General features: G+C 33.0%; 4 protein-coding genes and 1 pseudogene across 5 annotated transcripts; 3 read left to right on the top strand and 2 right to left on the bottom strand.

Moving 5' to 3' along the window:
- Positions 1 to 2,632: 2,632 nt before the first annotated feature.
- On the bottom strand, positions 2,633 to 7,638 carry LOC148205091 (putative glycosyltransferase At5g03795). 2 transcript variants are annotated; one of them, XM_088102686.1, is made up of 6 exons: positions 7,566 to 7,638; positions 5,988 to 6,788; positions 5,755 to 5,885; positions 5,312 to 5,660; positions 4,645 to 5,240; positions 2,633 to 3,038 (listed from the first exon to the last, which is right to left on the bottom strand). In XM_088102686.1, exons 2-6 carry the CDS (start codon positions 6,735 to 6,737, stop codon positions 3,002 to 3,004), a joined length of 1,863 nt encoding a protein of 620 aa, XP_087958812.1. In that variant the 5' UTR covers positions 6,738 to 6,788; positions 7,566 to 7,638; the 3' UTR covers positions 2,633 to 3,001. The 2 variants fall into 2 exon arrangements, with proteins under 2 accessions (XP_087958812.1, XP_087958809.1); XM_088102683.1 differs by lacking the exon at positions 2,633 to 3,038 and having other exon boundaries at positions 4,410 to 5,240.
- Positions 7,639 to 21,266: 13,628 nt separating this feature from the next.
- Positions 21,267 to 22,733, top strand: LOC124822610 (putative RING-H2 finger protein ATL12). The gene has a single exon (XM_047294632.2). The coding sequence runs from the start codon at positions 21,439 to 21,441 to the stop codon at positions 22,636 to 22,638; it is 1,200 nt and encodes a 399-aa protein (XP_047150588.2). The 5' UTR covers positions 21,267 to 21,438; the 3' UTR covers positions 22,639 to 22,733.
- A 5,127-nt stretch (positions 22,734 to 27,860) lies between these two features.
- LOC148205090 (uncharacterized) lies at positions 27,861 to 29,496 on the top strand. The gene is made up of 2 exons (XM_088102565.1): positions 27,861 to 27,968; positions 28,966 to 29,496. Exons 1-2 carry the CDS (start codon positions 27,861 to 27,863, stop codon positions 29,494 to 29,496), a joined length of 639 nt encoding a protein of 212 aa, XP_087958691.1.
- Positions 29,497 to 32,978: 3,482 nt separating this feature from the next.
- LOC124825285 (casein kinase 1-like protein 3) lies at positions 32,979 to 52,934 on the bottom strand. The gene is made up of 14 exons (XM_088109809.1): positions 52,859 to 52,934; positions 52,212 to 52,252; positions 44,898 to 44,967; positions 44,672 to 44,820; positions 44,424 to 44,519; positions 44,238 to 44,308; positions 43,787 to 43,848; positions 43,641 to 43,704; positions 43,441 to 43,525; positions 43,081 to 43,207; positions 34,542 to 34,624; positions 34,196 to 34,250; positions 33,749 to 33,870; positions 32,979 to 33,083 (listed from the first exon to the last, which is right to left on the bottom strand). Exons 1-14 carry the CDS (start codon positions 52,932 to 52,934, stop codon positions 32,979 to 32,981), a joined length of 1,206 nt encoding a protein of 401 aa, XP_087965935.1.
- A 13,599-nt stretch (positions 52,935 to 66,533) lies between these two features.
- Positions 66,534 to 68,015, top strand: LOC124824440 (uncharacterized; annotated as a pseudogene).
- Positions 68,016 to 72,089: the final 4,074 nt, after the last annotated feature.

Below are 72,089 nucleotides of genomic sequence, written 5' to 3'. Positions count from 1 at the left end.
AAAAAATTGTCAAAGTATTATTATCTATCAATAAAATCATGTACTAAAAAGTCGTTTAGAACTTGAAGATTTAAATGTCTTGTGAAATAATTTACTATATTCAATTTTGGTTGTGCTTAATGTGTATGTATGTTCTCTTAACACGTGGGAGAAAAAGGTTTACAATGTAAAAAAGATTGAGTATTTAAAATACCAGACTCGGAATTTTTCTTATTAATATATTGTAAATGGATTGGAGTATCTACTGTCTGTTTAATATACTTACTTTTTTGTCAATATTGAAACTTTGGTACACTCAAATGGATATAATACCTATAAACCATTATTCAGGCCTCTTTGTACTAGATAAGGATTTTTCAAGTTTTAGTCAAAGGAAAAGAAAAATGATAACTGGTGGCACAGAAAGGGAAACTTAGGGCACACCCATATTTGCACACTCTTGCATTTATGTACAGTAAACGGCAACGCAGTTCAATATCTCGGGTGTTACATGGATTTTATAACTGTATACATCAAAGACAAAAATAAGTAGCTGCAGGGTGGTTCTCTGAATTTAATTATTGATGTGTAAAAAATGAGGAAGTGAATGAGTGAGTGAGTCGTCATTGAAACATGCAGCTTTCACCGCTTCATAGCTATTGTGTCACATGCATTGCCCATACATGTGGAAGAGGGCACACTTCTACCACATTAATTTACATATGTTTGAAGTAGGGTCTCTCACTACCAAATTTAAGATACAATAATAAATATATCCCGTTCATATTATGGTCTCTGCATGATTCTGATGTTATCTCATGTTCTATTCATATTGAATTCAGGTGACATCTGCACTTGCATTAACTTTTATGCAGCTTTTACTCCTAAGTAATTCTTTGTCTTATTACCGTCTCTTTTATTTTTAAATTTTAACATTAATTTAAGTGTGAAATTACTGTTTCATATTAAGCGAGAAAAAGTAAGAAGCACATTATAATAGAAAAAGTCATATAACTTGTTCTTTCAATTAGTAGTTGTTAAATTGATCATAATAATATATATTGGAAAGTAACACATTATTTACTTTTAGCAATGGAACGAGTGATAATAATTTTAGGGCTTGTAAGATAATGTTTATATTCTTTTATATGTTATAAAATTATTTTATCTTTATAAAATTACGTTGGGTATATATATATTTTAGGCATGAGATTATACATTAAATGCTGGTTTAATAATGACTCGATAATGGACGACACTATATACTTAACAAACAACAAATATTGTTACGATAGACTCAAATTCATGACTTTGATATCATTTAAGAAGTGCATTTTAAACCTAACTCAATTTGATGGACGACACTTCAAGCGAATCAAATTGGAATTGATGCTTCTCGAGGCATATTCTCATAAAGAAAAGCAGCACAAATGATTTTCAAAACCTAGATGCGAAGATGTTCTTGGTAAACACCAAAAAGTTGGCTCGAATGTCCTAAATTCCTCTCCAGTGTTTATGAAGAAGAGAAACTAGTTATAAACCCTAGGAGTGAAGTGGCATTTAGTGGTGATGATGGGTTTACCCCTTGCATTTAATATGATACTATTAAAAGATTCAGACATATTATTGACTAAGGTGTCACAAGTAGAGGTACATACATGCCAACCTCATTTTCCTCACCCTCTACCTCCACACCATCATTCTCTCCCTTCCCCAAAACAACACCATCGCCCTCCCCCTCCCCCTCTAGCTCCACACTAACATCAATGTCACCCTCCCCAATACATCATCAACAACCTTTGCCTCTCCCTCTACCTCCATACCATCATCCTCTCCCACCCCCAAATCAACACCATCATCCTCTCCCTGCCCCTCTACATCCACACCAACATCAATGTGACCCTTCCCCAATACATCACCAACATCCTCTCCCTCCCCCTTTGCCTTCACACCAACATCATTGTCACCTGTCCTAAAACAGGACCATCATCCTCTTCCTCTGGGTCTAACTCAATTTCTGGTTCACCAACCTCTATCTCAACTAGGGGTTGACCGCCCTTTATCTCAACTTGGGGTTGACCACCCTCTTTCTCAACTTTTGTTTCACCACTATGTCTCTCAACTTCGGGTTCATGAAAGTATTCCAATATATCAAGATATTGAGGCTCACACACCATGTGTATAACATAAAGGTGAGCTTGACCATTCAACATGGCAATATTCACCAGATGACATGCACCTTTGTCATCAAATAATAGTTCCAAACAATCTTTTAACACAGAACCATGACCCAATGAATACCACAACTCCTTTACATTCCTATAATCCATCTCCTTAAGAATGAACAAATTTTCAAAATAGTTCCATCGATTTGGATCAATTTTTAAAGTAAAGGTTTGACCATAGTGGTATTTGAATATCCCATTATTCTCAAATTTATCCCATGGTGAAAGACGACTTTAATGTCTGAGTTGGCCATTTCAACTAATATTAAAATTGTTAGACTACATTTACTTTACCCAAATAACATAAAACTAATGTTTTTATTAAGATTATAAAGTACAAGAAATTTTGATAGTTAATCTATGTGTAACCGAAATGTTATCTACAGTACAAATAAAATAGTACTATAGGGAACCATAAACACATCATTAACAGACCATAAGCAAGTAAAAGAACTTTGTTTAGGGACCATAAGCACAACACAAACAAATATTTTCACACACCATCATGGGGACCACAATGACAATGGGACACCACAAACAAACGAATGAGGGATAATAAAAAAAATAAACCAAACATAAATCAAACTTTTTGGAGAGACCACAACGAAACACACAACAAAAGGTAAAATACACGCACCTTCAAATGATGCTTTTTGAAATACCCCTTGAACACGAACTCTGCAAATGCGTGTCCAAATCCCCAAACAACATGTTGTGAACGAAAACCTCCAAAAGCATTTGATTGTCTTCGCAATGTACACGAACAAGTCTATGCAATCACGATTCTCGGTTCTCTCTCACAAATGCCCTAAGTTCGTCTCATTTACAAAATCCCTAATTCAAGGAAGTTTAATTTTTCCCCAATTAAAAACATTAATTCTTTAGCACAAATACACCTACAAAATAACACGTTAACATTGTCTTCTGCCATATCACCAATCCCTTAACTCTATTTGTTTCAACTTAACAAAAGAGTCTTCATTGATGCAAAATTTACGAAGTGAGAATACATTTGACACTCTTTTCAAAGATATGATCAAATTGACACACTTCAACGAAACTGGGAACAAAATAAGTAATTAAACTTTTAATCTAATTTTTGACCAGTATAATTATTAATGACTTTAAAATGTAAAAAAAAAGACAATTTTCAATTTCTTTAAAAATTTCTTTATATCATGACAATCTACAATAACTTAAGTCAATTTTTCATATATAATTTTCACACATATCAATTATATGTTATTCCTACTAGAATTAAAAAAAATACTTAAAATTACTTATCTTGGATGGAAAAAAATGTATGACCTCCAACTTAAAAACTTAATGTATATCTAAATATTTAAAAACAAAGATATATGTAACATATATCACATTGCATTCATTGCCTTATATAACCAGTAAATATTGTCCATCCATGTAAATATAATTTATTGCTTAGAAAGAATTATACTTACCTTTCTTTTAAGTCCAAAAAGCAACTCCAGTATAATTATTACTCTATTTATATATTTATTTATTTGTTATATCTTATCTAAAATTTAATTCCATAATTATTTATTGAATAAAATGAAAACTTTTTATAACGAATTATTCATAATTGATTTAAGTATCATTGTATAATGGTAAATTCAAATATATTATTTTCAAATTAACACTTATTACAATAATTTTTATACATTATTTTGTATATTATTTCTAACTATTAAATTTATTAGAAAAAATAAATTATTTATCATAAATAATCATGAATTATTTATTTATAAATAATATATAATGATATTTTCACACAAAAATCATTTATTTGTCAAATCTATTCCAAACTTAATATAATAAGTTATATCAAAAAATTATAAAAGAGTATTTAATAATAATTCAAATTAAGATATAAAATTCTTTTATAATTATTTTATTATTCATTACTTTAATTATTGTTATAATTATACTAATTCAAAATTTAATATATAAAATCAATCAATTCTATAAAATTAATTTTATTATTAAATATTAAATATTATTAAAAAAAACACCCGTGACACAAACTAGTATTTATATAAATATTAGTTTTCTCTTTAATGCTATCTCAAATATGTACCATCTATGTGTTTGTAAAAATTTTATATAGTTGTTTGAGTCCAGTATTAGTATACCATATGTTTCCAATAAACCATTGTACCTAACCTTCTTTTTAAAAAAAAACATTACTGAAAATGAATGCCCAACTAGAAGATAGTCATGCCAATATATTGAGAGGAAGACAACAGTAAAATTTGAATCAGCACTGGAAAACTATACATTTTTTCTTATTTATGAACAAACAAATTCAAAGCTGGTACAGAGAAAAATTGCTCTAGAAATTGACTAGTATCGAGAGTTAGTTGGTGCAGAGAAGATTCTGTTATACCAAATGGAATGAAGTATCATATGAAATATATCATACCTGACAGGGTTCTTGTGCCAAAGGAAATGATGCTGCACCTTTCTGATCCTCATCTGCAATCGAAGATACTCCTTTTCCGGGATAGAAAGGAGTATATTCTTCAGATTAGGGATATCCTTCTCCAAAACAATAACTGCAAAGGATTCCCAATTCAGAACCTCGAAAAATGGTGGCACAAAGTTGTCAGATATTATAACAGGAACACATTCGTAGAAAATGGCTTCCACTACTCTTGGACTGTTCACTTCATAGCCTTTGGCACAAATGCAGTACTTGCTGTTCTTCATGTACTGAATGTAGTTCCTGTTGCCCTTTGACTTTGCCAATCTCCCAAAGATTTTCATGTCAGGGTCTTTGTTTTCCCAGTGCTGCAATAAGATTGGCCTCACATATCCATGCATGCTCCCTGCAAAAAAGGCCAAAATTGTCCTCTTTGAAGCTGAATTTCCGCCAAGATCCTTAGTGGGGATTTGAGCATTCCGGACATACGTTTCCGGAAGAGACGCATCCTTCCCGAAAACAAATCCTTCTTTCACATCAGCATTACAAAGAGCCCTTATGCAATTAGCCATTTCAACCTTAGTTTCTCCAGGGGCCTGCATAATGGACTGGTATTTTGTATCATAACATATTAACACAGAAAAGTGTTGAATCAGAAGAAGCATACCCAGTCATGGCAACCAACGAGAAAATGATCAGCACCTCCGGTTCTGTTCCAGAAAGTATACTTTCCTGCAATCATTTCTACATAGTTATGCAGATATTGAATAAGGTTCTTATGACTGTGAGAACCTTGCACATACAATGCTTCCTCCAGCATTCGAGAACTGAACGGTAAGTAAAACAAGTGGGCTTTCTTTGGGTCTCTCGTTACAAATCTGTCATTGGCTTCCATTTGCTTCATAAACCATCCCTCAGAAGCATAAAGTCCAGTGAAAAATGGCGAGTGCATTATTGGCCTGGCTCCTTCCGTGTATACATACACTTTTAGAGTCTTTTCCATTAGTTCATAGCTCCTGAAATGAAAATTTTACACTCACAAGACTATTCAAAAGGTCAAATATTTAATAAAAGCCAAGCATCCTCAACATGGAATTGATCAAATACTACCTCTTGAACATGGAAACATTATGATAAATTGGACCATAAAAATTTGGATCCTTCTTTACAATTGGTGCATTTTCAATTTCTGATCTGGCGTGCAGTAGCTCTTCATCAACAGCTGAAAACCACCTAGGTCTCTAAAAGAAAATTAAAAACATAAAACAACACTGTAATATCAAAAAGGAAAATTTTTTACTCACATCATAATAAAGCTGAAATTTCATAATTTACTCACATACCATAGAGCGATACCAAGTGTGGCTTTGAAGTAATAACTTCTTCATTTCAAATACTGTTGTAACTTCTGGAATTGGTGTATGATAATCTTTATTCTCACTAGGCACACTGACCTTAGTTATGTTATCTTTCTGAAATAAAGATATGGTGGAATCATTTGATATCACTGCAGTTGTAATATCTGTGCTCACATTACTCGAAGCAGCAAATGGACTTTCAAATTTTTGTTCAGGTGATGAAAGGTTGTCTTCTTGGAAACGGTTTGCAGAGAAATTCAAGCTGATAGTTTTGTTAAAACTGCAAGTTTGAGAATCTTCTGCCTGCTGTGATTCAGATTTTCTGTCTGCTCTTACAATACTTCCGATAGTGGAACTATGGTCAGAACCATCAAATCCTAAAGACTTGTTTGATTTGTGTCCTGGTTCCAAGACAAAACTAGTTCTTGGAATGGTCTCATTTTGCCCAGAGATCAAAGTTTTATTGGCAATCTCAGAGGCATGGTCAGCAGCAAAGTTTGATGGCTTGAAAAGTGTGACATTTCTAACCAATTTGGATTTGGAGGGCACATCTGAAGACTTGAAAGTACTACTTCCTGGCGTTGGTATCTTGTCAGCAGAGAACACAGAGACTAAAACAGTTCCATATGGAAACTCAAGGTAGTGAAAAGTTAAGATGACCGCATAGGTAATGCCAATAAGCCATAGCAATCTCTTTGTTTCCAGCTGAAACAAGGATAAAAATTCTTGACCCATTTAGCTGAAATTCTTCAACTATTTCCGTTGAAGAGAATGTTCATAGCCCCTCTACAGATAATACCACAAAAATAATGTACTGTTAAACCAAAAAGGGGCAACAAAATTAAAGATTATATCAGAATTCACTTTTTGAAACAGATTTATCAATGTCCAAACAAAGATGAATATACTTTTTTCCCCAGTTCACTCTACTCAAAATCTTGGTTGTTTCAGGTGAAAAAAGTTGTGGCTTAACTAAGATGCAAATGGCCTAAGAAAAATATTAACAGATCAACAACCAGAGTGGGAAAAGACCAAAACTGATCTCCTAATTTTCAAGCAAGCGCCTAAAAGATCAGAAAAAACACAACAAATGCAGTATCTTCCTAATAAAAAAAGCACCAAGAAGTTATCTTACCACTTACCAGTCACCAAACTAACAGTTTACACCAACATGCAAACAAGAAAAGTTCAATTCTAATGACAGCACACCTATACAGCATGCAAATCTCAATGCAACCCACAAGTCTAATTCCAAACTGCAAATTACTTTAAGAATAAGTTCTTTTTATAATTTCCAAAACATGAAATTAAGAAGAAAAAAAGATCACAAAAGAAATCACTTGCAGAGACGCACTTAAAAATTTGAGCACCTATTTGGATATACGCACGAGAAAAACAGAATCCTGTGCCTACTTGATGTTAATCAATGAATCAAGGTTGCAAGATTTGTTCTTTTTCACTCATTCTTTTGCATGCAAAGACCGAGGTGAGGTGGGTGAAGAGTTATTTAACTTAACACTAATGAAAGTAAAACAAGAGTTAAACATTGGCTCGGAACCTTACGTGTGGCACAGACACTGATGATGTTGGAGGTTACGTTCCTTTAACGCTCTTTCATTCACAGGTTGAGTTCTCCAAGTTGGAAACCATAAGAATGTGACTGAATTTATATATCCAAAATTTTCAAAGGAAAATGGCAGAAGTTATCATATTCTGACACAACACCCATGAGTCACCGCACCAAGAAAGCTACCAGAATTTCCAAGTTGACATTTGCAAACAAAACAAGACTATGTCGCCTTATTAACTTCAAACATTTAACAATACATTTTCTCTTAATACTAACTAAAGTTTATTAAAAGTTATAGAAATTTATGAAACTTATTCATGTTATTTATTTATTTTTTTATTTTATAATACTCAATAAATTATAATCAACAAAAAAAATGTCAAAAAAAATCTATGGGAAAAATGTGTCCTTTAGCATCAAAATTTACATGTAAAAGAATATTGGAAGAGAATTTTCCTATTACTTAGCTTTTATTACTTTATTAGCAACCTTCCACCTCTAAATATGTAAGAATTGGCGTCTGACTTTGTTGTGGCTTGAGATATAAAAGTTGAAATTAACGCAATAACTAATGAAAAAAAAACTTAATCACAAACGTCATTCAGTATGTTTAAATTTTAGTCAGCGATAATAATGGTAATAATAATATTTTATATATATACTCTTTAAAAATATAATTTATACGATAAAAGACACTTAAATACAAACAAAAATAAAAAGTGAACTACAAAAAGTAGATAAATTTTGTGTTTATTTAAACATATTATCGTTTAATTGCGTAACGAATCATGATTTCTAAATCTACTTTTAAATTTTGATTATAATAATTACGGAGAAAATGTTGGCGCAAACTTTATCACTTATCTTAGACAAAAACAAATGAAGTAGGCTTCAAATTTTATATCTATTTGTCAATGTTTGCATATTGAGGATGTTCAACAGAAAGGAAAAAATATGACTACTTTGAGGCTTACTATCTTCATATAAATGTCTACCGCATTCATACAACTGTCTAAAACATACATATGATCATGATTTTAACTGGACTCTAACTTTATATGGATCCACAGTTTCACTTTCAAATTTGATTGTGTCAGAACCATTAAAAATGCACTCAAAACCCCTCTGAGCGAACGTCAAGTGTCAAACAACGAGGATTCGAAAATCAGATAGTGGAATGCAGGTGTCAGCAGATGAGCGGACGTGCGTTTTAAGCAAAACTGAGTTTTTGGAAGTCTACATCACACTCTCTCTGCATGCACCTTCTTCTCCAAAACTCTGATCTTTCATTTTCTCCTTCTTCTCTCCAAAAAGCCCTCCCTTCTCTCTACCGAAACTCACCCTTTCTCTTCTCCGATCACCGTTCAGGCACCGTAGAAGCACTTCCGGCATCCAGAGCTTCAGATTGAACCGAACGGTTTCGGGTTCTAAACTGGTAAGTTTTCTTCTCGTTAACCGTTCGTTATCTAGTACATGCACACCAAGTTCTGGTTGCATGGTTTCGTCTTGTCTGAGCCATTGTGGGTTTTCTGTTGTTTGGTTTAGTTTGAAGGATTGTTGAACGTAAGGGTAGAAGAAATTTTAGTCAAGCGAACAGTAATTCTGCCTCTAGGATGTTCGTTCACGCTCAGAGGTAAGGGAAGCTTATTAATTTAATTTGTATGATTATGTGTTGTATGAACGTTCGTTGACTTGATTAGATATGAAAAATGATTGAGATATGTTATGATGCATGAAATATATGAAATTTCTATGTTTGGATGGTATGAAATATGAAAATTTATTTTGATATGAATGTATAAAGTTATGAAACTATATGTTAAGAAATGAGTTGGAATATAAATAATTCTAGTATGAAATTTCCCTATGAAAGGGTATGTTCGTCACTGAACGGTCATTGACCGTTCGGTATTTCTAGTAAACCTGATTAGAAGTTGATTCTTTCATTTGGGAAGAATACTAGTTGAGGACGAGCGTCTGCATTTTTAAATACCGTGCTTGAGCGTTCGGTCAAGCATAGTTCTGTCTTGGTATTCTGTTATAAACTTAAGTATCTATATATATATATATATATATATATATATATATATATATATATATATATATATATATATATATATATATATATATATATATATATATATATGTAATTGTATATTGTAGATTTTCTTAAACACTATCCCAATAGTATTTAAGTATAATTATCAAGCCTCTTCTCTTTAAGTTTAGTAGCATTTGATCTCATACCAAGTGTTCGTCCCAAACAAGTGTTTGGTCTTACACCAGGCACTCGTTCTATCTTCTTAAGCTAAACTTCATAATAAGAGCGTTCGTTCAAGCCCTCTAGGGTTCGCTCACTATAGTGTTCAGTCTTTGACTGACATTTGGATTTCTTGATACTAAACTCAAATAAACTAAGCATTCATAAGCGTTTGGTTTCTTCACGTGAATATTTCTAAGTATTAGTGTTGAATGTCTTGAAGTGCCCCTATCCATTGGTTCCATCCTAGAGTCTTCGTACTTGGCATGATCTTTTTGATGTTCAGTTGGAGCTCTCAAAAGTCAGTTCATCTAATTGGCTCATTGTTGTAATTAATGTTCGTTCCATTCGTTCTTGTGATATATGATTGTACTAGTTATCTTTCTCAACCCGATATCAACCCCTTGGCCTTAATCTATTCTGGAGTTTGAGATCTCTCGGTCTCCTCTACATGTTCGGTTCCGTTTTGAGTTCGGGTTGACGTTCGTTATTTGGAATCCTTCTGAATCTTTGTACGGGGTGGTTAAATGAGATATTTATTAATGAAAGATGAAGAAAACATGAGATAAATGGAATGTTTTGGATTTGAACGAGTGTTCTAGGGCGGAACGACTCATGGATGATTATTGAATTGGTAAAGTATGACTGTGGGCATGCTAAGCTAGCGGTTCATCCTGATGTTTCGTGAGTACTCGTCTTCACGTAAAGGAGGGTAGGTCATGTGTGGGAACGACAGGAGGTCCTAGTCCTTAGGGTTACTTTGGACAGATAGGACTAACCTCGGGTGGCAGCTGTTGAGTGTATCCCAGTTACTATATCACCCGGGTGCACGAACGCCTGTAGCTACACAGATTTCATACAGTCCGGACAGTCAGTCTAGTATTATGATTCATAGGAAATGTATGATGAAATATATCTTGTGTGTTGGATTGTTTAAAAATGTATGTTTATACATGAATTAAATTACATAAGCTTACCCTGTGTTTCTCTTGTGTTGTCTTGTTTTGTACGTCCGTCCTTGCCATTGCAATGATCATCCGTGTGGATGTGAGCAGAAGGAGACGAGCTGCTGGAAGAAGAAAATTTGGTAGAGGTAGAAGTGAAGACCGAACAATAGGACGTTCGGTCAGTAGTCTAGTATAGTGAGGTGGTCGTTCAATCACCTCCCCTTTTGATTTTATTTTGATCGTTCGGTATAAGTTTTGTAAACCGTTCGGTTAAACTTTCTTAACCTATTTAGTTAATTTTGTAACTCTTTTATGTACGGTCGTTTGGCCATAAGCGTTCGTTCCACTCTAGTGTAAGACTGATCTGAATTATTGGTAAATCTAATTATTCTATTATATAGTTTATATTATATTTTTGGGATGTTACATATTGAGTTCATAGAAGGTAACAATTTCATGTTTTGGATGAATCTCAATAACATCAACGTCTTTGGACACTTTGTCGTTAAACAAGATATAGTCTCAAGAAGCATTAAACATTATGAAGATTAAGATGAGTATGACATTAGTAGAAAACTTTCAAATGTTACATTCAAACTCATGAAAGATCGTCTTACTCAATAGGTGACGTCTTAGTTTTCAAAGAACATTCTAACACTTGCGCAACCTTATGGTGTGTTAAGTACAATAATGGTGCTTGGAGAGATAAAAGTTTGTCCCTCAACCAAACAAAAGGTGCACGACAAAAAAAACATAAACATAAGCAAGTTTTGAAAATGCTCTTAAATAAAAGACAAAGCGAAAGCATTCTGTCACAATGAATTTCTTTTTTACTTCCATAGACAGAAATCGTGCTTTTGAAAATTAGTTTGAGAAATCAACAAATGCACAAAAGTGTCTTAAACAAGCATATGTGATTTGTACATTAATTCTTTCATTATTTAGCCTCTAAAATTCATATAAAATGTTTTGATTTTATCTTCAAAACACGTGAAAAGAAAATCTAATAGAGTGCTATATATGTAGGTCTTGATAATGACTTGGATAGCAAAAGATTCATTTGTAAAAAAACTCTTATACGTAAAAGAGTTTGAGATTTGTGAATGTGTATAAGATAGTATATATGAATTTTTGAGTGAGTACATACTTCTTGGAATACATCTTTTATAGGATTTTTGAGTGCATATGACTATTGTATAAGACTGATATGAAATAATGACAAATAACATCATCGATGCTAGGACACCACAACTATATAATTGAAAATATCATTAAAAGTAAAATTTTTTATCTTAATGACACATTTAAGTTTTGATAAGTGTGAAAAACAGATGTTTTGACACTTATAAATGATCTCAATTTTGTAATTATTCATGTTATTACTCAGTGAAAAGTCGTAAGAGGAAGTAGATTGTGTTGTAAATTATTGTTCAGGAAAAGTTGTACAAAAGTGAATCTGTCAGCCAATTCTCGCATAGCAGAAGCAAAATTCGCAGAGCCAGGAGAATACATTCGCACAGCGCACCACCATTGGTTCGCTGAGCGAATGACATCTGAGAAGAATGAAAAGTTGCAATTCGCACAGCGCACCAGAGGTTGTGCGCTTAGCGAATTTGTGCAGTTGAGTGCTGAATTAATTTTAATTCGCACAGCGAATCTGCTTCTGTGCGCAGAGCGAATGGAGCAGTTATGAGAATTCAACTGTCTCTTAAAAGACGTGCTTTGAAAGATGGAAAAGGAGATCAGACTAAAAAGGATAATTTTTGGAGAACTGCTCTAGAGAAGGAGACCATCAAGAGACCTCTCTGAAGACATCAAGACTGCACATCATGCAAGGAATTGCAGAAATGAGTATGTTTGTGATGTCTAGGATAGGCTAAACTTTTATTCGTTGGAATTGATTGTAATGGCTGACATTTGATGTAATCTTTCCTGTTCAATATAAGTTGTGTTCATATGCTTTTCTTGTTTACTTTTTATTTTATTTTATGGAAGTAAAATAAACTTGTTTTTATATTTAAATTGTACTGGGAAGTAAATTTGAGTATTAACGCAAGAAAAGCAACCAGAAGGAAAGAGGCTAGGAATAGTTTCAATTCTCCTGGTCATCAATAACATCGTTCTTAATGCAAAGTTTATGTTTAATTACTTAAGGAATTAATAATTGAACATAATTCTTTAGAACTTGTTTTAAGGAATTAAACCAAGATACTGTGATGTTGATGTTTGAACGCAAGTTATATTGCTCAGAATAGTTACTGTAATGTGGTCATGAAGTCAATTCCAATGAAGCTTTCTTTAAATTTTAATTTCAATTTTAAATTGTCATCTAGTTTGAGACTATTAATTCACTTATATTTTGTTGTTCAAATTGATTTTGATAAATAAATTTTAATTGAATAACGTAACACAAATTCCCTGAGGAGAACGATACTTTACTTATCACTGTATTACTTGTAACGATTTGGTATACTTGCCAAAAAGTTAACAAGTTTCTTTATGGGTTGGTTACACAATTCCTCCAAGGTCAAAAGGTTGACATGTATAATAATGGAATTTGATAGGATGACAATCAACCCTTTGGTAGAGTTGTGACCAACTTGCTTATGTAGGTGAAAAATAACTTTATCCCAGCAACAATTGACCCACTGATCGAGTTGAAGTCGGTTTTTATGTGCAGTTGGAATATCTCATTGTGACTTTAACTAACCCTTTCGTCGAGTTGTGGTCGGCTTATTGACATAGGTGCCATTTCAAACATTTTGAATTGTCGTCTTTGGTAGTTTTTGTGTTGTTTTGCATGTGTTGCCATCTTCAACAAGCTTTTTATTTGTTGTTGAAGCAAGCTTTAACTTCTGCTATCGACTTAGGGATGCTCATCTACTGATGAGGCAAACTTTAACTTGTGGTATAGTCTTAGGTAGGCTCATGAGTTATCGAGACAAACTTCAACTTGTGTTATCGACTTAGGTAGGATTTGTATGTGTTGGTTGGTACCAGACAGAGTGTAATGCAGCGGAATAAAACTAGAGTAACAGAAAGCGTGTTCAGTCACCCTTTTTAAAATAAATTGGTCCGTTTTTAGAAAATCAATTTTCTTTCAGAAAATTTATCGAATAGTTGATATGCGTAAAAGATAAAGAGTGTAGGGAATAGAAAATCACACGAGTAATTTTTATACTGGTTCAATTCAACAGAATCTACATCCAGTCGTTAATCACTATAAAAAGTGATTAACAATTCCACTAAAAAGATGTTTCACAGATTACAACAAATAGTGAATAAAGCAGATAAATAAACCTTCCTTCGACAAACGAACCGGAAGAAGAACACTCTGCCAACTCGAAGAGAACCGCTCCGACTATCAATAAACGAAACGCGAGCTTCTCCTATTCACGAGACCAGGCAGAGCACCTTGCTAACTCGAAGAGAGCTTGCTCCGACTATCGACACACGACACGCGAGCCTCTCCTGTTCACGAGACCAAGCAAGGGAACTTGAACTATAGCTTCTGAGAACTTCCTCTGACAAACAGTATTCTGCAAGAGCTTCTGTTCAACAACTTAAGTGATATTCATAGAAACCCAATATATAGCTAGTTGTTCTGAATATCTAAGGTTAAGTCTCAACTGCCACGAATAATCGATTATTGTAAGTGATAATCGATTATTCAAGTCCGTTACAGGTTTTCAAAAATGTGATAATCGATTATATGAGGTGATAATCGATTATTCCTGGATGACTTGTGATAATCGATTATTGCCATTCCATAATCGATTATGGCAGTTAAAAATGCAAGTTTTACAAAGTTTACAAGACTTTCCTACTATATTTAATTTCTACAAATTGCTTTTAAATAATTCTAATATCTTCTTCAACTAAAACTTCTTGCAGCATCATGCATCATCAAAACAATTTTCTTCAAGATTTACCAACACTCCTTATTGGTAACAGTATGTGATGTCATCTCAAGCAAGCATTAATTGGTGCTACTATCTTAGGTAGGCTCATGTGTTGCCGAGCAAACTTTAACTTGTGCTACCAACTTAGGTAGGCTTTGAAAAAAATGTAATTTTTTTATATGGGTTAGTTTTCATTGGCTCATCAACCACCTAATTTAATTTAATTATTTATTATTTTGTGTTTCAATATTATTAGTTAACATTTTTTTTATTGTATTATAGATGGGGATAAAGAAGAAGATGCTTCAAGAGAGAAAAATATTATGAATTTATCCATTCAAGAGTCTAATCTTATAAATGGATAAATGATACAAAAATTATCTATATTAGAAATTATTTGCTCGCCTTTTGTGCTTGTTTTTGGATTACACTTGCATTGTATGATATTTTTTTATTTATTTTGAATTGTCTTCGGAGTTTAATATCATTTTAGAGTGAAATTTTTTTACATTTGAATTAAAATCAAATTGTACTCTTTTTTAAAAAAACCTTGTAATTAAGTGAGTCAACCCGTTTAACCCACCAACCCGCGGTGGGTCGGGCCGGGTTACCCATTTTGATAGTTCTAGGAGTGGATATTTCTCCTTGTGCGTTCAAAAGAGAAGCCTAAGGAAGGAAACCTCCCTTGCGGTTGGTGCCTTCTTTGCTCTTACAAGTATTTTTGTCCTTCAACTTTCTTTGCTTTGGCTTTCTTCTTTGTGGTTACATTTTGCAATGTTTTGCAATGTGTGATCATAGCTCATCTCTAGATGGAATTATTATTAGCATGAAAAAATAACAAAACAGATAAGGGTTTATAAAAGATCCAAAACAAAATAGTGATTGCTTTGTCATTGCCCTTGGTATTTTGCTTTGAGTTGGCAAGCATTATCGAGCTTTTACTAGGTTATTCTAGTGGGTTTAGTCTTAGGCAGCTTTTTAACAAATGTTTGCCTTTGTGTTGTCTTAGGAATTCTATCAGTAAACGTTTGTCCTCGTACTTAGTTCCTTTTGAGATTTGTCTTATAAGGTGACCTCGTTGATTAGTTTTTCATTAAGTTCTTTTGGCTTTGTAGGCTCTGTTTCAAAAAGGGTTTGTAATGCGATATAGTTCGCCCTACTTGGCTACAATCTTTCCTTCTACTTAAAGTCTTGAGTGTCCTTAAGCTTTCTTTATTTTCTGGAATGTTCTTTCTTGAACCGGGGTATTGTATTGTTGGATTGTTATCTGCTTAACCACTACTTTTCTTACATGACTATTTCATTAAATTTGATATATTGGTTATCTCTTTGAGTTCATTGGGTTGTCCTTGGCTATTATTTTCCTGACACAAATTGGCGGCTCAAGAATGTCCCGCCAAGCTTTACCATTACAATTGATGGAAAGCTCTTCAAGCAACTATATGAAGTATCCATGGAAATAAAGAAAGATGAGCAGAAGCAATGAATTGATGAAGGAATTGGTATGTGTAGAGTTTTCTTTATATGCTTCTTGAATGAGGTTAGGACAACCAACAAGTAAGGGTAAAGAGAATTCTTGATAGAAGACTATCCTAAGTGAATTTAGAAGAAGAGAAGATGCAATTTTGGTAATTCTCTAACATATATTCCAAGTTCTCTTTTTACAATGGTTGAGCACTCCTTTTATAGGAGAAGGAGTGACTCAAAAAATTAACAAAGAAGGAACACAAATACATGAACCAAAGATAAATATATTGAACTTTAAAAGCTTATTGAATCTTCCTTGACTAGGTACAATGTTTGGGAGCCTTCTTCTTCCTTGACTCAAAAACAACCCAAAAGAAAAGCATAGCCCAAATACAAGGCCTTAAAAAAGACATATGTACATATTAACAAAGCAGAAGAGAAAGGTCGAAAAGTTAGTAAATTAACCTCCATAAAAGTATAGTTCTTTGAAACCCTTCTTCTTCCAATCTTTTAGCAATGGGTCAAGTTGTAGCTCACTGGATGGATCTCCATCAAGCTCCCTAGATGGGTTTCCATCATCAATGGTCTCAATGTTAAGCTTTTCTTATACTGGGTTTCGAAACGCCAAATTTCTCCTATTGGAATGTGAAGTTGATCTTGCCTTTATACTTTAGGAGCCTTCTCCTTTGAATGTGACTAGATAAAATGCATGTCAGCCTTCTCCAAATTCTAAAAGTTATTTTAAGCCCCAAGCAAGCCCAAAACACCTTTAATTTGTTGCTCCCACCCAACAAGCTTATATTGAACTCAAAAAACAACTCATGAGGTTCATGTTGACTAAAAAACAACCCAAAATAAAACCTTGGCCCAAATACAAGGCCTTAAAAAAGACATATAAAGGAAGAAAAGCTAGTAATTATCTGAACAAAAACAAATAACACATTAATTAGATAGTAATCACATAATTAGATAATTATCCTCCACTATTATTATAGGCAAAATTTACATTTAATACATAAAGTTGCATATATGCAAAGTTGCACATTGCGAAATTTACTTTAACAATAACACAATTCTAAAGTTGCACAATACTACATCTGTGCATCCAGAAAAATCAAGCAAAAAATTATCATTTACCAAGATACCAATAAGTCTCAGTTATCCTATAACCAGACCTAATATGCTAAATGTTAAATATGATAAAATTCTGAAAGCAGTTCATCTTCTACATAACTAACATGCCAATTTATTTTGTTAAAAACCAAATTCAATTTCTAGATAAGCATTTTAAATATATTATACTGGAGACCAAATAACTAACATAAATCTACCATTAAAATATACCATTACAGAACTAAATAAAGCAGACATATAAGCATGCATCTTCTTCATTGATGACGATGAATAGGAACCTGGGAGCGTAATGGCACAAACGGGCAACAACGACGATGAACGGTGGTGGCAAAAACGAATGGTGGGCAATGGGGAGAAACAAAAGTGGTGGCAATGGCTCACGAGATGGCTGCCGGCAATGGCCCGCAAGGTGGTGGCAATGGCCGCGAGGAAGACGTCGTGCCAATGAAGGAAGACGTTGCGCCAATGGAGGAAGACGAAGCACCAATGGGCTGCGAGAAAGTAGAAGAGTGATTCTTGCACGACGAAGAAAAAGAAGATCGCAACAAATAGCAGAGGAAGCAGTAGGAAACGAATCTGGGCGGAAGACAATGAACAACGTAGGTTAAAATTTTTTGAGATTCTGGTCATAAGTAAGTCATACTACCTCGGTTCACCCAACAATTGAGGCAATATACCCCTTATTGCCTCGATTATTAGTACAATCGATGCCTAAAACGTTTAGAGAAAAATCAAAATAAAAAAGCAAATGGTAAATTTGAAATTATTTTCAACTTATATGCCTTGGTTGGCGCTATAACCGAAGCATAATGGGCTTTTGACAGCGGGTCTAAAGGAACCGAATCAATAGGGTTTGACAAAACAAATTAGAACGTTCGAGTTAGCAAAACTGTCAGGCCTTGGACAGGACATACTTCCTCAATTTTGTGAGTAACCGAGGCAATAGGTCCTCCCCTGAATTATGTTAGGGTACGTTAGTGGTTGCAAAGGGATTTGACAGTGTTTTATGCTTTCGTTCCCCTCTAAACTGAGGCAGTAGGTCCCTTCCAGAAAAGGCGTCAGATGAAAAGTCTGGCTTGCAGTGGATTCAACAAGTTATTATGCTTCAGTTGCTCTTATAACCGAGGCAATAGAGCCTTTCTGCATCAGTTGCCAAAGAACCGAGGCATATAACTTCGCTATTTTTACAGAAATATCACCGCTTTTTTATATGCTTCGATTTTTGTAAAACCGAAGTGTATAGGGCGCGTTAAAAAACAATTTTTTTTACTAGTGAATGTTAAATTCTTACAATTCCACAGACCATGACAACATCCTTCCTTATAGGTTTGATTTTTGCATGATCTTCTATATCGAGTAGTCGGTTTTGATGGCTACAATATGGCTTTGGAAATAGGGTGTCAGCCTCTTATTGTGGTGACAAGGAATAACCACACTTTCTCCACCATTTGGTATATTGTTTTGACATCTTGAAGAGTCCTACTTATGAAGTATATGAGTTTTTTCTCATTATAAGTCTCATGAACAAGAGTTGCACTGATGGCATCTATGGTAGCCGTTTTATAGACTTAAAGTGGCCTAGTAATATAGATTCCAAAGGATGGGCAAGGATGTCAAGATTTGCTCGACTTGCTTGAAATAGTCCTAGAACTGGCAATCCTAAACAAAAACTTGGTATACTTCGTCAGTTATTTTATCATTGTCCTGATTTTGTCAAGTAACTATGGGAGGAAACGTGATAGTCATCAACCTTCGTATTAGCTATTGGATCTCTTTAACATTCTTGTGGCTCCTCACACTAGTAAAAAAACAAGATTTTAACTCGCGCAATTGACATCGGTTAAGTTGTAACCGAAGCAAAAAATGGCGCGATGGCATTTTTGTAGTTATCACAAATGAATATGCTTCGGTTCAAAAAGAACCAATGCCTAAAACTGGTGCGGTGGCATTTTTGTAATTATCGTGCAAAGTATATGCCTTGGTTCAAAAAGAACCGATGCCTAAAACTAGTGCAGTGACATTTTTGTAATTATCGCGCAAAGGTATATGCCTCGGTTCAAGAAGAACCGATGCCTAAAACTGGTGCGGTGGCATTTTTGTAATTATCGCGCAAAGGTATATGCCTCGGTTCAAAAGGAATCGATGCCTAAAACTGGCGTGGTGACATTTTTGTAATTATTTTTTATTTTTTTGAGAGCATTTAGGCATCGGTTCTTTATAGAACCGAGGCCGTAGACCCTTATTGCCTCGGTTAAAAAAATAACCGAGGTAATAACATGTGTTTAGGGTTAAATTTCGCAAACAGAGATATATAGAAGTTGCGTCGCTCCTCTGTTTTCTCCCATTTTCTTTCGTTTGCAAGGGGGACGCTTCCTTTTTCTTCTCTGTTCTGATGGAGACGCGACGAAGGGATCTTTAATGGCATGATTGAGGCGCGGCGAAGACGCGGCGGGGGCGCAAGGGCAGTCATTCTCGTTCTTCTTCTCTTTGTTCTGATTCGCAACGAAGGAGGAAACTTCCTTCCGTCTCCTTTTTCTGATTTTGTTTGGGTTGTTTTATGTTTAATTGATGCTCTGTAGGAGTGGTGGAGTTTGATTCTCTACAGGTGGTGGTGGGAGCGCGTCGTTCTCGTTCTTTGTTCTTCGTAGTGGAATCTTTGATGATGGTGGTGTGAGATGGAGTGGTAGGCATTGATGGATTGTGGGCAAGGGCTAACAACTCATATGGCGAATGGTGAAAACGAAAAAAAAAAAACCTCTATTGCCTCGGTTGGATTTGAACCGAGGCAAAATCACACACCTTTTTGCTTCGGTTCAGAACCGAGGCAAAAAGCCTACCCCTTTTTGTCTCGCCTGTATATGCCTCGGTTGCGGAACCGTTGTATATAAGCGAAAATAACCGTTGTCGTTTTCCTTTAGTGTACTAGTGTCATATCAATCACAGCCTGACATTTATGAGATTGTCTCGATCCCTCTTGCATCAACATGAATCACATAAACTTACCTCCATCTACTCCATGTATTTCATCCTTATTGGAAATGTTAGTTAAGGATAAGGCACTTCACCGCTATATCATCTACATACACCTCAATATTTTCTCTTATATAAGGTGTTTGAACACTCTATCCATAAATCTATGATATGTTGCTATAGCAATTTTGAGGTAAGAATGTATGACCTTGTAGTCCTTTTCTTAACTTATTTGCGTTTCCTTAACTAAGTCAAGTGACAATCAGCATATACGTTGCAATTTTGTAAAATTTCATTAGAAGATTTTGATCAATTAAAATAGAAAATTTTCGTAATAAAAGTTTTCGTCGTTTACTTTTTCTCTTCCGAAGGCGCATCTCACGGACACCACAATAAATTATTAAACCCAAAATAAAAGTTGTTAAACCTATAATATTGTATCAAAAAAGGGTTTCTACACTTCCTTTGTTGTTTATGGAGGCATCCCCACACTTCCAGAACTACCCCTCCAAAAACTTGGCTTGACATGGCACAAAGGTATTTTAAGTAGCGTCAAACCTTACAACTTGACCTATAGAGTAGATTATTGAAAAAAAGTTGAATCTCATGCAAATAGATCTTTCAAATAGAAAAGTAAACGATGCCTTAGTTGTTGTGATAAAGAAATCTACCTAACGATACGTATTTAGTTGAATACTTATCACTATTTTTTTTTTGGTGTAAAAAAAGAGAGACAGAAAATACATTTTTAAAAAATAGAAGACAAAGGAAACTGTGATAATTTATGCATGAAAAAGAAAAGAACAAGAGATATAGAAAAACAAATAATAATAAGTATGAAAAAAGAAAATATCATATTGCGATCCGTCACATTTTTAACTTGAATCTTATACATAAATTTCTATATTTTCCATCAGTCACAGTTGCAGGATGATGTACCCTTTTGTCGTCACTGATCTCAAGATATTCTTAATTAATTTTTGATGCCTTCATTGCATAAACCAACAAACAGATGAACCTTCCTAGTTGGGGACTGAAACAATTAAAAGCCGAGATTGAAAACTTTCTCATTGTCTGCATTCATCAGATACAGATAGATATAGCTCTAAATATGATTTGCTATGCATTTCCACCCAGATATTTTTATATCAGGGAAAAGTAACATAACCAGAGAATCACCAGTGGCATGATCAAAATTTTCATGAACATGGCTTTCAAGAACCATTTACTGGTGTTCATCATGACGGTTCTTTTTTTCATTTCTAATGTTCAAGCACAAAACAATGACACAGATAGCATGCAAGATCTTCCTCAACCTGTTCATCCAAGCAAGATGGTTGTAGTATTGGCCCTCTCAATATTGTTCACTATATCATTTCTCTTACTTGTCTACATAAGGTTCCGCAGAAGCATCCCTCTTGAACTTACCAACAGAAGGAGCCCTGATTCACCAAATTTTCAAGCACAAACACAATCAAGATCAAGACATTCAGGGATAGACAGGAAAGTGATTGAAGCACTCCCATTTTTCATGTTCTCTTCCCTTAAGGGGTCCAAACAAGGCCTAGAGTGCACAGTTTGCTTGTCACAGTTTGAGGACACTGAGATTCTTAGGCTCTTGCCAAAGTGCAAACATGCTTTCCACATGAATTGCATTGACAAGTGGTTAGAAAGTCACTCTACATGCCCTCTTTGCAGGAATAATATTGACCCCTTAGACATCAAGAACTTCACCTACTCAATCAGTTCAAGGTCCCTAAGAGTTCCTTCAAATTTAACCGATGACACTAACCTTGAAATCTTTGTACACAGGGAACCTTCTTCCCATCAAGGCTCATCATCATCATCAAGGTTTAACATCGGAAGCATGTTTTGGAATTTGGGTTGGAGCAACAAGAAAAACCTTCTCGTTGACCAAGAGGTATGTGGAACAAATGGGACACACGTGCACAAGTTCTATCACAAAATTGTTGTCTCTGATGTTGTTAGAAGAAGCAGGTGGAGTGATCTTAACTCTTCGGACATATTATCATTGAAGAGTGAGATGATTCATCATGTTTCAATTGGAAGATTCTCTCCCTCTAATGAAACTTTTTGTGGAAATCCGAGCCTTTCCTCTATTTTCAACGAGGATGAAAGTTCATTTACGTTATTGAATATAGCTCAGAAGAGATCTATGTCTGATATTGCTCATATTCCAAGGTTGATAGAAACATGCAAGCAGAATATAATGGAACCAGGTGAGGCATCAAGTGGGAATAACGAGAGGGAGGAGAGGATGAGAAGGATTTGGTTGACAATTGCTCAACGAACAGTGCAATGGTTTGCAGGACAAGAAAGAAATTCAACAGATTTAGAGATAAAACATTTAGCTTCGGATGTTTGATTTGGTACAACTTTGTATCCAGCAACAAGTGTAAACTTTACTTTTTGTGCTTTTAATCGAAGATATATAAAAGGTTTAATAGTCTTTTGTTCTAATTTTTGTGGGACTTGTTTAATTTATGTTCTCTCAAAAAAATTTCATTGTAGTTTTCTTAAAGAAAATTAGAGTGATTCATTCTATTAAATTGATATTGACATTGTTTATTGTTTAGAAAGTGACCATATAAGTGATGACTTCGTATGATCAATGTAATTGGATTTATCTAATTAATGTGATAGTAAGGTAATTGGACTTACACAATGCTATGTGCCATTTACAATAAGACATTGTCACTCTCTAAACGGTGTAGGCATTAATTTAACAAAATAAACCATGTTGACTCGTTTTAACAAATATAAGAACTATATTTAAAAAAATTGAGAAACCATATTAATAATTTCTATAGAAATTGTAAACAAAAATGTTATGAAACCAACAAATAAACTAAGCTCTGGTTGAATAGATACTTATTATATATTATGTGGGTATAAGTTAATAACTTAAGATGATACATTGAATATATGATAACTTTTTTTTTTTAATTTTATCTCAATAAATTATGAAACAAAGCTTTTCAAGCAATATACTAGTTTAGTTATATTCTTTTAGAACATAATTAAATAGATCCATGAACTTAATGGTACTGAGGAATGGTTTCCAATCACAAGTTAAACACATTATAATAAAATAGGTATTTAGTATTGGCCAAAAGTCAATGCTAACAAGAAAAGATTATGCTAAATAGCAGTTAGTCTTTTTTTATCAGTAAAGTATATATACTATATATATTTGAAACTTAAGGTGCTCTAACCCTTATACAAAAGATATTTACATTGTTATTTACTTTACGTCTCTATAAGCATGATTAAAACATTTACATTTGACATCAAAATATCTCTATCTTATACCATATAGTCTATTATTGTCACATACATGAAACATTAATGTGCAGGATCATACTTCAAGATGTTGCTACCAACGCTTCAGATTGTTCGTATTAACATATTACAATCTGGCCTAACATAAGAAATGAGTTTGGTAGCTTTAGACATAGTAAATCCCATGATCATCTGGTTGTACATTGTAGCAACCCATTGTTAGTTAGCTCAAGTTTGTTGCAACATTAGGAGTTGAAGATACTTCTTTTTGTTTTGTTTTATGTCAATAGCCAACAACTTTGCTTTCCTAGGATGCTCTCCTCATCCATTTTTTCTCACATTTAATTTTCATATACAAAAACAAAATAAATCTCTGAGCTAAATAGTCTGAGTTATGGGTTACTTTTTTATTAGCTTGTCTTCTATTAAATGACTTTGTCTTACATGTAACGTTCATGTTATTGGAGGCAAAGTGAAGACAAAGTAACAACTTGAAAACCATATACAAATGTCCTTATTTATGTATATATGTGTAATGTTTTTCTCTTTGTGACCACTATAATATTGCTCTTCACACCAGTGTTTTGATCCATTACACAGGTCAAAGTATTAATCGGAGTATAAAAATATAGATTATTTATTTTTATTCCTTTTCTATGCCTAAAATCTTATATGCGTCATACATAATATTTCCAATACATCAACCCTCTCATTTCTAAATATAATGTCATTTCTTTCATTCCATATACACCATATAATGGCTATCCACACCCCCATCGAAATCATGTTTCCTTTCTAAACTTAATTCCATTAGGTAGAATTGTTTGAAGTGTGTCCTTGCTTGATTATGGTGTACATTACTAACTCTTATCCAAACATCACACATGTTCCATATTGTGCTAGCTATCTTACACTAAAAAAATAAGTGACTAGTTGTTTCCACACATTCCGCACACAAACACATAGATCATTTCCTAAATTACTATCCCTCTTTGTTATATTTTCCTTAGTGGTCAATCAATTTAATATTATTTTCCAAGTAAAGTATTGGGGTTGTAGGAACGACTATAGTCAGTGAAGTAGGGTACAAGAGTGTGACTGATTCTTTCCACTGTGGTGTTTATGATATAGTGATGCTCATGGTGTTTTCATGACTAGGATAGTGATGAAGGTGGTGTATATATGATGGTGATCATAGTGGTTGAGATGCTTCAGATGATGTGATGTGATAGCGATGTTACTATAATAGTTATAGTAAGTAGTTAGCATAGGTGCTAATGAGTGGATAGACCGAGGGTGTATGTGCAATGTTAGTGAGGACATCAAGGATTAGAGATCAAGGATCGATGATCGAGTAATTCGTTTTGATAGAATTGTTCTGTTAGAGGATTAGAGATCCTATTGTTATTACTAAAATATATGAGGTGTTTGATTATTGTTGATTTAATCAGTATGTTTATGTCATGTTATTATGATTTTTTTAGCGGTAGCTTACTCCATACGTGTTTGTATTATGTGTTTATGAATGGAATTATTGGAGATGGTCATATAATACGTTATACATGAACTGATGATGTTGTAGATGGTGTTGAGGCATGATAAATTTGGGAGATGACGAGGTACAAACTTGGGGTTTTATTCAAAGTTATTGCATTTGAATTTTAGACAAAGTAATTAAAGTTGTTTTATTTCCTTCGTTATTTCTATTGGACAAATTTTTTAGAACTATTATGTTTTGAAATAAATTATGATGTTAAATGTTGAGATTTTTGAAAATACATTTTCACGCAAAGTTATGTTTAAATTTTTACTAGTTTTTGATTAACCTGTGACATCCTGAAAATTTAGGGCATTACAGAAGTGGTTCTCTAACAAGTTGTTTCAAGTTGTTCTTTATTCCATCATGTGTCGAAGGAAGGTGTTACTTTCATCTCTTATCGATTAAGAGAGGTGTTTTCTACTTCACTTTGTTCATTACTTATATTGTATTGTTAAACCAATTTTAGTGAAAGGTTGATTACTTATTTTAAAGTGATTAACAACTGGATGTAGAATCTTTTGATTCGAACTAATATAAAAATTATTTGTGTGATTTTCTCTATCCCTTCATCGAAAAAAAAAATTAAAAGGGAAAACTAAAATTTTAATATAACCAATTTATCCCTCCCCTCTTGGTTTTGTGTCCGAACACGCTTTTAAACATTCCACTGCGCAATACCAATTCCTACACTTTTGTCCATATATTTGACAATTGCTTTCCTTTAAGTCTTAATCTCTCTACGTTCCTAAAGACTAGGAGACTACTAGGATATGACAAGAGGAAAGTTAGAGAAATGAAAATTTTCCTTACAAATCAAGACTCTCAATATGATTTCGAGTATAGGGCACTATTGTACAGGATAAGATCCAGATGACATCATCTCCTAAGATAAACATCATCTCGACCTTAATTAAGGAACATTATTAAAGTAACCAAATAATTAACATTCAAGTTAGAATACCCTAAATAGTCTTAGGCAACTTACCTTATGTAGATTCTCTCAAGTAAAGACCTATAAAATAAGTATAAGAAAAGGTGATTGTTTATGAGATAAAACTGTTCATTCAATTTTTTATCATATTTTAAATTTCTATATCTGATGAATGATTAACTTAAGCATTGGAGTGTCTTTATAAGCACCCACCTTAGCATTCTGGTTAGAGAGGATACATTCATCTTAGATCAAAGAAGCTTGAAGAAACATTTTATAAGGACATTATAAGAACAAATATAAAAAATGATTATCAAATAGAATAAATCTCTTAGGATTTCTTTATTTTCTTGGTGAATTATATGTACAATTTTAAAAGTAGCTTTATTTGTGTTGATGCCATTATAAATATCTTTAAATTGATTTATTTTCCCTATTTATATAGTTTTACCTAAAAAAATTGGGTTATATATGTTTTTAGTTTCTAAACTTCGATGCGAAATTTGAAATTTATTATTGTCCTAAACTTTGATACAGTTGGGTTAAGCTATAAAAAATATGAATAAATATAGTTTTTCTAATCCAACACTTCTAATTTTTCAGGCTTATTAAACAATATTCAACATTGACATTTGAAGTGAAATATGTTAAACAGTGTAAACAATTCAAATATTAGTCTAAAATGTGTTTAACACGTTAAAAAAGTTTAACGTAGTTAAGTTAAGGAAACTACATTTATTCATTTATAAAATTTAGATATTAGAATGTATCAAAGTTTGAGAGAAGAATTCTAATTTTGTGTTTAGAGAATAAAAATATATTTAACTCAAAAATTATTTATATATATTATATTAATAAAGACAATTGAATAAGTTAACCATTAAGAACAAGTATCCATTGCCTAGGAATGATGACTTGATGGATCAGTTGTATGAGGCTACTGTGTTTTCCAAGATAGACTTGAGGTCAGGATACCATCAGATTTTGGTTAAGGAGGGTGATGTGCAGAAGACAGCCTTTAGGTCTCGGTATGACCATTATGAGTATGTAGTAATGTCGTTCAGTGTTACTAATGCTCCGGCTATATTCATGGATTACATGAACCGTATCTTCAGACCATTCTTAGATAAATTCATTGTTGGCTTTATAGATGACATACTTATTTATTCTAAAACTCATGAGGAGCATGAGGATCACCTTAGGACAGCACTCGGTGTGTTGAGGGAGAAGAAGTTGTATGCCAAACTGTATAAGTGTGAATTCTAGATGGAAGAAGTGTAGTTTTTAAGACATGTAATCTCAACAGGAGGTATCTATATGGATCCTACAAAGGAGCAGGCGGTGCTTCAGTGGAAGAGACCTCAGTCGGCCATTGAGATAAGGAGTTTTGTGGGATTGGCGGGCTACTATAGGCGGTTCATTGAAGGATTTTCTAAGATAGTAGTGACGTTGACACAATTGAGTAGGAAAGATCAACCTTTTGCATGGACCGATCGGTGTGAAATTAGCTTTCAAGAGCTAAAGCAAAGGTTGACAAGTGCTCCCGTGTTAGTAATTCTTGACACAGGAAAATCTTTTGAAGTTTTCTGTGAGGCCTCTTACCAAGGGTTGGGCTATGTACTAATGCAAGAAGGGAAGGTGGTTGCATATGCTTCAAGGCAACTTAAAGTTCATGAGAAGAATTACCCCACTCATGACTTGGAGTTGGCAACAGTGGTGTTTGCATTGAAGATATGGAGGCATTAATGGTGCACAGTTCCAAATGTTCAGTGATCATAAAAGTCTGAAATATTTGTTCGAGCAGAAGGAACTGAACATGTGGGAAAGGAGGTAGATGGAATTCTTGAAAGATTATGAGTTTGAGCTGTCATACCACCCGGGAAAGGCCAATGTTGTGGCTGACGCATTGAGCAGAAAGACTGTTCATGTTTCTGTGATGATGGTCTGAGAGATGAGTTTGGTTGAGAGCTTTAGAGACTTAAGACTACATTTTGAGTTGGAACTGAACAGTATAAGGTGTTGCAGTCTTAAGTTGACAAGTGACTTGTTAGACCGAGTCAGAGAGAAGTAGTCGGGTGATGTGGAAATACAGAAGACTAGGGAGTTGGTCGGTTCAGATAAGGGAAAAGATTTCAGTATAGGGACGGACGGTCTCTTAAGGTTTAAGGAAGGGTTTGTGTGCCCAATGACGAAGAGTTGAAGAGATCAATTCTTGAGAAAGGGCATCAAAGTCGTTTTAGCATGCATCCATGCATGACTAAAATGTATCAAGACCTTAAAGAATCGTTTTGGTGGTCCGACATGAAGGGTGATGTGGCTCGGTTTGTGTCTTCATGCTTAACTTGTCAAAGAGCTAAAGTGGAGCATCAAAGACCAGGAGGTTTGTTGCAGTAATTGGAAAATCCTGAGTGGAAATGGGATATCAATTTTATGGATTTTGTTACCCATTTACCCCGAACGGTCAGAAGTCATGATGTTATCTGGGTGATAGTGGACAGGTTAACTAAAAGTGCTCATTTCCTTGCCATTAACTTGAAGATGTCAATGGAAAAGTTAGCTCAACTCTACATTAAAGAAGTGGTTCGGTTACATGGAGTGTCGTCCAGTATTATATTTGACCGGGATCCTCGATTTTGGAAGTCTATACAGAGTCTGATGAACAGTCGGTTACAAATGAGTTCGCCCTATCATCCTCAAACGGACGGTCAGTCAGAGAGGACGATCCAAACACTTAAGGATCTTTTAAGGACGTGTGTCTTGGATCATTTGGGAGTCTGGGATGAAGTTTTTCCTTTGGTAGAATTCACCTACAATAATAGTTTTCAGACAAGATTTGGAATGACACCGTTCGAAGCTTTGTATGGAAGAAGGTGTAGGACTCCTCTTTGTTGGTTTCAGGAAGCAAAAGTGGTGTTAATTGACCTAAAGTGATTCAGCAGACTACGAAAAAAGTGAAATTAATTCAAGAAAGGTTGAAAGCGTCTCAAAGTAGGCAGAAGTCCTATGCCGATCGAAGAAGAAGACCTTTAGAATTTGCTGTTCGAGATCACGTCTTCCTCAGATTGAATCCTACTACGGGTGTTGGAAGATTCGTTCGGTCTAAGAAGTTATCTCCTAAGTTTATTGATCCTTATCAAATTTTAAGGCGTATAGGACCAGTTGTTTACGAGATAGCCTTACCTCCTCAACTAGCCAACCTTCACTCGGTTTTCCATGTATCGCAACTCAGAAAGTATGTGTCGGATCCTTCTCATGTGCTGGAAGTAGAAGATGTTCAAGTTAGAGAAGACCGTTCGGTCGAGATGCAGCCAATCAACATTACCGAGAGCCTAACTAAGATACTTAGAGGAAAATCCATCAGTTTAGTTAAAGTGGTATGGGACAAGAGAACAGGTGACTTTACCCGGGAATTGGAAGATGTCATGAGGGAATTGTATCCTCACCTATTCTCTAGTAAGTTCAATTTTTGAAGACGAAAATTCTTTTGTTGTTAGGGAGAATGTAAGAATTGAGAAATTCAGAGAAAGTGGGGAATGACGGTAGTATATAAATTGAGAAATACCAAAACTAAACCAAATACTAATATAATACCGAGCGCTAACACTAAAATAACTGCTAGTGTAAGACCGAGCGCTAACACTAGCATAACTGCTAGTGTAAGACCGAGCGCTAGCATAACTGCTAGTATAAGACCGAACGCTAAGACTAGCATAACTGCAGAATTACGAAGAACACTAAAATTTACCCAAAACCAAATATTTTTCTTCTAATCCTCCAAACCTGATTCTAATTGGTCACAATGCACTTGTTCAATCTCATCTCATTGCCCAAAAATTACTCCTAACCTCAAACTCTAATTTTCACCCTCTCACTTCCTCAATTTGACACTGGCCGAACACTTTTTCTGCATAATACTCCCCAAGTCTAGTTCACAGAGTTCAGTCCTCACATTCAATCGAAAAAAGAAATTCAACATGCATTTCAATCAATCATACAATTCATTACAAACATATAAACATACAAGTTAAATTATCTAGCTTCCCTTACCTCGAATGAACCATACAAATTATACACTTCCACTATCTTGCCTAACCCGCAAGTGACTAACTTCTAAGGCAGCCTACAAATATTTGATCGGTGAAAAGGAACCAACCAGAGGATCAAGACAGAAAACAGATTCAGAGGAGTACTTGATGACCACATGCAAGCTGAACAGTGCTTGCATGTAACAGAATATGCAGGAACCTCAAAGGACGAAGGAATTGAACTTACCAACTCCAAAACAACAACTTGATCGGTGAAAAGAGAAGCTCTTGGCACCAAGAAAGCTCAAGCACGACCTGATTGATGATCAGATGAAGAAAATGTGAGAATTTCTAGAGAGAATTTGTAGAGAGAAAGAGGAGAAAGGAAAAACTCATAAATTTTGAGAAAAGAAGTGCATGCAGAGAATGACACAAAATTTTGAAAAGTTTATTTATATACTACCGTCTTCCCCACTTTCTCTAAATTTCTCAGTTCTTACATAAACCATCATTTTATTTATAAAATATAGCTAATTTAAAAATATATATATATGTTATAAGTTGCTCAATACAAAATTTAGGCATATTTAAGAACTTGGAATTTGTTTAAACTAAAACAAAGTAATTTATTACATATTAGAAAAGCGAAAACATTTTCAAATATACATAATCTAATGAGAAAAAAAAATTAAAAGACATAATTGTCCAATCTGTACTTTACACATTTTAAAGGAATATTCCGTAAATATTACAAAAATATTTGACATTATGAACTTTTCAAACGATAATTCCATGTGGATTAAGGATTTTGATGACCAACAATTTTGAAAAACTTAAAATAAAATATTTAAATTTACATATTTAATTATTATCACTGATGTAATAAAAATACATGATTTAATATTGAAATCTCCTTATAGGTATAATTTTGAAAATGTATTTAATATAGATTTTGTTGTAAATAAGCATCTCTAATTCCATTATTTTATTCAATGGACCTATTTAAAAAAGTTCTATATTTAAAAAATAAATTATTTGAATAAAAAATTAGAAAATTAGTTATGAAAAAACACATATCAATTAATTTTTTTCTATATTCATAAAATATTATTATACAAAAGATTCATAAAATAAAAAACAAAATATATTGTAAAAATAATATTTTATCATCAAATAGGACAAGAATGGAACAAAATAGAAGAAAAATGAAAACAATAATGAGTTTGCTTTTAATTTTTTTTTTCGTTTTTAGAAACAAAAAGAGAATATATGAGAGACAAACAAACACGTGTCTTAAATAATTGAAAAGATAATGAGAAGAAAAAAAATCATAATAATTATATTTTTTTATTATATTTAATTTTTTGTTTTAATATTTATTAACATTAAAAGACATGTTTTATAACAAAAATAAAATAAAATCTTACCTAATTTAATTTTCCTAAATTTTTATTACAATACAAAAAAATTGAAAAATCTAGGTTCAAAGCACCTTACTCCCATGATGCTATGCTCCAAGGACTCAGTAAAAATGTATTTGCTTTTTTTTTAGTATTAAAGAAATGAGAACCCTAGATGGATAAATTTGAAAATTAGGATCAATTTATCACTTTTTGTGGTTTATAATTTTTATATTCATTTAAATAAATTGTCTTTATGTAGTAAAAAAAATTAAATACGTTTAAGTCCAAAAAAAGGAAAAAAAGAAATAAGCAATGCTAGCTGCCCCTTTGTAACAAATGCTTCAAACAAAAGCAAATATTGATTAATCAACTCCAAAAGAATGATTGTCACATCCTTCACCCATGCATGCTTAACCACAAATTTTTAATAAATAGATTTATATTTAACTCAATCCAACAATAAATATTGAACAAATAACATCCTCTCAACTAGTTAATGGTTAGTTTGTTTGTTTAAGTTTAATCTCTCTCATAATGGCTACATTTCTTGTGGCATGAAACCAATGAACACCTTCAATCATGCATTGCGCTTCAAGTATATCTTCACAGCTTATTTTCACTATTCCAAAAATATTGAATGGGTTCATTTCTTCACTTTATAAGCATGTTATGTCCACCAATGCATTTGATAGGCTTGTGTCATGCTCAGCAAAATTGCTAATGTCATCTTCCTTAACATTTGACAGAGTTAGAAACACATGTCACACTTCCAAATCCTTGTCTCATAAATAAGCATAGTGACTCACCAAAAGACTCCACATTTAGTAGTGTTTAGCATTTGTAAAAGAATAAGACCAAAAACAACATTTAAGGAATGTCCATAAGTTTTTCTTTAATAGTGATAGACTAAAGAGATTAATCACGAGTTATTAATTATCTTGTTATTGATCATATTTGACTTTAAGGTAGAAGTTGTTCATATAAGAGATTATATATTAATTTCAACATAAAATTTTAAGCTTTAATGTTTATGGATTATTTTATTTTGTTAAATATATTTTTACTCTTTAAATTTTTGAAGTAAAATTGAGATTTGTTTGTATTCAAATATTTGATACATTTTAATTTTCAAATTTTAAAAATAAATTAATATAATTCTTTTAACATAATTAAATTAAATATTTTTATGTGTCAAATATATTATAGGTTAGTATTTGAATTGTTTATGTTTTTCTTTTACAGTCCGAATAAATACATTTAACATATAAAAAATTAACAAAAAGATTATATTCAAGTATTAAAATATATTTAAAATTTTAAAAATTAAAATATAACAAAATTTAATATGAATCAAAATTCAAGTATTAGAAACATATTTAAAATTTCCTTTTTTATAACTAATTACATTTCTTTTATTTATATTGAATGTGAACTTTTACATCATTTAAATTTCTAAAAAGGACGAAGGATAATAGTAAAAGTTAGGTAGAAGCTTCAACATTCTAGTTTGTGTTGTTCCCTTACCTATTGTTTTGTTGATGAAACTCGGCGAAGCCTTACTGGTTTTGAGACATTTTCTGTTGAGACTCTGGGCATAGCAGTGGGCATAGATGAACCATTGTTCACAGTCTGCAACAATTTTATTACTGTCAGAGTGTGATACTTCAGTCAAATATGTGGATGGATATAGTTAAATCAACAACTATAATCACACAAATAATTGAATATTGGACTTTTCATTAAATAAATCATAATGTGTGAATGCAAGATGTTTAAGTCTTAACCACTATGCCACCTCTATCAAGTTTGTAAAATGGGAATTTGTTCCTTGAGAATGTATTTCACTCACAATTTAATCCCAAAATAAATTATGTACATGGCATAGTTGTCAAATTATTCAAATTCCTTCGTTGTTGCTCTTTCTCTAACATGTTTTTTTAGTGGATTTGAGAGAATTTGTAGAGGATTTGTAGATAACTTTTTTTGTCGTTTATTTGAGTGAATTTGAAGGTAAATGAGAGTGAATTTGAAAATAAAATTTGTGAGAATTAGTATAAAATTGCATTGACGTGACAAATTAAAAAAGTTTATTTCCAAATTCACTCTCATTTACCTCCAAATTCACTCAAATAAACGACTAAAAAATTTATCTTCAAATCCTCTCAAATTCCCTCAAATCCACTCCCTCAAATCCACTTAAAAGAACAACAAAATTGGTCAAATTAATAACTAGCTAACTCGTTAATTATGACAGAGCCAAGAAAACAATGGTAAAACTTTCATCAGGAGTATACATGTTTCTCTGGTTGAATTTTGGTTTTATGATTCTGAATGTTAGATGTTGTTTTGAAAACCCGTTGATGATCAACACTGACTAATGGTCTTTCCGCATCAAGTTGAGTTGAACCATTGACTCCTGAAAAAGGAAATAATGCATCAGATGTGTTCAAACAACAACATTCTATTGCAGAGAATTATCTCTATGATGCTATATGAAACAAATAACCATATTAACAAAAATCTTTGTATATCAAATGACATACTTTTCCATTTTCAACAACAAATATTTTCAAAAGTTGTTTTGGTTTCTTTTTCTTTCTTAAACGGTCATTATAAAATATCACCTCATATTTTTAACTATGAAAATTGCATAATTAAATAAAAAACATCATGAGTTTTTGTGAGAATATCAAAATTATAATAATTGATTCTTCAGATACCTAATACAAGCATGACATTACCTTTATTATTATCCTCCTCCAGTGGTTCAAGACTAGTAGGCACAGCTAGTGGAGCCTACAATTCCAAAATAGACAAGTGAGATATTCAATAAACTAGTACAGATTTAAAGCATGCTATGCAAAAAACCCACGTAAATTTCATTATCCTGTAAATGAAATTGAGAAAATCATAATTAAAAGCAAATCTATCGAGATTCAAAGTTACGAAAAAAAAAAGTACTACGAACTATTGGATTAATTTTCTGTGAAACACTTTTAAGAAAGAAAAATTAAAGACTTCAAACACTTAAATTAAGTCATGTATAAGGTTTTAAAATTACTGAAGGAAAGGAAAGGAATGACTGACATTTGGTTGACTTTGTGTCTTCTGTTGTTGCATCTGTTGATATTTTAGAATAGTCCAATCAAATAAATAGTCAGAATCATATCCTGGTAAAGAAGATTTTATAACATTAGCACAGAACACAAATATTAGACCACAATGTACAATCAAACACCAATACTGCAATCAATGAAGTACACAAACACATTAATGATGGTACTTTTGTAACTTATTTTTAGCAACAACTAACAATCAAGATGTAACTAAAAATATATATACAATGTGAAGCTAGGGGCTTTTTGGGGATCAAGGGTTATAAATAAACACCCTTAGGTAATTCAGGGGATATCAATAATACAATTTTAAGAATGTTTTTCTCTGTCGCTTGTTAGCTGAGAATGAGTGTAACTACTGATATTACAGATCATTTTCAAACAGTCATTACAATGTGAAGTGGTTCATTACTATAATGAATTGCATGAAGAATATAAGTAAATTGGAACATAATTAAGGAGTCACAAATTGATACATACGAATCAATTTGTGTTAACAATTTTGGATTATATATATATATATATATATATATATATATATATATATATATATATATATATATATATATATATATATATATATAACAAAATCATTAAATAAACTAACAATTTTTGTTTGTTTATTATGCACAATGAATTATATTTTTATTGTTCATATTTAAAATTACTGGAGAACAAAAGGTTAATTAATGTATTTTCAACTATTCAAACTGAACATCTTTGTTACAGATGTTAATTAGCAAACCTTAGGGTGCTTTCACTTGAGTGGATTACATTGTGAGAGAATGTGAACGCAGATTTATGGGACGTATTATGTTCGTTTGTTTTGATTTGGAAAGAATGATTTGAGTGAATTTGCGAGTTTCTCACTTTTGTGGTCATCCGCAAAGATGTAAAGATTTGAGATGATTTACATTGAAATCTCATTTTTACCCTCCATAATTTGAGAAAATACACATTTAAATTACCGTATTCGAAGAAATGCAAGAATGGTTGTATTTGGTTTCCACCTATTCGTATTCGGTTCCAGTTGATTGAAGAAATAAACTTCTGCTCCATCTTCTCGTATTCGGTTACACTAGAGAGAAGAAGTGTGATGAATGGTTGTACTCGGTTCCCCATAGTTGTGGTTCCCCTCTCATATTCCTCTCACATGTATTTGGGAATTCGATTCCCCTATTCGGTTCCACAAGCCTGTAAAAGTTTCGTTGATGCTTTCCTCCATGCGGTAATGCTTTACAAGCTTGGTGGCGCACTGTGAACCGTGAAGGAGATGCATAGGTCCATTAACGTGTACAGTAGTGGGAGTCGAAGATGTGGCAAGCCTTCTGGGTGTAGAAAGTGTGGCAAGCCTTTTACTGTGAGAGGGGATTAGAGGACACACGAGAAAAATTATGGTAGGCTTTGGTTCTGCATTTGCAGCTCTGATTTCAAGCACAAGAGGTCCCTCAAAGACCACATTCCTGCTTTTAGTGATGACCACGCTTCACACACTATCGAGAGTTGTGATTAGATTGGGAAGGATGACTTGTTTGGTGACGAAGATGAAGAGGAGTTAGATTTAGAAGATGATGATGAAGGTTATAACAATAATGAAGTGGTTTTTTGGTTTTAATTAATAATAAAAATAAAGTATAGGGTGGATTCTCTCATATGGATTGAAATTACCTATTCTCGTCCATTTTCTCACTACTTTACCAGGTTTAATTACTTATTTATTTCTTACAATTATAAACAATATCATTCTAGGTCTGTATTCCAAAATATTTTTCTATGTTAATGGTTAAACTATTTAATAAAATGAAGAAAAACTAAGAAAAATGTATTTTTAACTATATAAGTATTACACCAGTAGTTAAACTTCTTGAAAGTATCTAAGAAACAAAATACCAATTAAAAATTAATTTTAATAATTAATTTTAATTTATTATTCTTTATAATCATTTTTACAATTAAATATAACATTAACAATTATCATTTTATATAACTTTAATAATTAAGAATATTTTGGTAATCTTTAATTTCTACCAATTAAACAAATTTCTTTTATCTATCACATCAATCAAATTCTACGCTAATTCTTACAAACTTTACTTTCAAATCCACTCTCACTTACCTCCACATTCACTCAAAAAAACAACAAAAAATTTATCTTCAAATCCATTCAATCACTTTCTCCTAAATTATTTCCTCCAAACTCTCTCAAGTGAACTAAACTATAACTTTTCATTATTATCAACATTGTAGCATGCAGAGTCTTGTCTAGGACGTTATGTTGGAAAATAGCTTAACCTCTTTTGAATGTAGTCTTTTAATGTATTTTATGGAGAAATTTTGTCAACTAATTTGATTTTTTTTTCTTAGTAAAATCATGCAAAAAAAAATGAATATTGAAGGTTTCTACATAATTTGCTCAATCATTTGCCTTTGCCAAAGCGAATTTGAGTTCTCCACCCAATGAATGTAACACATTCCCCCAACAAATGCCACTTTGCTAAGCAAAAATTGTTAAATTTCATACTTTTAAAGTTTGTTCTTTGGAGTGATATCTCTCAACCGTTTAAGATCTGCTTCACGAATTTAAGGCTGTATGACGACATGTGTTTCAAAATTTTGATCAGCAAAATGGTAATTTTCTCAAGTTATCCTACTTGTTAAGAATAAATAACCTTAATATATATATACATACATAGAAAGATATATATATATATATATATATATATATATATATATATATATATATATATATATATATATTGGATAATGATATATTAATATAAATTTTTTAACAACATTGTGGTGTCATTTTCTTGTTAAGTTTAGAATTACATAAATACAATAATAAATAAATAATGAATTAGTAAAAAATTAGATAATTAAAATGTCATTAAAAAAATATTGTAATTTTTTTTTATTTTTTTTTTCATTTGGTTTGAAACAAATTTGAGAACTGTGAGAAGAAAAATACCACTTACAGGCACAAAAATCACAAGTTCCTTCCTTCACTAGTGCAGAATTGACTTTTAACGTCCCTCCATAGACGTCCGTCCACAAAAGCCCCAACGTAAATAATTGACCGGTGACATATTCGTAAATAATTGAAACTCTAGACGTCCGTTGTGGGGGGACGGACGTCTATAATATTATAGACGTTCGTGGGAGGGGCACGGACGTCTAAGAGGCTGAACAAATGAACGCTTCAACTCCCCTGTCAGCCCACTAAACGTCCGTAGGGCCTAACCTTGTGAGACTTCATTGGACGTGTCTGAGCAAATTATGAAAATTAATTTTTTTGAATGGGTAGGGCCTAACCTTGTGAGAGTTAAAAAACTTCAACTGATGATTTTACGAACATAGTATGGATCGAAGCTGGATGAACGAACGTCGCATCAGTGAAGAATATGATAAGGGTGTTTCGAAGTTCTTGCAATACGTTGAACAAAATGCTAAGTCATGTCTTTATCCTTCATGCATGTTGGGATGACGTCCTAGAGGTCGACAAGAACCTCTTATGGCAAGATATTCATGTATGTTTTTACTTCATGCAATTTGTGATATACTTATCTTTTATGTTTTCTTTTGGAATAACATGTTTTTTGTTTTAAACAGCAACATTTTGATATTCCAAACACAATACAAATTAGAAAGAAAGTGTTATCGCATATAGCGATAAGATGGAGGGATTTCAAGACAAGGCTGACACGATTATATGTCTTTGGAGACAGGCAACATGAAAATCCCTGTCAGCAATATACATTCACAGAGGAGGGTTGGATGCAGTTTCGTGCATCTAGAGAGTCTGAGGAATGGAAGGTATGTTTCTTAACATCGTCTTTCATTGAGTTTTTATGATTTTACACTTATTTATATACATGGTTTCACAGGGTAAAAGGTTAGCCTCCCAAGAAAGACAAAGGCTAAACGATGCACCCCACTTGTTATCACGAGGTGGTTATGCAAAACTGGAGAAGAAACTGAGAAAGTCTAGAGCGGATGCCTTGGAACTTGAGTCGCCGGACCTAGCACCTGCACCTGCTAGGTACGAGCTGTGAAAGGCTGCTCGGACTAAATCTGATGGGAACATGACATCTTCCTCAGCTGCCTTGATCTCACAGAGAATTGTAAGTTCAAATTATAAGAAGTTATGTGACTGTGTATCTATCACAGCATGTCTTCTAAGTAACTTTGTTTTTTCATGTGCAGGATGAGTTGGTTGAGCAGCAGACTCAGGGCACATTTGATGGCCAAGGTAGGGACGACATTCTAACAACGGCCATTGGAAGGCCTGAGCACCCAGGACGTGTACGTGGAGTTCCTGGGGCGATTGGTCTTCGTGCCTACTTTGGCCCAACACAGAAAACCCCCTCATCAATGAGTCAGGAGACACTGAGGCAGATGGATCTTCAGTGGGAGGAAAGGCTCAACCAAAGCATGAGATCAATGGAGCAACGATTCATGGAGCAGCTACAAGAACAAAAAGAAATACAAAGAGCGCTTGAAGAAAAGCTGCATTCCATGACACAAGACAACATGGGGGTCGCTGAAACTCCCACACCACCTCATGTCAGCACTAGAGGATCATGCTCTGCTGTAGACCCCACTCAGTATAGCGGTCAATATGAGCTGTTGGTTGATGGGGATCCCCCACGCATTGTGGCTGTCGGACGAGTGCTTGAGGGAGGGCAGACTATTCATGGTGTTGCCATATTACCCCAGCACGTGCGTGTGACCATTGACGAGGTTCGGGATCCCCAGGCTCAGGTGCCTGTACCCACTCCAGAAATTAACTTTGAGGGGGAGGCCATAGGATCATTTATTGTCTGGCCTAGAGCATTGATCATGTCACACATCGCTACTCCACAAGTATAATGTCTTTTTCCTTAGTATTTCTATGTTTATTCTTCAAATAATTGTTGATAACTCTTTGACGTAAATTCTTATCTTCAGTTCACACGTCCTCAGAAGCAGCCAATTCATGATACAGTCATACATGAAGATGATGAAATGGCTGAAGCGGAGGATGATCCTCTATCAAATCTAATGGCAAAATTACCCAGATTGAAGAAAGCATCATTAGAACTATACTGGGATTTGAGAGTATTTGGTCTTCCCCCACATGTGCCAGTTTATATCACATTCTCTGATGCATTGGAGGGGATTAGGGGAGACAGGATGTTGAATATTTCCATCATTCAGTTGTGGTGCATGTAAGATAGTCAATTTGGTCTTTCATATTACTTTTATTTACATTGTTATAGTTTCTAACAACTTAACTTTGTTGTTTTAGGTACATGGACACAATCGTTGTAGACCAAGGTCGGTCTTCCATGTACGGATTTGTTGAACCTCAGACCATTCAACCGTCTGGTAACACACTTCAAAACAGACAACATTATTTGCAAACATGGATGGATGAGTCAAAAAGAGACGTATACCTTGTGTCATACATTGAGGGGTAGGTGTTGTTATATGTGGTCAGTTCATTATTATTGTTTCCTTAATTAGTTGAATAACTATTTGTCTTTCGTGATAGGTCGCACTGGCAGCTGATGGTCATCATTCCCAAACAATGTAAAATTATATGGTTTTGTTTGTTGCACAGGAGGATGAAAAATGACTTGAGAACCATGCTTCAAGGGTAAGTGTTTCTCCAAAAATGACTTTGAATGTGATGTTCACCTTCAACTTTTATGATAAATATAGTCATATTAATTATACTTTGTGTTTTCAATCTATACAGAGTTATTGGTAAATCTGGTGGTCAACTGGTTCAAATTTTGTATCCAAAGGTTGTAAGTCATTTATAGTTCTAATTCATTTTCTATGTTATTGAATTATCTAAATTCTTAACTATTTAGTTTGTTATTTTAGTGTAACCAGCAGCTAGATTCATGGGAATGTGGCTTCTATGTGATGTGTTGGATTAAGACCATCATTGGAGCTGTCATTACAGACGACTGGAATGAGGTAATGATGTATACCTTGAATACATTACAAATCAAATTCATCTTCAAACATATATATGAAACCATAATGAATCTTTCTTGAATTTTGCAACGCTTCAAGAGTACATCTCCTATACCAGAGGACACAATTAGGCAGATAAGGCAGGAGTGGACCGCTTATCTTCTGCAAAGATGGAGTTATGAATAGTTTTATTTGTTGTTGAACATTGCTTAATTTTAGTTTAAGTTTTATATTGATAGTTTTGGTAATGGATTATATTTTACATTAAGTAGAACTTTGTTTATATGAAACGCATATATATATATATATATATATATATATATATATATATATATATATATATATATATATATATATTATTGCAAAATTGTTCTGGGACAATTTTCTGCTTTTCAGGTGTGGTTTTATTGCAAAAATAAATTGATTTTTAAAAAAAATACGCCCAGTAGACGTCGGTTAGTGCACTGTCGGACGTCTATAGACGTCAGGCAGTGCACAAACGGACGTCCAACCCCAGCCCTACCACAAAACAATTCAAGCAGGTGGGTGTCGGGGGATACACCTCGGACGTCTGTGTAGACGTCGGGGGAGGGAGGGGACGGACGTCTTTGGGGACGTCAGACGGGCACGTGGGGACATCTATATGGACGTCTGACGGTGTACGCCGGATGTCTGGATAGGCGTCGGGCCTGACACATCGGACGTCTATATAGACGTCCGATGTGGACCCCCCGACGTCTGAGTAACGTCACCCACAAAGACGTCGGGGGGAGGTCGAACGTCAAAAGGCCAAAAGAACAGACGTCTAAAGTCCTTTTTGTACTAGTGCTTCCTTCACTTTATCACCTTTTTTTTTTCCTCGTTTTCAATTTCTATTGATTAAAACTTACTTAGATATATAAGTCGTTCTCATATTTCATGTTTTATGTGGTATGAGATGTGACAAATGAATTATATGATTTTTGGATTGTAAAACCCCAACTTTTCTAATCCTTCTATAACTATATATATTTTCTTGAATACTTCATGTGGGTTTTTAACATCATTTTTCTTTACATTGAAATATAGTTCCTAGTGAATAGGTTTTTAAATATTGTTTATATTTCAGTATTTATATAAAAAAGGAAATTGTAAAATGTGATAGTTGAAATCCATATATCTCTTAAGAGACCATAATTCAATAACATTAGAGGATGTGATGGCACCTAAGTTCAAACTCTCTATAAGGGTATAAATATAACAAAATCATAAAGTAAATGAAACGTCTAACAAAATGTTTGAGCTCACCACTAAATCAATAAAATGGAGAAAAAAAAAGTTAAAAACTTTAGTGCTAGGAACAAATTATTACTTCATTAGTTTATTTTTAAGTTATTTTTTTTTAATTTTGGATATGATTAGCAAAAACTCTCTTTTAATTACATCTTGAACCAACATAGTCATCTTAAGTTATATCAAGGCTCAAACCCACAATTTATTTATAGTCTTTAATCTTACACATACTGGACATCTAAATTTGTATTTAAATTATGTATTGGAACATACTTTTAATTATGTTTGTTTTTCCATCGTCTCTTGGAAAGAGGAAAGACAAACTCTACAAAACAATGGAGGAAAGTATTAGTATTTCCTTTTTATTTTTCTAGTGAACATTTTAACTTCATTATTTGTTTCTTTTAATACGTGTAGCTAATTTATTTGGATAAAAAGTGTTATAACTTCCTTTGAACATGATTTGTTTTCTTTTAACTAATAATTAGATAACTTCATTCAACCTAATGCCTCTTAGGACTTAATCACTCATAACTTTTTCTTTGTCAATTAGCTTTGCATGACCAAACTAGTTAGTTTATCAAACCTTTGATAGCTAGGATTAGGAAATTTTCATAATCAACTTAATTTCTATTTTCTCCTATTGTTTTTTTTCTAAACTATCAACTAAAAGTCATATTAGAAAGTGAGTTTAAGTCTAACTCAACCCCACAAAACTAACTTGTAAGGTGAGGTTTGCACCCCACTTATATATTATTATTTGGTCTTATCTCTAGTCGATGTGGGACTTCCAACAAGTCACATATCAATTCAATTAGAAATAAGTCAATTTTATAGTATATATAGTAAGTACAAACCTCATACAAACTAATTTTATGAAGTTGAATTATGTTTAAAGTTTATTTCTTAACAATATTATACAATCATTTCATTTAAGATAAGTATATATATAGATGAATTGATTCACTTTATTATGTATATGAATGCAGTATTTATACAAGATGAGCACTACATAATAAGAAGAGATATATGCTATCAGTGATTCCTGAAATATCTCCTAATATGTTAAGATTATGATTCCTAAAATATCTCTTAACCATTATGACTAAATCAAAACCCACTAATAATAAATTATTGTTGCTGATCATTTATCAATAACAATATATATCATGCACGGCTACAATTAATATTGGTGGGAATAATAAACTAACAAGAAAATTAACTTATACAATGAGGGATAACTAGCATGCGAGAAATAAAAAAATTAATACCTGCACGAGTGAACAGATTACGAAACAAACGCTTCAAAAGACCATAATCTGGTCGTTGATCAAATGTCAAAGAGCGACAATAATGAAAGTAAGAGGCAAACTCCACAGGATATGACTTGCAAAGTACCTAAGAAGATAACATGTAGTATATTAAGCTTATATGCATAACAAAAAGTTCAATAGTAAAATCTTTCTTAGGATAATGATGAGTTAAACATTGAATAAATCATCGATACCATTTTTTGGAAACATAATTTTTGATTATGAAGTCAAGGATTCAAGCCTTCAAACCAAGTTACCCATGTTTTTCTAATTCTTATCATCAGAGCAAGTAAAAGTGAAAATTGTTTATAAACAGACCTCAATGGGCGTTGATAACTTCTTTTTGCAAATTTGATCATACTTTTGTCTTTTGGTGGCAGCTTGCAAACCTTGCCATGGAAGACTGAAAGAATTCAAGAACCAAATATCAAGCCACATGTTGAAAAATATGTGCAACTAATACTCAAAATTTTATATTAATCAAGATTCATTTTAACATTCGATGGGATTGCACATACCTTCCTCTTAAAAAGTACATTAAAACATAGCCAAGAGACTCCAAATCATCTCGACGACTTTGCTCTAATAAGAAGTAAAAAAAAATGAGGGAAATTATAGGTTACAATCTATGGAGGAGAAAAAAGGAAAAATTCTTTGTACTTACCAATTCCTGAGTGAGTATTGCAACTTGCATAACGGGCAGTCCCTGTTAAACCTTTGTTTTCTCTGGATGAATTTATCAATGTAAGAACAAGCTTTAAGCAACAATAATCTGACACGAAATATAAACTTGATTTTGGTTTCTCATTTTTAGCAATAATGCATCTACCTATAAACAGATTTTTTGCAACATTACTATAGGGACAAGTATGGAAAAGTCCTAACACTTAAAAGCTTCTTAGTTATACTAAATAGTGTATATAAAATGACGAATATTATACCATACAGAGATAAAGGAGTTGCCGAGAATAAAATATCTTTAATTTTAATTTATTATCGTTTCTCATATACATTGTACTGAAATTAGATATTCCATAATTAATGAACCTGAAATATAATCTGTAATAATAAGAGATTAGATAAAATAGTAAAACTAGACAGAAAAATATATGTACCTGTAAGGGATATGCTTATTTGTGATGGGATCCCTGTATCTTTTTGCTAGTCCAAAGTCAATCATGTAAATCTGAGAGTGTTACATTACAACATTATATATTAAAAGTTGAAAGCTAAAGAAAATACTAAATAATCTTTTTATCCACAGAGAAACTGAAAGAACAAAAATACTAATGAAGCAATACCTGATTTGCTTTCTTTCCGAGACCCATAAGGAAGTTATCGGGTTTGATGTCTCTATGCAAAAATCCTTTGGAATGTATATATTCTATCCGTGTAAGCTGTGGTCAATTAAACAAAAGCAGATTTATCTTTAATATTTATATATTTTTTTATAGATGAATAAAAAATTATAATTTTGTTTTTAATTTCTAAATTGTGAATCTGCATAGAAAAGTAAGAAACTGGAGCGTGAAAAGGAATCAGTGATTACCATCTGATCAGCCAACATCAAAACTGTTTTGAGAGATAATTTATTGCCACAGAAGTAAAAGAGATCTTCAAGACTTGGTCCCAGAAGTTCGATAACAAGAACATTATTGTCCGCGTCAGTGCCACACCATTTCATTCTTGGAATTCCACCTTCAATTTCATAACAATGTGGAATCAGAATCTATATAGAAAATATTCCAACAGCATTTGAGTTTCTGTTAACTTACTTCCTCCTTGAAGAATACTATATAAATTGCACTCGTACAATAGCTGTGGTTGATTGGTTTTCTTGCTCTCCTATAAAACAAGCAAAATATTGCTTTTAGAAATTGAAATATCTATACTTTTGAAATATTAGAATTCATCTATATTTCATAAAAATGGATGGAAAGTGGAATGCAAACAAGTATAGGTAAGTAACTTGTATAGGTAAGCTAACTTGTCAGCCTCTCAAACTTTAACAGATTGGATTTGAGTTTTTAATCCGCTGCTCCATCTTGACAAAGTGTGACAACCAGTTTTTTTTCTTCTTTTTAAATAAAATTAAATATAATAATTTAAAAAATTAATATTTTGTATTATATTGCTTTTAAGATGTATATATCAATTAATTATAATAAAATAATTTAATAACATGATTATAATTATTTTAATTTATTTTATCAAATAATCAATTAAAACTTAAAAAATACCTACTCTTAACATATATATATATATATATATATATATATATATATATATATATATATATATATTAATAAAGAGGATTAGTTTCTCTAATTATTTTAGTGTACGCATTTCGTTACAATTTTATATTTTTATAAATTATTTAAATTTTTAATTTTTATATATTTTCTTAAATTAATTAAATACTAAAAATAAAAGCTCCCTTCAATAAAAAATTAGAAATAATTTATTTTATATACTTTTTAATAATTAGGATAAAAATTAATTTTTTTATTGTAATAAAAAATGGATAGACGTTCACATAAGTACACTTTGTTTCCAATGACATAACAAATTTTAAAAATATAAAATTAAATAAAAACTCACTCCTGTCAAAAATACTTATGGGATTCTATTTAATGTCGATCTTTTTTACTTTAATCATTTTCTTTTTCACGGTTAGAAATTTATTATTTAGCCATCGATTTTAGTGTTCAAAATATAGGTGTCATATGATAACGAGCTATTTAGTCACCTCTATTTCATAAGTGACAAATTTGCAATTGAATGAAAAGTTAGTCATACAAGAGTATTTAACGACTAATATTATGTGTTCTAAAAACTTTGAAATAAAGGGAGATTGTTAGTGATTGAGAGGGAAATATTCATCTATTTAGCAAAGCATTTTGTTTCAGTCACAAAAATAAAGCAAACTAGTAAATCAGTGACCCATTCTTGTTTTGTTATTAAATTAAAGTTTTCCCCTAAAACGTTTTAGTTTGCCTCCATCTTACTAAAATTCCCAATTCATGTAACCTTCAGTGCTAATTCCACATCTTCTCTCCAATGTTCAATCATATTTGTGTTAGCCTATCCTCAATCAAACGTTAATTTTTTTTATCCATCCTTCCTTCACTTATAGACGTTACCATTTTCCCTATCTATTGAAACACAATCCCCTTTCCCTGTTTGCAAGCCCTAAATGATTTCTTCTACCCTAATATCTATGAAAGTGTGAAATCCCAAGTAGAAGCAACAACTTATAATGACTCTAGTAATGTCTCAAATGCAAGGTCCCAAGTAATTTTATTTCCTATTACTAATGTTAACAATTGATTTTTCACTATTCAATTAGATAAATTATTGTCAAATATATATATATATATATATATATATATATATATATATATATATAATCCCAAGTTACCAAGTCTCATGTTTAGTAGTCTTATTGTTGGTCATCTATAAGTACATTTACCTAGTCTTTTGCTCACATATAATATGTGATCATTAAAGGTGGGTACCAAAACAAAACGAAAGAAATGAAGGGTAAACTTATTTGTTTTTATAAAGTTCTATCAAGCATTTCATATTATATAATTTAGGTTTCAATCAAATTTTAATTATTTTCAACTCATTATTCAATATTAGACACAAAAGTAAACCTAAAAGACTATACTTTTAGAGACGTATATATATAGGGTGTCAACGTTCTTGTAAAGTTTGGCACCTGTCATAAATTTTTTCTACAGTAAATTCAAGCCTCAACAATAACATTCACCTTATCTCAAAACCAACATCATTATCCCCAAATTGTCACCCTCATCCCAAAACCATCATGATAGGGTTAGTTCTTATCAATCCTTTAAGTCACGTTATTATTTCATACCAATATGTACACAAGGAATCTTTTTTTACTCTCACCACCTAAACCTCATTCTCTATTTGATTATGAGAGTTTAGTAGAGTCATGATGACTTACGCCTAAATTAATAGACAATCATATACATTACACTACATAATTCAAAAAATAGTTATACATCCATATCACAATATTCAATATATTGTTGGCATTCAAGTCAAGGTTATATTCAATCTGACATACACCATTACCGCAAGCCCTCGTTTCATTAATTCTCATCAAGCCATAAAAAGCATTCATAGAAATCTCTTATCATAACTCAGGCAAATTAAAACATTTATCACATATAAAAAATTCCATATCATTTATATGATTCACATCCTCATCATCATTACCATTTTAGTTATAAAGATCACACACATAAATATATGTACAACAATTCATCATCAAAACATAAAACAACTAATAACTAATTCCAAGTTAGTCAACTCACAAATGATGAAGCATATTAGTATTTGGAACTTATAAAAGTTAATAAGACTACCTAACCATAGAAGTAACCTTTCCTAAAGGTAAAGGTCCCCATCTCAATAGATTGAGGTATTTCTAATTAGAGAATCTATTTGAAATTCTGATCAATCCAATCTCAGACACTCAATACTACTATAAATTTCAAGGATCATCTAATACATAGGAATAAATGGTGTCCTAGTAAATTTTCACAATGAATTTGAGTCGTGCACTAGTCGTATTGTACACACCAATCCCTTTTCGTTAACCTTACCTTTAGTGATTTTCCAACTATCATTCATTTGTTTTCTCATTACTTTTTTTAGTTCATTGGAGTTAATGTTTGTTGTAAGTTTGAGTTTCTAACTAGATTTGTGGGAGAAATGGAAGACAAGTTCGTAGATGGATATGTTAACATGAAGGTGAGGGGTGGGTCGTCAGCAAGGATGAAGAGCACAACATCAAACTTCACGCTTGAAATCGTAGTTAACTTTGACGTTCTCCTCTTTGTCCCCATCGACGACCTAACCCTCGCATTTGACGCCAACACACCCATCCAAAAATGCATCTTCCATTTCTCCCGCGAATCCAGCCAACCCTAATGAACTAAAGGAAGTAAGAAGAAAACAAGTGAATTATAGTTGGAAGATCGTTAATATTAAGGTTAACAGAAAGGGAAACGTTAACAGAAGAAAATTTACTAGTGTGCGACTCAAAGACTTTGTGAAAATTTACCAAGTCATCATGTATTCCATTGCATTCAATGATCCTAGAAACTGACAACAACATTGAGTAATTGAGGTAGTAAGGAAAAGTTTGAATTGATCATAATTTTAAAGAGAGTTTCTAATTAGGAATAACTCAATTTATTGAGCTAGGGAACTTTCAGCTTTAGGAAAGGTTATTTTTAAGGCAAGGGAAGCTTATTGATTTGTATAAGTTCCAAATATTAATATGCTTCATAGTTTGTGAGTTGGTTGGATTAGAATTAGTTATTAGTTGTTTTATGTTTTGGATGATGAATTTTTGTACATGTATTTTTTGTTTGTGATCCTTATAGCTGAAATGCTAGTGATAATGAAGATATGAATTATATAAATGATATTGAATTTTGTATATGTGATAAATTGTGATTTGCCTGAGTTATGATAAGAAATTTCTATGAATGCTTTTTATGGCTTATTGAGAATTATTGAGATGAGGAAAATGTGGTGATGGTGTATGTCGAGTTGAATAGAGCCTAAGCTTGAATGCCAAAAATATATTGAATCCACTAATAACAATGTATCACTATTTTGTGAATTGTATGAATATAGTCATTTCGACGTGAAGTCATCTTGACTCTACTAAACACTAATACTCAAATAGAGAATAAGGTTTAGGTGGTAAGACTCGAAGGATATTCCTTGTCTGCAGGATCGGTATGAAATATTATCGTGCCTTAAAGGATTGATAGGAACAAACCCTATCTTGATGGTTTTGGGATAAGGGTGATGGTTTTGGGTAAACCTGTTAAGTTGAGCCAAACCGGCTCACACTAGTTAACTCATCACAACTTGAGGATGATGGTTTTTGGATAAGAGAAATATTGTTGTTAATGTTTGAATGTACTATAGAGAAAATTTATGATAGGTGCAAGACTTTATAAGAACATCAACACCATGTATATGTCTCTTGATCTAGAGCCTTATAGGTTTATTTATATCAAGTGTTGAATGATTAATATCTGAATGAAATTTGGATGAAATCCTGAATTATATAATATAAAAAGCATGATAGAAATTTATAAAAATAAATAAGTTTACCCTTTATTCCTTTTATGATGTTTTGACATCCACCTACAATAATTATATTATATGTCAAAAGATTAAATACTTGCAGAAAATCTTACTAGTGAACAACAAAAATGAGACTGTTAATATGATAAATTAGGATTATATATATATATATATATATATATATATATATATATATATATATATATATATATTCTTCTTCTAGTAATATAATATTTATATATTTTCTTTTGAAAACAATTTAAACACTTTTCTTGGTAAAAAGAATATATAATATAAACATATCAATAATGTGATGAACAAATTGACAGTAAAGAAGAGTATTAATATGGGATGTTATAGTTTAGAATAAATAATTGAATACTCTTGCAATTTTAGTAACTAAAAGTAAAAAAACAAGAATGATGGTTTGTGAATAGAAAATAACAAAGTTTAAATTAATTAAAAACTAAAATTATACATACTAAAACGTATATTGTCTTTAAATATTAAATCAGTTTATTATAATTAATAATTAAACCTTAACCTATAAATATTAATAATTTAAATGTTTAAATATGTTTTTAGTTTTTAATTTTGACATAAAATTGAAAATTTTTCATATGAGAAACTTTGATACATTTTTTGGTTTTTAAATTTTATAAATGAATGAATATAATTTTTTTCATCCAATTACGTATTAATGTTTATTACGTGTAAAACGTGTTTATTAGTTAATACTGTAACAAGAATGTGTTAAATTATGTAAACCAAATGTTAGCATGAATTGTGTTTGGCACATGAAATTTTTTTAACATAATTGAGTTAAAAGTCGATATCCATTTATTTTTAGATTTTAAGATCAAAATATTACAAAATTGTGAACATACCTTACAATTTAAGTTATATCATTATTGTATATTTTAAATTTATAAAATAATTAATTTTTTATTTTAATTTTTAATTTAAAAGAAAATAGGTTGACGAAATTTGGTGTACTATAACAAATGAACTGAAATCAATTAATAAAATAAAACATCCAACTTAAATTTTGGACAAAGCAAGGACCAACTCTTCGGTCAAAGTTCAGTTTATAATTTGAAATTCTAATGATATGTGACAAATTTTTTTTTACAACATTTAATTAAACATGTCACATAATAATAAATAAATAATAAATTAATAAAAAAATAGTTCATATATTATACCAAAATGTTGTAAAAGAAATCTTATCAAAATATTTTGGTCCATTCTAATAATAGCATGAAGACAACTTTCAAAGTTAATTAACAAAGAATTCGGACTTGGTACAAAAGGTTTTGCCAATCGATGGAAAAAATGATTGATCAGGTTTGTCATTTTAATTGGTCAGTTCCGTATTATTAAATTATTATTATTATTATTGTTATTTTATAGCTTTAACTTTTCTAATACTTTAGCAAGCTAAATTATTAATTTATTTTATATCATTTAAACGAAATATTTATTTAAATTATTTGTATAAAGTGAATAATTTAATTTTCTCTTTTTTTCTTTTATTTTTATTATTTTACCCAAACACACCAACTCTTTTAGCTTGTTTTGAAATTAGAAATCAGTCGGCCAGATCAATTTTCGGCTATCAATATGCTAGTTAAACTGGATCAACCATTATATTTAGACGCATGAATTTTTTTATAAAAAGCATAATAAAAAGAATAAAAGATTTGAACATGAATACTTAGTAATACAATAATGTTTTGATTTTGTTATTTTTCTTTTTGATTTTTTTTTCTTTTGCTATCTGTTGTTAATTTGTTTGATTAAATTTAGCAATGTTACGCCATCTCAAGTAAAACATCAATCTATAACACTATCATGGACTAGGATGAAGAATGGTATACTTCTAAGAAAAAAATAACAAATTTGTGACGACTGCAAAATTACATATTTAGAGAAACTAAAATTAAAAATTAAATATTTATTGGGGATGAAAATAAAAATGACTAACTTTCTCAAAACCAAAAGAAAAAAACCAATATATTTACAAAGATCAGAAACAGAAGTCACTTTTTTTTTTTTTTGAGAAAAGTCAAGTATTTACCATACTAAAAAAAATAACAATAATTACTGAAAAATCTAATCATTTTGCAAAAAGGAATATCTACAATTAGAAACTAATAACACTAATGGTCATGAATCACCTTAACTTGAAGAAAAATCAAAGTATGCCGAATCTTTACATTAAATGAAAAAAATTGATAAATTATATTAATGCTAAAATTGACTAATTTAGCCATTTCTTAAACAAATGATTGGGTTAACATAAATACCCTTATGGTGTTCAACACAAGGAAGCAAGAAAGGGGTTACATTTTCATTTGTCTTAAAGGAAATGGATTAATATTAGAAATTGAAATAAAACACTTCTGTTTTACGAGAAGGAAAAGTTATTTTACTAAATACTTTTTAATAAAATTTTGGTTCAGAGTTTAATCCTAAATCCTTAAGGCTTTGTTCGTTTGAATGAATTTGGAAGAGTTTGAGGGGTTTTAAAGTAAATTTTGTTGTTGTTTATTTGAGTAGATTTAGAGATAAGTGAGAGTGGATTCTGAAGTAAATTTTTTTAATCTATCACATAAATCAAATCTTACACTAATTCTTATAAACTTTATTTCTAAATTCACTCTCACTTATTTCCAAATCTACTCAAATAAACAATAACAAAATTTACATTCAAATCCTCTTAAATCCTCTCAATCAGCCTCTCCCAAATACATTCAAGTAAACAAAGTCTAAATAAAAAATTTACTTTAATTGATTTAAATACTAATTGTGCCTTTGGGCATGTTTTATGTCGGTTCTTAGCACCAACCCTTACGAATAATAAATAAGAAATTAAAAACAAATTATGCCGGAAATGGAAGTCAATAAATTTGCGACGACGAGACAAAGGAAATAAGACTCACCATTTTGATGGCTACGATTTCAGAAGTATCTATATGTGATCCTGGGAATAAAACATACACAAGTTAAAAAGATAATTTATAATAATAATAATAATAATAATAATAATAATAATAATAAACCAAAACTATATAAGTTAAGGGATATATTTTCTAAAATATTATTTACTGAATTAGTTCTTTAAAAATAAATTTTATTTTATTTTAATTCTGTAAATATTTTATGTCAGAAAGTATTTTATTAACTAAATTCTTTAAGAAATAAAGGGTTAAATAAGTTCTTTATTATCTCAATATTACGAGTAACTTTTTAGTTTCAATCCATTATTTGATTTTTTTAATTTAATCTATTTTTTTAACATAAGTATAGTATCTTCCCTAAATTGATTGTAATCACGAAAATGGTAACATGTGACATAAATAATATCAATTAAAGTTAAACTGTAAGCCAAAGTAACATGATCAACAAATGTCATATAACATTCAACTATTACCATAAATTTAACCTTAAGAATCATGTTATTTCGTTTTTAAAAAAACTAGGACCAAATTAAAAGTATAAAAAAATAGTAAAATGAAATAAAAAAACTATCATGTATCATTAAAAAAACTATTTAACAAAGAAAAAGTAATAGCAAAAAGTTTCCTACCAATGTAAATTTCACCAAATGATCCGCTCCCAATTTTTTCACCGATTTTATACTTTCCTCCAAGGATTCTCGCCATTGAAACTCTAAACGACAACGTTTTACTGATACACAAACAGAGGGAATGCCAAAATCGAGGTTTGCTGTGAGAGGCTGAATCGGTTTGGAATATATGAAGAAGAGAAGAGGAGAGAGAGGAGAATAGATTCCATAGCAGGGTTAGTTTGGGAATTACAGTTTTACATTTAAAAGTTTGTTGATGACGTAGGTGGACAAGAAATATATCCAACAAGGCAACGTAGCGTGCATCAGTCGCATCACTTTTCAATTCCTTGTCCCTAAAATCAGCCGTGAGTCATTTTGTCCAAATGCATATTTTATGGTTTTATGATTTTTTTTTAATTAATTGAACCTTTTCATGCTATGATTTGGATATTAAATTTTCTAATCTTAGAAAATGATTAGCATAACTCTAATATTAATATTTTCACCAGATGAATTTTTCCTTCGTTAATTCAAAATAAAATCCCTTAATAGACCAATATTTGTTAGGAAAAGAAACTTGTTGAAGATAGAAAATCGGCTTCCAGAAGTCTTAAATATCGAAGGCAACGTGTGCTTTTGTTTTGATTTTCCTGCTGAAAATTAAATTTTATTGAATTTTGTTTTTAAGAGGGTTAATGGGATTTTTTTGAGAGATGATGTGATCTGAATAGCTTTAAGTTTCTAACGTGTTTTTAAGGGTTGAAATGCGAAAAAATCAATTTGTAAAAGATATTCCGACACTTGTTAATAAGAGAGTTTAAATCTATAAAAGTGAATATTGGAGAATGTGTACCAGATTGAGTGTGATTATTAGAGTGTGATTATTAGAGTGATAGAGTATTTCTTAGAAAATACTAGTTGTATTTATAGGATTAACATGGACCATGAACTTATGTTGTGATATTGAATACTATCTTGAAAATGATACTTACCTTAAGTAGATAATAATAATAAAGTGATACTTTACCATAAATAATAACTATAATATCAAACTGGTGAAATTAATTATGATTGTCATTAATTTGTGAATATACTTTCAATAGATCTATTATAGGTTGTTCCAAGATGAAGAGGCTTAATGAGCCATGTTAAGTCGTGCTCTTTAGTACATATATTGGATCAGGTAGGTACATAAGTCCCTCTAATCTTTAGAGTTTGATTAACGAATGAGGAGTGATCGTGACCATATCTTGGTCGAGTTATGGCCAACTTGTAGAGTTATAGGTGGATTAACCGTTTGGTCAGGATGTTCGAGTGCTAAAGGACAATCTTTGCTTTATGCTGCAGAATTGGCAAACTTAGTGTTGTCGACGTAAACAGGCTTTATGCTAGGTTGTCAGCTTGGGCAAGCTATGTTGGGTGTTGTAAGTTTGGGTAGGCTTTGTGTTAAGACAAAATCTTCTATGTGCCTAAGCGCTCTCTTGTTTTGAAGTTTAATCAAATAACATTAAAACGAGATAATAATCTGAAAATACAAGAGCTAGAACTAGAATGCCCAATCATAGAAAATCTACACAAAAACTTAGAACTAGAATCCACAACATAGAAAAGCTTAAGAAAGCAGTTAGGATTTTAGGTAACAGAAAAACATCTAGGCTAAAACACCCAGATGCATGGCTAAATGCTATTGTGTCTAAAGAGTCTAAGAGAGTTGAAGTAAAACACTTGATGTTTATCATGCTCATCACGCTTGATGCTTATCATGCTCATCACGCTTGATGCTTATCATGCTTTCCAAGATTTCACGATTGAAAAAATGGTTAGCAAACTTCTCATATTGCTGATCCGACGAGAAAAGGTCATTGCTTGTTGGTGGTAGGGATGGTGGTAGGGATGGTGTTGGACTGTGTCGGGGGCGACGTCCAACAGTAGAAGAAGATGCCCTTTGTTTCTTGTTTGCGCGATCAACCATTACAGATTTCTTAGGGTTTTCTGAGAGAGAATAACATTGGAAGGGTACTTCAATAGTGGGCAGTTAAGAGGGGGACCAAAAGTGGGGGAAGTGAGGGACAAAAATAACTGTCACACAATGACTTTTGGCGAACAAAGTTAGGGTTTCAGTACTAGGCGGTGAGTAGGGGTTTTTATATGGACGCACCATCAGGTGTAATCGATTACAGCTTACTCGTAATCGTTTACAAGATGGTTTTTTAAGCCAATCATTCATTTTCAAACAATAGTCTGTGTTATTAATGTAATGCAATACATGTTCAGTAATAGTACTTGAGAAGGCTTTTTCATAATGTACATCAATCAATGGATAACCTTACGTTTCATGTATTGATTTAGAGAACATTTACACAACAATTTCATACTAACATGCATATAATATATATAGAAAATGGAAGTTATAAAGATCAAAGAAGGTTGTTATCTAGATTGTTATGTACAGCAGACAACAAAGACATAAACCTAGAAGAAAGCACTTCGGATAGTTGTGATACTTGGTAAGGTTGGGATCCAAATTCAATGACCTCCTGACTTTGTCTCACATGAATTGTTCTTGTCTCCTGAATCAACAAAATTACAATTAGAAAACATTTACCCAAAGTAGGTACTAAATGAAATACAAAACCAATTTATACACTCACAACTTCTTCTATGAATGATGTTGAAGTATTTTTGGATGAAGCGATTCTCCTTTTTTTAGTTTTCCTCTCAACAACTGACTTTAACCCGTTGGTGCGCGGTCGACCTTTTCATTTGACAGCTACAGGGCTGTGGACAACTACATCACCACTACAACCTGCAGTGTTGGGTACAATAGCGTTGATTGAATTGTCATACCATAGTTCACCTCCCTCACTGATGATGTTATTTGTCATGGATGAATTGGACCCAAACTTTTTAGCAAGGAAATGAGGTTATTTTTCCAAGTCATTAAAAGCAGCTTCCGATTCACAAGCTACCTCAACTATTTCATAGAATCGTTTACACAAAAATTGGTATCTTTGCATCGTCGGTTCATGATTGGAAGTACTATACGCCGCTCTAATGAGTGTGTGCCTTCTACGAATATTTTTGTTCCACCGCCATAAAACGTATTTGGAGGGCACACTGTACACATCTTCCTGACCGAATACCAATAGGGAATGATGACATATGATGCCTCTAAACTCAAATAATAGGCAAGAACAAGTGGTATTCTTTGTAAGTATATCAAATTGCACGTGATAAAATTTGTCCGCATATTTACCCTCCACATGCGCTCCTCTTTTATTGTGTAAGTGTTGAATACATTGTCTTTTACGATGTCTTTGATGAAACAATTCATCCTTGACCGAAACTCTCTTTGGACTTCCTCAAACTTTGCACGTGTGTACTATACTTGAAATTGTCTCTCCATCGGTGATTGAAAGCCACAAGCAACTGTGGTATTGAGGGAGGAGAAGTCAACTTGTATTTCTTTTTGGGCCTTCACTTTAAGGGCATTGTCGTATTGAACCATAAATTGTTGAAGTGTGGTACTAGAATTGATAAATCCATAAAAAACGTTCATTCCCTCACTTCTTTGAGTAGTCGACATACCCTCCCAAAAATGATTCTTCAAGTAACATAGTACCCATTTTTGTCTCTCCTCATGCAAATTATATAGCCATTCATTGTCTTCTAAGCCATGTTTCGTCAGTAGTTGTTCCCAACCATTCTCAAAGTCCATTGAACAACCACACTCATACACAAGCTCTTTTAGATCGCTTTTGATAGCCACATAATTTTTATACCCTTGAAATTTTTCGGGCAACTTCTTCATGATGTGCCATAAACACCACCTGTGCTTTGTATAAATAAAGACTTCTTCAATGACATTTGTCATTGCCCTACTGATGGAGAAGTGCATACCTAGCATGCAATTCCTAAGAAGATCAAAAACCTAAGGCTCATGATACCACATGAAGAAGTGCATACCTAGAGAGAATATACTAAATGACATTTAAGAGAATGGGAAAGAAATTAAAAATGGAAGAGATTAAGGAAGAGGAAACTTATGATTTGAAGATGCGCCACTTGAAGGAAGCTCCAAGATAAGCATCAATGGAGGACCGCCACTTGCTTGAGCAAGATAGGTCTGCCCAAAATAGGGACTTTGGAGACAGAATACTATCTCAAAGAAGATTGCAAAAGTGCAAATCAACTCAAAATTCAATTGATTCAAGGTAAGGTACCAAAAAGGAGACCCCTAAGCCTTCTTATATAACCTTTGGAGTGAGCTAGGATGCAAGATCTAGGAGATGTGGGACTTATGAGTGTGGAGGCCGTCCAAAGGGACTTATGAGTGTGGGAATTTTGAGTCCCACATTGCTCAATTCTCTCCACTCCAAAGGGTTTATAAGGCAACTAGTTCTCCTATAGTTCAAAACATGAAAACTACCTATGCTACCTTGCACTATGCCTAGGACGCCCATTTCCTCTCCTTTTCTTTTTAAGACCAAGCCATGGAAATTCCCACATTGCTTGTTCTTAAAGAGAAAGAAGAGTTTATAAGCGTTTATTCACAATAACTAAGAGAAAGAAATCAAAGAGGCAAATACACGCCTATGAAATCTATTATACTCTTTTTTGTGCTTTTTGTCACTCTAAAACTCTTCATTCTTGACCTATGTATGATCATATCACCTACATTGGTCGGTTATAATACCATGAGGGGCCTTGTTACCCATTGATGACAAATTTATGAACACCGAAAAACGGCGCCACAAACTTGTTTAACAATCGGCAAGTGTGACCGAATCGTATCAAGTAATAAACTCGATAAGACCAAGTATCGTTCTCCCAAAGGACTCACGGCCTAGTTTAGTTATGTGATTTGTTGATTATTTAAGAATTAAGAACGAAATAAGTGGAGTTTAATATGCAAAACAGAAAATAAACATGTATGCATGAATTTGATCAGTGGCTAAAACAAAATACAAACACTTCAATGGAATATATGGATGAGTATGTTGTTAGGGTTATCAATTTCATCTTATCCACTCTCATATACTTTAGGAATTCAACATTCTTTTCATCATTGTTAATGCCACTCTCTAAATTACCTTGCAAGAAGGCCTATCCCTAATTACGAGTTCATACGATTCCTAGCATTCCTAATAATTAGTTCTTTTAGTGCAGGAGCTTAACGGCAACCAATATACTATTGGGAGAAATTCCCCGGATCTAGACTTCCCCGTACGTTCCCGTATCGACAAAATCAATAATCATGCATTGAATGAGTTAAACAAAGCAAACATTGAGCAAAGAGGAAAAACCCTAACTAATGATGAAAGAAAGCATAGGTCTTAAATATAAGATGTAAAAACAAATTCCATATATGAGAGTTTCACAAGACTACATTGATTCCCCAACAACAATACAAGATTTAGTTCACCATATTCATGGTGAAACTAGATGAATAATAATGAAAGAATGATAGATAAAACCCTAGAAAGGTGAAGAGGTAGCCTGAGCATCCAAGATCCTCCTTCAAAGGGGTGGAAGAGAGAGTGTTTGCTTCGTTTATGCCAAAGATACAAACCCTAGGACGTCCTAAAGCTTATATACTATTCTAAAATTACAGAAAATTTAGGCTCAAGCCCATAAGTGTGCCGCTCAGCGGTAAAGTACCGCTCAGCGGTAAGTGCGTGAGTTGGTTTCTTCCCCTCAGCGACCATTTTGCCCCTCAGCGGATCCCCCGTGAGCTTCTGAGTGCCGCTCAGCGGTAAACTGCCGGCAGTTGCGGCTTCTCCTTTTGCACTTTTTGATGTCTTTTCTGATTTCATCTCTCTCCTTCTTCACTTCTTTCACCAAATTCACCTTAAAACCTGCACAAAAACACTGAAATCAAGCATAAACCTGTCCAACTCTCTTATTTCTGAAAATATGAATAAAAGCATGATTTCAAGCTAGTTTCTAAGTGTTAAAGGTTGCTTTTAGTATCAATTTCAAGCATGAAAATAACAGTTTTTCAACTGTTATCACCCATGCATCTAAGCAAACACTAGAACAACCATACAAATGAAGCAGTCTCCTCTGACGAGAGCAATCCATAACTAAGTAAAATGGAATGTTCATGATGGTTAACTCCGACAAAAGGTGCAAATCAATACGACATCACCAAAGTCTTCGCAAGCGGCTCGACTTCTCACATCTGCCCAAAAGACACTACAAATTATATTTTCTTCGTTCAATTGAATGTCATAGAAGAACTCGTTATTTAAATCTTTCATTGATGAGAAGTGATGTAGGAGGGTTTGACCATCACCATCCTTACATAACGATCTTCTATGTTGCCTAGTGTAGTTACGCGCATCTCGCTCTACGAAGTCCATATATTCAAATCCACCTGCTTGCCCGACGATGCTAAGGAAACTCTTATTAATCTGAACTCCCGCATCATCGTTGACCTCCAATGTGTGTTTAGCTTGCATGGTTAATTTTCTATTTCCAAGAATTTGTTTGGAGGTGTTTGGGCAAAGATCATGGTAGTTTCAAGTAATAGACATTGTTGTTGTCATTTTTTTTAGAAGTTATTGTACGCACAACAAATCCACATCTAATGGCGTAGTCTTTGTAAAATTTTTTGCCTTCTTCCATTGACTGAAAACAGATATGAAACGTTGGCTCCAAGTCCAAAATGTTGTCATTGTGGTCATTAATATTGGCATTACACTCAGCCACTTCGGTCACATTACTTGTGCTATTAGCCATCATAACCACCTATAGCCTGATCATATTGGAATGAAAATAAAAATAGTGATGAATCATGTACTAAAATATAGCAAAACCCACTATAAATATTTTATTTTAAAATACATTAATAGAAATCAATAATGAAAAACTTTCACCATCAACTAATACTTCATACGAAAATGGGTATCAACATATAAAAAAATGTAAAATATATTAACAGAATAAAATACATTCATATAAATGAGTAATGGAAATAAAGAAGTAGAGGTACCTACATAGGAGGATTTAGTGTGCCCTTAAATGAAGGTCAAGTGGTCCTGACCAACCTCCTCTAAAGGATTTAGTGTGCCCTTAAATGTGTTGTAAAAACTGCCAATAAAAGAATAAAGATCATGAACAAAGGATTTCTTGAGGCGTGTAGATCACTATCCTTAAAGAATTATTTGCGGTGTATTGCATAAGCCCCCAGGATCCAACAGGAACTTCTCAGAAATTTCTGAGGATATAAGAACTAGCAAGGATCTCTATAAAGAAATAAAATAAACTCAAAATATTTTTAGGGAAAGAAGAAAAGAGAAAGAATGAAACTAAGAGAAGAGAGAATGAGAGAACAATGGTTTATGATCGTGTGTTTTGGAGTGAAGGAAGTGTTCTATTTATAGAGTTGGTGAACAAGGCCCATGATCTAAAAGATCCAAAATATTTGCCAAAATATCTGCAAGAAAAATGATTTTTTTAATAAATTAAAACTTTGGCAACAACACTTATCAGACTTGCGGGACAATAACAACGTTCAAATTAAATATTTTTCAATGTTATATTCAAAACTTATAACAATCCCCCACATATTGCAAAATATATAAAACGAAAGAGAAAAGAATTTATTCTGGGTTTCACAAAATGTAATGCATCAAAACTGGTATAACAAGCTATATGAACCAGTCTTAGATCATAAAACTTAACACACAGTGTAGCTGGTATAACAAGTTATATGAACCAAAGACACTTGACTGTGTTAGAGGTTTATCAATCACAGTACACCTTCATAATCCTTGTTGTTATCGTTGTGATGCGCTTACTAGGCCATGCGCGTGCCCGGTATTCATGAGTGCTCTAGAGATCATGTCAAGATCTCATAGAAGCGGCCCTACTTGACACTCATATAGGTGATTTCATCAAGTGTATGCTGCAAATCATACACCACCCATAAGGGATATGAAGATCATTACAAACTTTGTTTAATTACAAAGTTTAACCTCTCAATAATGCAGTCTCTAGAACTTTCAGACACACCATATGAATGGACATATTTGATTTAAAATCAAATTAGTGTTATCAGAACTAACAAGTGACTTGTTTTTACCATATGAACTTTATTCATGGGATCTCCAATCACAAAGGTTGGGTTACCATCACTTGTTTGTTTGCTAGTGGCTTAAGTCCCTTCCCCTCGATGTTTCTAAGATCATATTTCTTCCCAAGGGTTTTGTCAGAGGATTCCGTTCTGACTTCACATAGTCAATGGAAATAGTTCCACTCTTTAGCAGCTGCTTCACCAAATTATGTCTCAATTGTATATGTCTATTATTTCCATTGTGATTCTTGTTTTTTTAGCTATAGCTATTGCTGATTAGCAATCAAAGTGTATTGACACTGATGGGGTTGGTTTCATTCCTAGTGGAATGTTTGCTAATGAAGAGGGATGGTAGAAGGCACAAAGTTCACGTTAAAGGGAAAATGATGAAGTATTTTGGATGAAACAAGGCTCACTTGCAAGGAAAACAAGCTACTTTGAGAAACAATGCATTCATTTGGTTAAGGAAGCATGCAAGAAATTAGCTGACAAAAAAGTACCTCTACAAGTCACTTTTCATTCCCTTATTTAATGCAAGTTGATTCAACCAAGACAAAATATTTTCTCTTTCATGGGATTGTGCCAAAAAGTTAGTGGCACGTTAATCAACAAAGCTTTGCTCATTAATTGGAACATGAAATAGGAAAAGTAATAATATTATATTATATTAGTAAACTTAAAAATTAAAATACAATTACTTGGTCCATACGTCTTTATATATGTCACACACACCCATTGGAGTGTAATCAAGTTATTCACTATATTTTGTAAGTCAATTAAAAAAAATTCAATTCTTATCAACTACTGTTATCTTCCCATACATTGTTGTAGTCACGTAAACCTGAAATTCACATTCTTGCATATTATTAAAGGATAATTATGGATGCATGGGAAGAACTTCATGTGGATGATGACGTGCTTGAAGGACTTTTGAAAAAATATATTTTGTTTATTTAGATTGTTGTTTTTTCGGGGATAGTTAAACATTTTGAAAACCACATCACATTCGCATATCTAATTAAGGGTACTGCCTTCAGGCAAGCGTTGTAGGGTGTTAATACCTTCCCTACGCGTAACCGACTCACCTAGAATTTGGTTTTCACAGACCATGCCTTATCATTTTATGGTTTTTTCGTAGTTTTCCAGAATAAACTATGGTGGCGACTCCAAATCTCTTTTTCAAACGTCATTTTTTTGGATCGTCATCTCGTCGCGATTCTGGTTGCGACACAATCATTCAAATATAAATGTTAAATGAGACACTATGATTTCTTGTTCACATGACATTGACAATTGAGGATCTCATCACTGATGGAAAATTCGAGAACGTGAATCCCCTTATCGATGCAAAAACATTACTAGTCCTGACATTTGTAGCTTGCATTGTGAAAGAGTGTAAGCCCAATGCTTTGGGAGACATGCAATTGACTATCAAGGTAATATGTGTTCCAAACTAAAACTTTTATTGTTTACGTCAACTAATGAACGATTACATGTGACCAGGATCCAACAGCGACAATGAAGGCTTCCGTACATCGGAAAGTTCTTGAAGATCCTCAATTTCGGCCAAATATCGGAGTTGGCTCCGTTTTGTTACTCAATCTTGTAACCCCTCCACTGAATACTTAAATTAAAATAAGTTTTATTTGCCTTTGATGGTGTTTTTCATATTAATTATGTATGTTCATTTAGGTACATTCCTTGAGTCCAAATGGCAGAATCCACTACCTAAATATCGCGCATCGCAACGTAGTAAAGGTTTTTGTAACTGAAATTTTCCCTCCTACAAACGACCTTGTCAAGGAAACCCCGAAACCATTGATTCGACTCCCTCTCTGGGCAGAAAACAATATGGATGACATCCTCTGGAAATTGGTTCATCCATCTCAACAACCATCATCATCCGAAGAAGTAGAGAAGAATTAGTTTGTTTATGATCTTATTCGATAATTATTTCCTAATGCAAGTGAAATTATAACTGTAATATTATTTTATGATCACTAAAATAATTTCTCGAACTACTGTAATCTTAATAACCTTAACTTCATTATTTTTTTAAGGTTCACGTACCTAGTTTTTATGTTGTTCATGTTATATTATCATTGTAATGATCTTGTTGACCTTAATGCAAATTCAATTAAATGTTTGACATTATTTTTTGTCATATATTGTTTCTTCCTGATGGAGTGGCCAAACATCACTTCCCAGAAGGAAGTCAAACTTAAACCTCCAAAACAACTGTAAACCATTGCATAAATGTGAAAATATTACAAAAATTCACTATGGTCACTGAGGTTACCACAACTGGCTCTTGCAGTAGAAGTTTTTGTACAAAAACCACTATTTCTTCGTGTAATTGTTTATGAGATAGCTGTAAACGATTACCAGGGTGTTTTTGGCCTGCACAAGCTTCAGGACATAACCCAACTTCTTCATCTCACCAACATTGGGTCTTTCCTCCATGATGGAGTGCCCAAACGTGACTTTCAAGCCAATACTCACCCTTAAACAACAAAACCATGTCTAAACCATTGGTTAAATGTCAAAAAATTCAAATTATTCACTATGGTAACTTAGGATACCATAGTTGGCTCCTGTAGAAGAAATTTATGTAAAAAACCAAGTTTTTCTTCGTGGAATCGTTTACGAGATAGCTGTAAACGATTAGCAGGGTGTTTTGGGCCTGCACAAGCTTTAGCACTTAACCCAAGTTGTTAATCTCACCAATATTAGGTCTTTCCTCCATGATGGAGTGCCCAAACATGTCTTCCCAGCCAGTAATCACCCTTAAACACAAAAAACATGTCTAAACCATTGCTTAAATGTCAAAAAATTAAAATTATTAACTATGGTCACTGTGGTTATCACAACCGGCTCCAGCAATAGACGTTTCTGTACAAAAACTAGTGTTTCTTCGTGTAATCATTTACGAGATAGATGAAAACGATTACCAAGGAGTTTTTGGCCTGCACAAGATTCAGGACTTAACCTAAGTTGTTCATCTCACCAACATTGGGTCTTTCCTCCATGATGGACTTCCCAAACATGACTTTTCCAGCCAGTACTCACCCTTAAACACCAAAAACATGTTTAAACCATTGCTTAAGTGTCAAAAAATAAAAGTTATGAATTGTGGTCACTGAGCTACCATAGTTAACTCCTGTAGTAGACGTTTCTGTACAAAAAACAAGTTTTTCTTCGTTTAATCATTTACGAGATAGCTGTAAACGATTACTAGGATGTTTTTGGCTTGCACAAGCTTCAAGACTTAAACCAAGTTTTTCATCTAACCAACATTGGGTCTTTCCTTCATAATGGAGTGCCCGAACATGACTTCCCAGCCAGTACTCACCCTTAAACACCAAAAACATGTTTAAATCATTGCTTAAATGTCAAAAAATTAAAATTATTTATTTTGGTCACTGAGGTTACAATAGTTGGCTCCTACAGTAGACGTTTCTGTACAAAAACAAGTTTTTCTTCGTGTAATCGTTTACGAGATAGTTGTAAACGATTACTAGGGTGTTTTTGGCCTGCACAAGCTTCAGGACTTAACCCAACTTCTTCATCTCACCAACATTGGGTCTTTCCTCCATGATGGACTACCCAAACATGACTTTCCCATCGAGTACTCACCCTTAAACACCAAAAACATGTCGAAACCATTGGTTAAATGTCAAAAAGTTAAAATTATTGACTATGGTCACTCAGGTTACCATAGTTGGCTCCTGTAGAAGAAGTTTATGTACAAAAACCAATTTTTTTTGTGTAATCATTTACGAGATAGGTTTAAACGATTATCAGGATGATTTTTGCCTTCATAAACTTCAGGACTTAATCCACGTTGTTCATCTCACCAAAATTGAGTCTTTCCTCCATGATGAACTGCCCAAACATGACTTTGCCAGCCAGTTCTCACCCTTAAACACCAAAAACATGTATAAACCATTGGTTCAATGTCAAAAAATTAAAATTAATTACTATGGTCATTCAGGTTACCATAGTTGGCTCCTGTGGAAGAAGTTTTTGAACAAAAACCAGATTTTCTTCGTGTAATCGTTTATGTGATAGTTGTAAACGATTACCAAGATGTTTTTAGCCTGCACAAGCTTCAGGACTTAACCCAAGTTGTTCATCTCACCAACATTAGGTCTTTACTCCAGCATGGAGGGCCCAAACATGACTTCTCAGCCAGTACTCACCCTTAAACACCAAAAACATGTGTAAACCATTGGTTAAATGTTAAAAAATTAAAATTATTCACTATGGTCACTCAGGTTACCACAGTTGGCTCCTGCACTAGATTTTTATGTATTAAAATCACTTTTTCTTCGTGTAATGGTTTACGAGATAACTATAAACGATTACCTACATGTTTTTGGCCTGCACAAGCTTCAGGACTTAACCCAAGTTGTTCATCTCACCAATAATGTTTCTTTCCTCCCTCACCCATTGAACAAGTTCATGCATTGTATTCATTACCTCACCCATTGAACAAGTTCATGCATTGTATTCATTACCACACATTTGTCTTCAACTCACCTAAATTGATACCAAACCAAGACATAAACAACCTCAAATAATCAATGTAATCATTGAACATAATCATCCATTAAGAAAGTGACGTTGCACATTACTTAGTCATCAAAACATAACCAACATAAATGAAATAACATTGCAGATTAAGTATTCATGAAAGGTAACATTATATTGCACTAAAAAAAACGAAAATTACCGACGGCCCATTATAGACGATCCTTAGGCAGTGGGTAATTTAGTGGTGATTTTAATTAGCGACGAGCCTAGGCCGTTGGTAAGTATCAGGGTAGATTAAAACCAAAGTTTCTGATTTCCCTCTCCCATTTTGAGCTTGTCGACCAAAAGCCCTATTTCCCTCTCCCCTACCAATCGTTTCCTCAGGCGCATTGTCTCACTATAACGGTTGTTCTCAGGCGTAAGTGCGTCATCCTTTCTTCCCGCATTGTCATCCTTCATTCAGTCGTGGTAGTGAGGCGGTACAACGGTAGTCGTTGACGGTGTGAGGACGGGTTGGTGACTGAGTGATTCTCCTGGAAGGGTGTTGGTGGATGGTGATTGGGGAATTTATTGCGGTTGCCGTGGAGTAGGGAGGGTGTTGCCGCTGCTTTGTTGCGTTGAGGGATTGTAGTAAGGGTTAGTATGTTCTATTCATGTGAATTCTAGCTTTGGCGCTTGGTCCTTAATTGATTGCTTTTTGTTTTCCTGCTTCCAATTCCTTGTAAGTCATTCTATATTGGATTGTGGCTGTGGCACTAGGGGTCGTGCTTCGTGGATAGCGTGATGAGGGCATTGCGGTGGTGACATGTTGTGGATGCTGCGTTGAGTGGTCGAGGTGTACTGGTCTATTGGGGTTGAGGCTGCCATTGTAGAGGTTGTTGTCGAGCTCTTTAGTAGGTTTGCTAACTTCCACCACTCCATAACTGCATTTCTGGTACCTTTCAGGTGTTTTGAGCATGCTGATTTGAGCTCTTTATCCAAATTCTCTGTTGCCACTAGGCTTAAGTTATGACTAGGGTTTCTGTTTTGTTGGATTTAGAATAGTGTGTCCCATTCATCGTATAGGAATTGGCATATATGATCACTTTCTTCATTGTTTTTGACAAAAAAAAAATTGAAATTAGTGCAAAAATTGCTTCTAAGTTTGGACATGTTCTCTGTAATATTGTGTTGATAAATTTGAAGAATTGTACAAGCCTTAGCAGTCTTCCAAGAGAGATATATTAGTTTAAATCTTTGAAAACTCTCATCCTATCCGGTTGTAAGAAGATTGACAAATTTGAAGACGATATAGTGGAGATGAAATCCTTGACAACTCTAATTGCTAAAAACGTTGTTGTGAAAGTTCCCTTTTCAATAGTATGTTCCAAAAGCATTGAATATCTTTTTCCATGTGGGTTTGAAGGATTATCCCATGATGTTTTACCATCTATTATTTGGTGCTGGTTGTCACCGACAATGAATCCCCTGTCTAGTAGTCTTCCGTTATGTGGCATATCAGCATCTCTAATTTCCATGAATATGAAAAACATTGATTTGGGTGACCTAGCACCGGTTCTTACCAACCTTTTAAATCTTCGAAGTGTTTGGGTGCAATGTGACACGGAGTTTCAAATAATTAAACAAGTGAGAAAAATTTTGAATGACGTACGATGGGTACATTTCACTGAGTTAGGAATAAGATCCTGTACATCAGAAATTTCAGACAATTCCTTGAGATCTTATTTGATTGGAATTGGAAGCTACCAAGAAGAAGACTTCAATACTCTTAACAAGAGCATATCTAAGGTTCCTTCTTTTTCTATTTGTCTACTTCCCTTCGCTATTAGTTTTAGGTATTACTTAAGAGAACATGAAACAATTCTAGGTATCTAAAGGAAACTTCAATACTCACCTTAGCACTTTTTCCCTTCCATAATATCAACAAAACTTCATTTAAAAATTGCATGTAATAATTCTCAAGAAGCTATCTGGTTTCCATTTCCTCTTGCTACTCTTGCTTTGTGTTTCTTGTAATATGAGTTAAGAGATGTTGTTTCTTAGTCAAAACGAGTATTGTCTTGTGGTTCGTCTGATTATAGCATTATGCTTCATTAGTCTTTTTCCTGCTCTTGTGTGTCTAGTTTCATGTTGTGAAAGTCCTTATTACTTTTTAAGTAAAATAAAGTAAAGTTTAGACCCCTTGAAAGAAGAAATAATTGAGTGCGAGAAAGAGTCCTTGTTATTTTCGAAAAGAAATAATGGGAATTTCTTTTCTTTCCCTTTTGGCAACAAAAGACTTGTATGACATAAGCATAAATTGATCCTAATGAACTCCTATTGATTTATATTTAACAAAACTAGGAACCAAATTTGTTTTAAATTACTACTATAGTTGTGCTTTCATGTATGACATACATCGTGATGTTCTGAAACATGCCTCTTTGTAATTTGAAAGACAAATTTAGGGTTGAAGAAGTACATTTGAATAGCACAATTGGATAAATGAGTGATTAAGATATTCTGTTGATGTTGTAGGAATTGGCAACCAGTGGATCTTGTCATGTTTTTCTGAATTGACAAGGATAGAATAAAGCATAGAGAATAACATAATTTATATAAATCTTCTTTGCTTAATATATTGATACGTGTATTAAGGATAAAATTATATAAATATATGAAATTCTGAAATAGATAATTCTTTAATATATTGATAGAATTTAAGAATGCTATTTTAGCAAATTTGAAATCAGAGTTTTTTGTGAGAATAAAGAAGTTATTCAAAATCTTCTACTTCTGCTGCTTGCTTGAAAGCAGAAACTCTTGCTTCTAAGGATAAATCGTACCCCTGCCGAATTTTACTTAGTTCTTGCTTTGCAACATCAAGTTCTGTAACGACAGAGGCATAACTTTTAACTGCAGTTTCTAACTCTTCTTTTCATGAACCATTGGTTCCATGAAGATCACCACACTTTTCTTCTTTAAGCTGTTTTGCCCGACTTTTTGAAACATCTGTTGATTGTATTGCTGATTCTCTTGATTTGATTTGCACCTTTTATCTGTTGCAGCTCTTTATCCATCCTCTCAATAGACTCATTCAGATAAACATTCTCAATGATGTCCAAAATATACAATATTGGTATTTCCTCTTGCTTGGTTCCTTTGTCATGTCCATCACATGAATCAATCTGAAAAGCCCCACACACTTGATGAATAGCCATTTAAAGCTTTCTAATTTCATTTAACAAAACATTTTCTTTGTCTAATATGTTGTCCATGCACACCACACTCTCTCTCTGCTGCACCATCCACTATACGAATGTCAATTCTCTCTCTCTCTCTTCCTTCTTCAATTTCATCTGACCACATTATGGATGCATAATAGTGTGTTTGTATATATCTATCACAATTTTCAACTGAATCAATAAACTGAAGATACCAAATATGAAATTTTAACAACCAAATCTAGAAATAAACATAATAAATTCAACACCTATGCATGAAAGTAACTGACAGAGCTTCAGTAATAATTGCTCGAAGACTTCTTAGAATCTAGTGCAAAACATATAGTCAAAAGAGAAATGCTAAATCCTCCGAAACCTAAACAACTTTAACATAACCTGGTATACCTAAGAATGGTAGCTTAAATTGTAGTCAATAACTTGCCATTCAAAATTGTTTCTTCTATCTTAAAATATTTTTAACTAGAGAAATACTAAATCATCTTTAAAGATTATGTCAGTAATCCTACTTCATCCTAATTATTTTTGGAGGAAAGGGATGACGAAAGGAAAGTTTAGAGACTCTAAATATTAAATGGACGTGCATTTTTTGTCTTTCTTCACTCTTTATGTAATTAGAAGTGTCTTCATTTTATATACTTGGTTATGTTTCATTGCTATAGTAGTTCCTTAAATCATTTTTTCTATTTTAATTTGACATGGTACTAATTAATTTTTGCATTTGAACAGGTTTTTAGAAGTAAGATAAAGAAAAAATTTGAATATTTTTATAGTAATCAGATGAAGGATTCTTTCATAACAATACAAGAATCTATTAGTTTTTTTTATAAGAGCTTCATTATATAGGACAAATAACAAAGAATTAGCTGATGAAATATGGAATTAGAAGATGGCAGACAAAATGCACTTTTCTATTTAAATCAACGTCGCAATCATGCAATGTCATAGTAAACCATATTTAATTTTCCTAGTTTGGTAGTATTATTAAAACTTGAAAACAATTGAGACAGGTTCATGTTGGGCCAGGTGCCATGATACCAATTTCATTTCAGTTAGGATAACAACCCAGAGAAGACTTTAAGTCAATTTAGCATTACATTATGTGGATGTCCAAAATATGACTGACAGTCCTGTTCCACTAGCAAATTAGCACATGACCAAAAATAGTTCTTACAATTAAGTGACATCATACATTCACACTATAAAATTCATTTAATTAAGTTTACTCATGCTACAAAATTGATTTCATAAAACTTAACAATCTCTTGAATGGGAAGACTACAAATTCTAAATGAGAGAGCAAAGGAAAAAACTTAGTTATGAATTAAACCAACTATAAATAGGAAGAGTACATATTCTTTTAGAGCATTCCTTAGGATTCAAATTTTGTGCCAGCTGTTCTAAATAACTTGTTTCTTGTTTGTCTTTTTGACTATCCTGGTTTTGTCTCAACTATATGTAAAAGTTGTTATGTTGTTCCTAATTGAGCTTTAATTGCTTTCTTTATCTGATCTAGAGTTGATCTTTAGGAGTTAGTCTATTGTGTTGTTCCTTACCTTGTTGCTTGATTCTTTTTAGTGGTTGCAACCAATTATCATTGCATGAAAAATCAATTTCTTGTTTGATATGATTATTGGAATGAGCTGAAGTAGATATTTTAATATTGTTTGATCATAATAAAAACATTTCTAAGTCTGATTGTGTTGTTCCCTTATACAACTTGTTGTAGAAATTTGTTATCAAATGTGCAACCCACCAGCCATTAGTCTTCTGAATGTGATTGTGGAGCTACTTCTTGACCAAATTTGGTTTGTCAATAGATAATTAAATAACTATTGTGATTGTGTATATTTATTGTGTACTAGACTGTTTGAACTAGCTTACTTTGAAATGATGGGATGACTTGTTTTTAGATGCTTTATTTTATCTTGAAACTGAGCAAGACATAGGTGGAGACTTGTGGGCTAAGAATATGTAGTGTTGATGTCAAATCCTATGGTAGTACCTACATGTGTAAGTATTTGTAAGTACTCTATAAAAGAGGACTTCATTACAGTAATAATACTCAGCATGACCCTTATTGCATGCCTATGACTGTAGTCAATGTGTAAGTACTCTATAAAAGAGGACTTCACTACAATAATAATACTTAGCATGACCCTTATTGCATGCCTATGACAGTAGTCAATGTGTAAGTACTCTATGAAAGAGGACTTCACTACAATAATAATACTTAGCATGACCCTTATTGCATTCCTATGACAGTAATATTCAAATTGCCTTCCATGTTCAACTTAAGTAGTAATAGGTTTATTACTTATGTCACATGGAGTGTTGCTATTTTGGCTAAGTTTTTGTTTGTTTGGCTTGTCACAGAACATAACACATTTTCCCAATCATCGTGGATGGATGTACGACCGTTGTTATAGCGGAAGGAGAGGTTTGAAGGAAGCTTTTGTCCTTGGAGTTTATGAGTTTATGGAGACGGCTCGATGATATGAATATTATGCTCTTGATGGAGGGATTCAATGCCTATGCATCAAGTGTGAATGTACAAGGATTTTGAAAGATGAAGTCGTCAAAGTTCCCCTATACCAAAAAGGGTTCATGCCAAATTACAAGGTTTGGACATTTCATGGTGAAGAAATGCCTTCTACATCCACTCCTCATGAAAATTGACCTGCATCAGGTTCGAATACTATTGTACATACATATGAGATAGATCAATTTACCTATATACAAGAGATGGTAGACAATGCTCTTCGTCGACATGCTGAACAAGAAGCAGATGATAGTCCTGATGAAGAGTCTCCAAATGAAAGCACTCTAAGGTTTTACAATCTCTTGGTTGAGCCAAACCAACCTGTATTTGAAGGTTCATCTGAGTCAAAATTGTCAGTGTGCATTAGACTCATGACTAGTAAATCTAATTGGAATGTTCCCAAACAAGCGTTCGACTTCTTTACAAAATTGGTGTTACATCTAACACCACCAAACAATTCTTTGCCGAAGAATTATTACGAAGCCAAAAGATGTGTTTCAAAGTTGGGATTGGAAGCGAAGAAGATTAATTGTTGTATGAATGGATGTATGCTTTTCTATGACAACGACAATGGAAAAAATGATGCATCGTTGGTGGAATGCAAGTTTTGTGGTGTAACAACCGGAATCGCGACGGGAAGAGCGACGAGTTTTGAAAAGAGATTTTGGAGTCGCCACCATAGTTTATTCTAGAAAACTACGGAAAAACCATAAAATGATAAGACATGGTCCACGAAAACCAGGTTTTGGGTTCGGGAGTCGGTTACGCGTAGGGAAGGTATTAGCACCCTACAGCGCCTGCCCAAAGGCAATACCTTTAACTAAATACGCGAATGTGATGTGGTTTTTAAAATGTTTAACTATCCCCTAA

The sequence above is a fragment of the Vigna umbellata genome, chromosome 1 (genome assembly GCF_029865625.1).
Source record: "Vigna umbellata cultivar VRB3 chromosome 1, Vumbellata_1.0, whole genome shotgun sequence".
Lineage (NCBI taxonomy): Eukaryota > Viridiplantae > Streptophyta > Magnoliopsida > Fabales > Fabaceae > Vigna > Vigna umbellata.
Note: the sequence above shows the minus strand (reverse complement) of the source record. Positions and strands in the feature narration are given on the sequence as shown.

What these genes read in the sequence shown, in the direction of transcription:
- LOC148205091 (XM_088102683.1), bottom strand. Translation starts at nt 6,737, where the DNA reads ATGGGTCAAGAATTTTTATCCTTGTTTCAGCTGGAAACAAAGAGATTG. An exon ending in ACACTTGGTATCGCTCTATG is followed by an intron (nt 5,886 to 5,987) that starts GTATGTGAGTAA and finishes ATTTTCTTTTAG; the next exon opens with AGACCTAGGTGGTTTTCAGC. An exon ending in AATGTTTCCATGTTCAAGAG is followed by an intron (nt 5,661 to 5,754) that starts GTAGTATTTGAT and finishes TTTTCATTTCAG; the next exon opens with GAGCTATGAACTAATGGAAA.
- LOC124822610 (XM_047294632.2), top strand. Translation starts at nt 21,439, where the DNA reads ATGATCAAAATTTTCATGAACATGGCTTTCAAGAACCATTTACTGGTG.
- LOC148205090 (XM_088102565.1), top strand. Translation starts at nt 27,861, where the DNA reads ATGGAATTCTTGAAAGATTATGAGTTTGAGCTGTCATACCACCCGGGA. An exon ending in TTCATGTTTCTGTGATGATG is followed by an intron (nt 27,969 to 28,965) that starts GTCTGAGAGATG and finishes GTGATTCAGCAG; the next exon opens with ACTACGAAAAAAGTGAAATT.
- LOC124825285 (XM_088109809.1), bottom strand. Translation starts at nt 52,934, where the DNA reads ATGGCGAGAATCCTTGGAGGAAAGTATAAAATCGGTGAAAAAATTGGG. An exon ending in TGATGTTGGCTGATCAGATG is followed by an intron (nt 44,520 to 44,671) that starts GTAATCACTGAT and finishes AATTGACCACAG; the next exon opens with CTTACACGGATAGAATATAT. An exon ending in TAATCTGTTCACTCGTGCAG is followed by an intron (nt 34,625 to 43,080) that starts GTATTAATTTTT and finishes CTTCTTTACCAG; the next exon opens with GATATGATTCTGACTATTTA.